The sequence below is a fragment of the Triturus cristatus genome, chromosome 7 (genome assembly GCF_964204655.1).
Source record: "Triturus cristatus chromosome 7, aTriCri1.1, whole genome shotgun sequence".
Lineage (NCBI taxonomy): Eukaryota > Metazoa > Chordata > Amphibia > Caudata > Salamandridae > Triturus > Triturus cristatus.
In genome coordinates this window covers 654,984,420-655,056,508 of record NC_140590.1, presented here as the reverse complement: position 1 = coordinate 655,056,508, position 72,089 = coordinate 654,984,420, and positions in this window count along the sequence as shown.

The window sequence follows — 72,089 nt, the reverse complement described above, 5'->3', positions numbered from 1 at the left end:
TTTCATGCTACATAGAGTCAATTCATACAACATCTTCACAAAAGTCCTCACAGGAAGAAAAACTGTGCTCTCCCTCCCACCATCATCTGTTTTACAACTTTTAATACTTGGTCAGATTCCGTACTCTTGCTCCACTCTTTAGTGGTAAACACTCCACATGCACATTCTTGGACATCGGACAGCCACGCAACAGCTCCTTCTTGCTCCTTGGCCAAGACAGCCTGTCTAATAACCTTAGTCCAATCTAGAGTCATATTTGACAGTCTGCTTGAGTATTTCATCAGCTCGGAATGTGCTCTATATTGTAATTGTATTCCTATAACCTAGACTCTAAACTCGCCAACCTTGCAGATTCTTTCCCTGCCTCTCCTGGACTCAGAACCTTGATCAAAGGCTTGTGATCTGTGTGAACACAGTACTCCAAACCTCACAAAAGAAAGTTTTATTTTTCTAACTTGCTGTTATGTTATGTTATGTTATTAATGCTTATAGAGCGCACGATTACCCTAAGGTGTCCTGGCGCTGAGCACTGATTACCTGAGGAGCATAGATCTAAAAATGGGAAAAGAACCATGTCTTTAGGCCTTTCCTAAAAGAGATGAGATCAGAAGCATTTCTCAAGGGGAAAGGCAGTTCATTCCAAGCTTTCGCGGCACAATACGCAAAGCTTCTGCCTCCCCAGTTTGTTTTCTTAAAAGAGGGAGTTTTCACTTGTTTGGAACCTGTAGACCTTAGAGTTCTGTTTGGGATATACAATGAAAACTTAGATTTCAGAAACTCAGGACCTGTTCCATTCACAGCTCTAAAAACAATACAAAGCGCCTTGAAGCAAGATCTCAGAGGGATTGGGAGCCAATGCAATTTCTTAAGTTCTTCCTTAACTGAGACGAACCTAGGTGTCCCGGTAAGTAGTCTGGCCGCTGCATTCTGGGCCACTTGCAACCTGTTCAGATGTTGTTTTTGAACATTAAGATATAAACTGTTGCAGTAGTCGAGACGCGACATTATAAGTGCCGTCACCACAGTCCTCAGACTCCCTTCAGACAGGAAGAAACTGATTTTCTTAATTACTCTGAGAACCATGAAGCATGCGGATGTCACCATGCTCACATGGTCCCCCATGGTGAGTTTATCATCTACCACAATACCTAGATTCTTGGCTTTTCTAGATGGTGTGGGACATAGGCCCAGATCCTGAGGCCACCATTCTGGTGTCCACACCCGTGGATTGTTGCCAAATCTCAAAACCTCAGTCTTAGCTGAGTTGAGTTTTAGACAATTGGCAGACATCCACGTTGAGATGGATCCCATACAATCATGGAAGCGTGCACCCGCTTCCTTTTCTGCTCCCTCCATCACCGACAGCACAATTTGTGTGTTGTCAGCTTAGGAGGTGAGCTGGAACCCAAAGGACCTAATAATGCCAGCCAGGGGTGCCACATAGATGTTAAAAAGTGTAGGGCTAAGAGCTGAGCCCTGTGGCACCCCGCATGGCAAAGAAAAGGGTTCAGAGATGTTACCATCAAGGTCTACTCTTTGTGACCTATCTGTCAAAAATGATTTTAACAGTTTCCATGCCGAACCACTTATCCCTATTTCAGATAACCGGTTAAGTAGTACCCTATGGTGAACCGTGTCAAAGGCCGCGGATAGGTCTAATAGGATCAGCATCGCATTCCCTCCCCTATCCACAGCTTCTCTGATTTCCTCAGTCGATTTTAATAACGTCAACTCAGTGCTGTGAAAAGCTCTGAACCCATATTGTGAGGGATCCAAAGAGTTGTTAAGATGAAGAAAGTCACTGAGTTGACTGTTCATTGCTTTTTCTAACAATTTGGCTGGCAAAGGAAGTCTAGAGATTGGTTGATAGTTGTTTGGATCCTAGGGATCCAAAGACTGTTTTTTCAGTAAAGGACGAACAGAGGCTTTTTTCCATAGTTTTGGAAAAATTCCAGCTGTGAATAAATCATTAAGCAGGGGAGTAAGTACCTTACAGATAATATCAGCGATCTGCTTAATAATCCACACTGGACAGGGATCACTCGGAGCGCCGGATTTGATACAGTTCAGCAGTTTCAAAGTATCACACCTCTCCAAAGGGGCAAAATAATCCAATGTCATGTCTGAAGGACAGGGGCTTTCCAATTTCTTTAATTCAAATCGGTCTGATTTTTATTAATCAATCCAGACAAAGATAAATATATCGTCTCAATTTTAGACTTAAAAAATTCAGCAATTTTATTGCAGAAATCAGGAGCAACGTGGTTTTTAGGCGTATTGGGCCTGGACAATTTAATAACAGTTTTAAAAAGTTCTTTAGAGTTGGATTCGGCCTCAGTAATTTGTGAGGAAAAATACTCTGTGGGATGCTTTTTGTGTGTTGTTTTCACTTTATTACTGTTTGAAGTGCTGCATAACATTTTTACACGCTGCCTAGTTAAGTCTAACTTCTCTGTGCCAAGATACTAGAGGGTTCAGCACAGTTTAATTTAGGGTTGGCTTGCACCTCATTCTGACAAGGTTTGTGGTTGCTGCTTGACTAGGGCTCACACCCCAGGCAAACAACAATCCAATTTCTTACTTTGGTGATCAGCTTTGAGGATTAGAACATGTGTTTGTACAGTGCCATACAGTGATTTTCTGTTAACTACCATCCCATATCTGAGACCGATTAAAGTTTACATTCTACTTGATTGGGCTTTTAATTTTTCCAAGTTTTTTCGCTGGCAGTTGTGCCTAAAATTACACCTGCAAGAATGGAGTTTGAGCAAATCAATGTGGATACCTACACTGTGGCCCAGCTCAAGGAGTTCTGCAAGGATATGGGACTTCCAGCAAAGAGCACACCAGGAAGGTGGAGATCCAAAAGGCTCTGAAGGCCTGGGCAGAAGCTCAACAGTCATTGGTTACAGCCACAGAAGGTAATGATGAGATGGAAAGGCAAAGAGGGATCTGCCTGAGGTACAGTCTTCCGCTGATGGGGATAACATGACCCCCGAGTTGGAACTCCCTGCAAGAGCAGAGAGGTTCCAACTGAGTTCAGAGAGGCGTAGAACTGACAAGTGCCCCTGCATAACAAAGCCTTTGTCCTTGTTCTACCACCTAAGCAGGGAAGTACATCACAGTATTGAGTAGTCTACCCTGGCTTAAGGCTAGACGGGGGTCACGTTGAACATGGCCCTTTCTGCAAGGTCATCCCCAAACCTTTTTTTGCCTTTACTCCTCCATTTTTGCTGAATCAATTTTTGTTGGCCTTTGGTCCCTAGGCACTTTACCACTGCTAACCAGTGCATAAGTGCTTGTGCTCTCTCCTCCAAACATGGCGGACTTGGCTTATAACCAATTGGCATAATTCATTTACTTGTCGGCCCCTAGTAAAGTGGAACTACATGTGCCCATGGCCTATAAATTAAATACTACTAGTGAGGCTGCAGCACTGATTGTGCCACCCACTTAAGTTGCCCTTTATACATGCCTCAGGCCTGTCACTACAGCCTGTGTGTGCAGTTTTAAATTGCCATTTCGACCTGACAAAATAAACCTTTTGCTGGTCCAATTATTTCTTTTTATTACACATAAGTCACCCCTAGGGTAGGCCCTGAACAGTCCAGAGGTCAGGGAGCAGTGTATTTAAAAAGTTGGACATGTACTTTTATGTTTTCCTTGTCCTTGTATTGACAAACTCTTAAATTCATTTTTCACTACTTAAGGCCTCCCTCTCCCAGAGGATAAAATTTGAGTTACCTTATTGAATTTAATAAGCTGTAATTTTCAAATGGAAACAGTTACCTTGTTCATGTTTGGTATCTATGGAATAGTAATGACAAATCATAACTTATGCCTGCTGCCCTCTTGCCTGGGTGAGAAGGAGTGGACCCGCATTTCTTAAACCCAAAGTTACTCCATGGGCTAGTTGGTTGGCCTCCTAATCTGAAGCCTCAGGGACACACCAGGCTTCCAACCACCTTGCACCTGAACTGGCATCTGCGAGTCTGCCCTGCCAAGTGGTGCCCCCCCCCCCCCCCGTCCTGGACCCTTGGAAGTGGGTTTAAGGTGTCCTGCCAGCCTCTGTGGATCCTGCAGAACCGACGCATCTCCTGTGCTGCACAGCGCAAAACCCAAGCAGAACTGATGTATCACCACTACTGATTGGACCCGTTGAAAAGACCTGCATCACCTTCGCAGCCCCATTGGAACCACAAATCCGAGACGTATCCTTGGAACAGGCCCACACGTCACAACCTCGCCGCATCTCAGAACCAATGCGTCACTCCAGCTGTGTGACGTATCTTCGAAGCGGATCTTCGCAAACCAGGATTGAAGGTACTCTACTCAGTGGGCTTAACTGGGTCCCTGTAGCCGGCCCACGCTCCATCGCGGTTGGCCTGAACTTGTGACTTTGTCACATTAGGTGTTTTGTGCAATTTTGGTGCTATTTTCTTTAGAATCTTTAAAATTGTGTATCTCCAGTTAGGATTATAAGATGTAATAATCAAACTGTCCATTCTGGCCTATGGCGAACAGGTAGCCTTGCAATAGTGAAAAACGAAAATGGCTGTAATTCACTATTAGGACATGCCACACACACCAGGGCATGTCCTACTTCATACTTACAATGCACCCTGCCCTTGGGCCTACCATAGGGGTGTCCGATATGAAGATAAGGGAAGGTTTAGGGACTGGCAAGTGGGTGCACTTGGCCAGTCAGCATGGCAGTACCAGACTGCACATAGGCTCTGCAATGGCAGGCCTGAGACATACTTTACAAGCTGCTTCTGTGGGTGGCACAACCAGTGCTGCAAGCCCACCAGCAGCATTTGATTTACAAGCCCTGGGCACACATGGTGCACTGTACTAAGGTCTGACAAGTAAATCAAATAACCCAATCATGGAGTCACTAATCAATACATCAATTTGCAATAGGGAGAGCATATGCACTTTAGCACTGATCAGCAGTGGTAAAGTGCCCAGAGTCATAAACCCAACATAAACAGGTCAGAGAAAATACAGGAGGAAGGCAAAAAGTTCAGGGATGACCCTGAAAAAAGGGACAAGTCCAACACATGTTTATCTTTTTGGATTTGTTTTATTTATTTAAAAAAGTTCTATTTTTCTCACTTGGTGTGGGATCCTTTTTATGTGCTGTTTTTACTGTATAACTGTTTCAAGTGTTGCACAAATACTTTACACATTGCTTCTAGGTTAAATCTGACTACTCTCTGCCAATGTATTTAAAGAAGGGTATGCAGTTCCTAAGAGTAAAAAGACATATAAGGTCAGAAAATACTAGGTTCGATAAGTAGGATCAACAAGTAAATCCTATTGTTCAAAGTGAGAGGGGGGAGACCCCTCTTCAGAACTGGAGCCCTCACACACCCAGTAAGCTAGGTGTCATGCTTCATCATATGGGCTTGCTCCTCATCGGGCCGGCGCTGCAATGCCCGACGGGCTCCCATAAATGGGGCTCTTTGTTGGAGATCTTTTGTCCCTGCCGTTTGGTGCAGTGGGGGTGAGGGACCCAGTAGTGTAGATGTAGTATGAGTGAGTTAAAACAGGTCAATTATTCCTTAAGTTATATTTATTCTGGTAGGTAAATTGCCTGATTAAAAATCAATAGAGTGGCGTAAAGCTAGGGGTTATGTGCCTAGTTGCCTACGTCCTACTCTCATTAGGTCGACATGTTTCTTGCCTCTGTTGTCGGTAAGATCGTGGGCAATTCATCAGGACCAGGGTATCAAATGCTATCTACACAAATTGAGAGGGGAAACCTACCTCCCACATCGCAATACAGTGGGCAATGTGCACCATGTGATTAGCTTCTACCTGGTCCTAGCCCGGGTTGTCTTGGCTGCCACTTACACAAAGGTGGTTTACAAGAAGGGAAGTGCCTGGTTCTTCGCCTTCCAAGATTGAGACTGCAATAGCTGAGGGATATTGCCTATGTACCATCTTGGCTATATTTCCCTGCCGGTTCTATGAATTGAGACAGCTGTGTGTAGGTTAATCTGGTCTGGCATGGAAACCATGGTAGTTATGAGGACAAAAAAAAAAAAATACAGTGGGCAATGTCCCACTGTTGTCACGGAACCTAGATCGGAAAAAAGTGACAGATATTATAAGCTGTATGTGTACTCGAAATTCATTTTATGCCTTAGTGACAGTAGCACACAACATTTTAGAGGTGTGCATATACAAGTGATGTCTAACGCAGTTAAAGTGTCTAGGTGCTATATACAGTGAAAGGACCAAGAACTAAGTGTTTAAAACCAAATGCAACATAAAAACATAAGCAAAGCAGTAGTGGAGCATATTGTTGTGAAAATGCTCACCTAAGGGCCTAAATAGTTTGGCCTCATCAATTTCCGGCGGGATAAAATGGACACCAACAGTTAGTGTCCCGTCGAAAGAAAATAAATAAAGAAAGATACAGGGGGACCGGTAAGTAAATGAATAAGTACCCCTCCGTTGGTGCTCACAAGGGAACAGTGTTGTAACATGGAGGAGGAAAGGAGATATCGAGGTGGATCGCCAGTACTCCCTCCGTGCGCCCCGCACCGCCAAGCTCACAAGGGAACACAAACCTAACAAGGCGCTAAGTTAGTAGTCATGTCTCGGGTGCGGCTTAGTGTGCCGACGCACAAACGGGCATGGAGAGCACCTAGAAGTCTCAGCCCCCTGAGGCCAATGTAGAATAGCACCGAACAATGTGGGCTGGCGGACGAGTCTCGCTATCACTTACGGCAATCCAGAGATTGTGTGCAGGCTCACCTACCCTCGCCGCCGGAATCGGGTGGAATGGGCTGTCAAACTAGTCCCAAGTTATACCAAACTGATGCCGTGAGGATGGGATGGGCGTGGGTATGCATCACATGTTGTACATGGCAGTGATTCAAAGAGGGACTAACAAGTCAAAAATGGCAGCCATCTTGGCCTAGTCTTCATTATTGTGGGGAATGGATGAATGGTGGCCATCTGGGACTGTTAGTCGAGTCAAGTGTATCAATCTCATACATTCCCAATTTAAATTCAGGTTAGTAATACAATCCTGGGAGAAATCTGCATTCATACTCGTCACTAAGAATACCTGCCCGGTGTTGTGCAATTGGTATGGGCGGGGCTATGCAGCAGCCCGGTATCGTGTAGTCGGTGTGGGCGGAGGTAAGTATCACATGTAATTCATGATGGTAATTCAAAGAAGGACTACTGAGTCCATCTTAGCCTAGTCTCAGTCATTACGAATACTGTGGATAAGTGGTGGCCTCTTGGACTGATGTCGAGTTAACTAATACAATATCTAAAACTACTCTGGGTAGTAGTAAGGTGGTAATCAACAGTGTCCACTTGAGTACAAATAGATATGCGTGTGAGATAACGGCGGAAATCCCGGACCATTCTCGAGTCATTAAAAGTCACTTACCCTGTAATCAATTACTATTGTTCACTGATCCGGAATTACGATGGTAAGAATCAGTGATATAGCTGAGTGGGCCTGGTATTTATATGCAGAGAATCCTTATTTGCAAAGAAAATCACAAGTTAGCCAAGCTGGCCCAGGGGATGTCATCATTGAGTCCCTTGCTGTCAGTAGACAGTCTGTGGACCCATCTCTGTTCAATCCTGAATAGATCTTTTTGCTTGATCTGTGGGTGTGCTTCCAATATCAGTCACTTGATGGAATCAGGGGAATGGTTGTGGTCCTTGAAATGTGTGTACATTTTGGTTGCAACCCTCTGGCGTCGGATGTCACTCCTGTGCTCTGTGATGCGAATTTTAACCATCCGTAATGTCATGCCTACATATTGAAGGCCACAAGGGCAGATAATCATGTATATACAGTGTGTGGTGTTGCAATTGGTGTGTCTATTTATTTTCCATTTAAAGGTTTCCGATAAGGACACCTCTTTCGTGGTAATGGTAAAACGGCACACTGTACATGAACCACAAGGGTAGTGGTCGATGACTGGAGGCAAATCCCAAAGCTGTCTTTGGTCTGTGTGGTGTGTGTGCTTTGGGCGGGTGTTAATCAAGATATCCTTGAGATTTCTAGTGCGTCTGAATGCAAATCTAGAGGCGGGGATCTGTAGGTCACCCTTGTTAAGTATGCTCCAATGTTTCTTAACAATGCATTTTATTCTGTTTGATTCAGGGGTGAATGGTCAGGGTGTCAGCAGGGAGCTTGGTGTTAACCTCTAAGAGGGCTTCACGTGGGTTATTCCTTGCTCTTTTCATGGAAGTTTTGATCTGACGCTCTGGGTAGCCACGCTCTTTCAGGTTAGTGGCCAAAGTCTGTGCTTCTGATTTGTAATCTGTAATGGAGCTACAGTACTCTCTGCCAAGCCAACAAAGAGTTGAACACAGGTTAATTTAGCGTTGACTTGTGTTCCACCCTGATAAGGATTGTGATTGCTGCTTGACCAGGGCTCACACCCCAGTCAACCAACCCAGTCAATCTAAAACCCAGTTTCTTACAACTACCATACCCAAACAAACTCAGATTACCCGATCCGCTGGGTAATTAGCTTGGTTAAATACCTAGCAGTTTTCTTACCGGGAGAGACTAAGTCCATGATTACATCTTATTATGATCCAGAGATTATTAAGCTGACATGACAGATAGACACTTAGATTAAACTACCTGTGTCTCCTGCTGGTTAAGCGGAACTTAAAAGAATAGTGGCCAAATGTAGGAGAGTAGGATCTGCTTCTTGTAGTTGCCCCCACTGTTTTCTGATGTATCACTGTTTTCAACTTAGTCTGACTGGGATCCTGCTATCCAGGACCCCAGTCTAGCTGCTTTCTCCTCTAAATGGATGATTGCATGTACTTTAGGTACACTCCAGATTGGATTCTGGAGTACCCTTATAAGTCCATAGTATATGGTATACTATGTACCCAGATGCCTCCCAGGGGCTGCGGCATGTATTATGCCACCCCTGAGAGACCATTCAAAATGGCACCACAGGTCTGCTACTGCAGCCTGTGTAAGGGGGTGCATGCACCCCTTATTTAGATATAGGTTCACTATATCTATTTTAAATCACTGCACATATAAACCTATCGGTCACCCCTATGGCAGGCCTTATCAAGCCTGAAGGCAGGGTGCTGGGTATTATGTGAGAGGGTGCACCTGCATGAGCAGAGCCCCTCTGCAGCCTTCGGAACCTATTTTCCGGGGTTGTTTGTGATGCAGCCAACCATATATACTTAAGTGCATTATAACCTCGCAGTAAATGCTAACTTGAAAACGGCTGCTTAGAAACATGTCGTGTTTGGCGTCAAGCACCTTGGAATCATAAATCCCCGCAAGTAACTGGCAGGGGAGGTATGATTACACCCTTCCAAAGGGACATATGTGACACACCCCGCTACCCGGTATCAGCTTTCTCGACCTGGGCATCACAAAATGGATGCTGCCAGCCACAGACACAAGTCTGCCCTCCAGCTGCTGGGCCAAGCTTGAGCAGGGGAAGGCCTGACAATAGGTTTCCTGTCACAGGGAGGTGTGACCACCTCCCAGACAGGCTTTAGTGTATTGGGGCTGGGTCGTTGCACTGAGAGTGGTATGGAGTCTGCACTGGGGGCACATTTGATGTCCCTAAGCATAGTCCAGCTCAAACCAGTTGCAGGAGCCATTTGCTCCTGCTCTGGTGCGAAACTGGACAAAGGACATGGGTGTAGCCACCCCTCTGTCCTGACCCTCCCATAGGTGGGTACCCTTTCTTGGGTATAAAGTAGGAACCCCTGACTACAGGACTTTAGATTTTACTTGGACTAAACTCTGCTACAGAAACCAAGTACTTCAACAATTTATACCACGCTGGATGACTGAATAATCTCCCTTGGAGTAAAGAAGTTACTCCCCTGCAAGGCAGGCACCTTAACGCATCTGACCAGTTTGCATCTTCCGAGCTCCTGAGGACTCCGAAGATTTCTGCAACACAGAAGGTGGGTTCCCGAGGTCTCTGAGGTCAATCTGCTCTCTCAGTAATCTGAGACCAGTATCCCTCGTGAGGACCGTGCAATCCGAACCCCTGTGCACCGCGTACTTTTGCAGCAGCATATGCTTTTCGGTGATACCTGAGACTCTGCTTTGGGCTACTTGTAGTCCTGACACCAAGCAGTGTTTCTACTGAAGATTTCTGGCCTACACTCCACAAGTGTTCCGTGGGCTGGTACTTTGTGATTCAGCTCAAGGTCCCTTTGCGATCCCTGGACCGTTGGCCTGTGGGTCCCTGTGAAGGTAACTTTGACTTTCCGTGGGCTTTCCTGGTTGCTCCAGATGTGCCCTGACTCTCCATAGCTTGGAGAGTCCCCAGGAACTTGCTGGTCCTCACCAAATCTTATTTCCTCTGCCAACGTGGGTTGCAGTTGCCAAGGCTTGTTGGTGTTCAATCCGGACACTGACCCACCAGCACTCGACATCCTTCGTGGGACAGCTCACCTCCAGACTTTGATCATCGTTGACATCTCCTGGTCCCCGTGGCTGCAGAGTCAAGCAGCGCGTCATCTCACCTGAAGCACCCGACATCGGTGGGCATTCGTCTATTGTGCCCCTGGTAACCCTGAAGTGACCCAGACTCTGTCCCCTCTGCTTTCAGGTTCCTTTCACCTCAGATCCAGGCTTGGATTCCACCAGACATTTTTCATCTTCCTGGCAGCAGCACTTTTCCGCATCATGCCATTGAAAACGACGAAGGTTCCCGACATCACTTGACCCATATGCACCCGGCTCCTCTGGGATAGGTAACACGGGTATCGCAGTACTCTAAAGGGTGCTGGCCTTAGAACCTTCTATGTTTGAAAGGGTTTGCTCAAAGTCCAACCTCGACTTTCCCCTAGGATTGTACGGAGCTCGCGCCTGTGTTCATACACTGCACCCGTACTCCATGGGTCCCCTGTGTCACTACTTTGGGTGGTTCTAGGCACTGTGTCTAGTCAAGTCGTGGTTGTTATACCACTTTCTTAGTACATGGTTTGGTCTCCCCCTGGAGCCCACTGTGTATTGTGCTATTTACTGTCGTTCTAGTGATTTAATATTGTGTGCTTTGTGCTCTAATCTCATAAAGAGGTTAGTAGAGAGTGTTTAGGAATAAATACATATATTTTATATTTCTCTTGTGTGGTTCTCCTTTCATTTGGTCATTCAGGAGGTTATGATCTGGTTAAACAAGCTGCTTTACTTAGCCTGAAGGCTGCTCTCCATAGCTACCACTAGGATAGCTTTCAATAAAGGTTGTCTTTAACCTAATCATCAATAAGGGTTGTTTGGACTGGTACAAGGTGCTCACTTTAATTAGCGGTCAGCATATATTAGGCCAACTTCTCATATTGGTGTGCAGCGGTTGGGATTCAAGCTTGCTATTGTTTTACCAGATAAATCTCATTGAGTGAGTAACTGAAAACCACTAAAGGTATTAGGTACATATAAATCAAGACTAGAATAAGTACGTTCTACTGAACTTGGAGTTGGGTAGCCAAGGGTCTAGCACACCCTTTCTCCAACTCAAGAGAGTTTAGTTCCCACTAGGTTAGGTAGGTGCCTACACCACATAACTCTAGTATGTTTTCAAGGCCTGAAGCCAGTGGCTCCTTGCCAACTAAGTATGACCATCTCTCATTTCAGGAATTGAGAAATATGTGTAAATCTAGAAAACTGAAGACAGGGAGACATGCAAGCACCCAACGTCTCATAGAGACTTTGCTTTTAGATGACCTCAGAAAGACCCCAGGGTCTGATGAGGCAGGCAAGTTGGGTGCGACAGCAGATGAGGACAGACCAGGAAGTGAAAACTTCTATGACCTGGACTCAAATGCTGACCAGGAGGATCAAGATGATTCTAACCTGGACAATCCAATTCTTCCTTCAGGTGGGGGAGAAGGCCCCAGTGGCCCTCTCTTTACTCCACCAGGGAGAGTTAACAGTCTACCAAGGAGATCCAGATCTCCTTCTCGGGAATCTAATCATTCTGGTACTTCTGTAGGGACCTCTGTTTCTCATAAAAGGGACTCCTCTTATGAGAAGAAGTGTCAGTTACTTGAGTATGAGAGGACCAAACTCAGAATCAAGAGGGAAGAATTGGCCTGAGACAGGGAATCCGTAAAGCTCAAGAGAGCTTCCAGAAGGTTGGGGCTAGAGCCCCATGGTGGCAGCAACAGTGTCCCTAGAGCTAGAGAATATACTCATGATCATAGGAACCTGAACAAGATTGTCCCTCCCTACCAGAGTGGGGATGACATCCACAAATGGATAACTGCACTAGAGAGGGCCTGTAAAGTACAGAGGGTCCCTCAAGAGCAGTGAGCAGCTATCTTGTGGCTCTCCTTTACAGACAAAGGTAGAGACAATCTCCTCACTGTAAGAGAAGAGGATGCTGATAATTACAAAGTCTTGAAGAGTGCTCAAAATTGATGGGTTTGGCTTAACCACTGAGCAATACAGGGTTAAGTTCAGAGACACCCAAAAGGCACAGACTCAAGACTGGGTTGACTTTGTAGATTGTGCTACTAAGGCTCTGGAATGCTGGTTACTTGGCAGTAAAGTGTGTGATTTTAAAGGATTGTACAATTTAACTATGAGGGAGCAGATCCTTAATAATTGTCAAAATCAGCTGTTGCATCAGTACCTGGTGGACTCTGATCTGACCTCACTCCCAAAATTGGGTCAGAAGGCAGACAAATGGGTCAGACCCAGGGTGAGGCACAACGTTCAGAACCAAGGTGGTGACTCCAAGAAGCAGGGTTCTAAAACCTCAGATAAGGGTGGGGAGAAGGGTAAAGACCAGAAGTCTTCCCAAGGGCCCCACAAATCTTCATCTGGAGGGGAGTCCCAATCAAGCAAGGGTAAAGGCAAGAAGAAGCCATGGTGTCAAATCTGTAAACAGAAGACCCATTGGACAAGGGATTGTTCAAAGTCCAAGGACTCAACTCCAGCCACCACTGCCCCTAAGGCAACTGTTCACCCTAGTTCAGCTCAAAGTGGTGATACACAGAATAAGGGTGTGGTAGGGTTAACCTTGGGATCTGAGATGGATTCTGGCCTAGTCAGAGTTACAACTCAGGCCGTGTTGGTCTGTGATGGAGGCATGGATATGGCCTCCTAATTTGTCAGTCCCAGTAATCTGGGCAAATACAGACAGCAGCCTTTGATCAATGGGAAAGAGGCCTTGGCATTCAGGGACACAGGTGCGAGTGTCACAGTGGTGACAAAAGATATTGTGGCCCCTGAGCAAATCATACTTGGTGAGATGTACCAAGTGACCAATGCAAGCAATGTCAAGACAGACCATTCCTTGGCAGTTATTAATTTCACCTGGGGAGGGGTAACTGGCCCTAAGAATGTTGGGGTAAGTGCAGACCTCCCTGTTGAATGCTTATTGGGCAATGATTTGGAAACTTCAGCTTGGGCTGAGGTAGAACTCAGGACACATGCAGAAATGTTGGGCATTCCTGCAGATGTGTTTGCTATGACTAGGGCACAGCCAAAAATGTCTTCCATTGAAAAGGCCCTGGATCCTGGAATAATGGACCAGGTGCCTTCCAAGAGAAGGAGCAGTAGAGGTAAGGCAGTGTCTTCCCCCTGACTCAGAGTACAGATCAGTCTCTTGAAGGAGATGATCTTAGTCCTGAAGAAGGAACAGTCTCAGAGGAATTTGAACCTTATCAGGTTGAGTTCTTGGGGACAGGGGGCCCTTCCAGGGCAGATCTGAGCCAGGAGCAGCTGAGCTGCCCCTCTCTTGAACCCCTCGGACAGCAAGCTGCTGCTGAGGCTGCTGAGAGTGCCAGTGGGTCCCATAGGATCTACTGGGATGATGGGCTCTTATACTCGGAGAGTAGTGACCCCAAGCCTGGTGCTACCAGGAGGTTGGTTATACCTCTGAAGTTTAGGGGTTTCCTATTGACACTGGCACATGATATCCCATTAGCAGGTCACCTAGGCCAAGACTTGGGACAGGCTTGTCCCTCACTTTCATTGGCCACACATGTCAGAAGACACACAGGAGTTTTGTCGCTCCAGTATCACCTGTCAAGCCAGTGGTACTACAAAGGCCCCCTGATACTACTACCTGTGGTGGGGGTTCCCTTTGAGAGTGTTGGGATTGACATTGTTGGTCCCATGGATCCGTAAACTGCATCTGGGCACAGATGTATACTAGTGGTGGTGGACCATGCCACTAGGTATCCAGAGGCAATTCCCCTTAGAACTACCACAGCTCCTGTTGTGGCTAGAGCCCTCCTGGGAATCTTTTCCAGGGTGGGTTTTCCTAAGGAGGTAGTATCAGACAGAGATGCAAACTTCTAGTTACTTGACTGCTATGTGGAAGGATTGTGGAGTAAATTACAAATTTACCACCCCTTATCACCCACAATGCAATGGGTTAGTTGAAAGGTTCAACAAAACCCTCAAGGGCATGATTAAAGGTCTCCCTGAAAATCTCAGGCATAGATGGGACATACATTTGCCCTGCCTTCTCTTTGCCTACAGAGAGGTTCCTCAGAAGGGGACTGATTACAGCCCTTTTGAACTTCTGTTTGGTCATCCAGTTAAGGGTCCTTTATGTCTAGTGAAGGAGGGATGGGAGTTACCTCTCAACCCCCCTATACAGGATATTGTGGACTATGTACTTGGTCTCCGCTCCAGGATGGCTGAGTACATGAAGAAGGCGTCCAAAAACCTTGAGGCTAGCCAGGAATTGCAAAAGGCCTGGCATGACCAAAAGGCTGTGTTGACTGAATCAGCCAGGACAGAAAGTATGTGTGTAGGAGCCTGTGTCCCCAGCAGCCCTCCAGGACAAGTGGAGTAGCCCTCATACAATCATTGAGCAGAAGGGAGAGGTTACCTACCTGGTGGGCCTTGGAACTCCCAGGAGCCCCCATAGGGTGCTCCATGTGAACAGGCGCAAACCATATGTTGACAGGGCAGACATGGGCTTGCTCATGGCTACTGATGAGGGACAGGAGGAAGAGAGTGACCACTCCCTGACCTGCTCTCACAGAACCCTGATGATGGGTCAGTTGATGGTGTAGCCTTGGCAGGCACCTCACTGACCAGCAGCAAGCTGATTGCAGAACATTTCTGAATCAGTTTAGACATATGTTCTCACTGACTCCAAGTCAGACTACCTGGTGCACTCATAAAGTAGACACAGGTGACAGTATGCCTGTTAAAAATAAGATTTACAGGCAACCTGACCATGTCAGGGACTGTATCAGGACTGAAGTCCAGAAAATGTTGGACCTGGGAGTAATTGAACCCTCAGATAGCCCTTGGGCTAGTCCAGTAGTCTTGGTACCAAAACCTCACACCCAAATGGGAAGAGAGAGATGATGTTCTGTGTTGACTACAGGGGTCTCAATGCAGTCACTAGGACTGATGCCCATCCAATACCCAGGGCAGATGAGCTTATAGATACTTTGGCCTCAGCCAAGTTTCTGAGCACATTTGACCTGACAGCTGTCTACTTGCAAATCAGATTCGCTGAGGATGCAAAGCCAAAAACAGCATTCTCAACCCCCAGTGGGCACTACCAATTTGTGGTGATGCCCTTTGGTTTGAAGAATGCACCTGCCACTTTTCAAAGGTTGGTGAATAAAGTCCTTATAGGCCTGGAAGCCTATATTGCAGCTTATCTAGATGATATTGCTGTCTTTAGCTCCATCTGGGAGGATCACCTGGTCCACCTGAGAAATGTTTTGGAGGCCCTGCAGAAAGCAGGCCTCACTATCAAGGCCACAAAGTGCAAGATAGGGCAGAGTCAGGTTGTATACCTAGGCCACCTTGTGGGTGGAGGTCAGGTTCAACCATTGCAGAGCAAAATCCAGACCATCATGGACTGGGTTGCTCCAACCACCCAGACTCAGGTCAGAGCTTTCTTGGGCCTGACTGGGTACTATAGGAGGCTTTTCAAAGGATATGGATCGATAGTGACCCCTTTGAATGACTTAACTTCCAAGAAAATGCCTAAGAAAGTTCAGTGGACAGTTAGCTGCCAAAAGGCATTTGATGACCTGAAGCAGGCCATGTGCACTGCTCCCATTCTGCAAAGTCCTGACTATTCCAAACAATTCATTGTTCAAACTGATGCATCTGAGTTGGGGGTAGGGGCTGTGTTATCACAACTGAATGATGAGGGTCAGGATCAGCCAGTAGCTTTTATTAGCAGAAGGCTAACCCCCAGAGAGAAACGTTGGTCAGCCATTGAGAGGGAGGCCTCTGCTGTGGTCTGGGTTCTGAAGAAGTTGAGGCCATACTTGTTTGGTACTCACTTCATTGTTCAGACAGACCATAAGCCCCTCTTATGGCTAAAACAAATGAAGGGCCAAAAGCCCACACTTTTGAGGTGGTCCATTTCCCTACAGGGGATGGACTATACAGTGGAACATAGACCTGGGAGTAACCATGCCAATGAAGATGGACTCGCCAGATATTTCCAGTTAGAACATGAAGACTCAACTGGTCAAGGTTAGTTTAATGTCCTTACGTTTGGGGAGGGGTTGTGTAGGAGAGTAGGATCTGCTTCTTATAGTTACCCCCACTTTTTGCTGATGTATCACTGTTTTCGACTTGGTCTGACTGGGATCCTGCTATCCAGGACCCCAGTCTAGCTGCTTTCTCCTATAAATTGATTGCATGTACTTTAGGTACACTCCAGATTGGATTCTGGGGTACCCTCATAAGTCTGTAGTATATGGTATACTATGTACCCAGGGCCTAGGTACCCCAAAGGCCTCCCAGGGGCTGCAGCATGTATTATGCCACCCCCTGAGAGACCATTCAAAATGGCACCACAGGATTGCTACTGCAGCCTGTGTAAGGTGGTGCATGCATGCACCCCTTACTTAGATATAGGTTCACTATATCTATTCTAAATCACTGCACATATAAACCTATCAATCACCCCTATGGCAGGCCTTATCAATCCTGAAGGCAGGGTGCTGGGTTTTATGTGAGAGGGTGCACCTGCATGAGCAGAGCCCCTCTCCAGCCTTGTTGTTTGTGATGCAGCCAACCATATATACTTAAGTGCATTATAACCTCGCGGTAAATGCTAACTTTAAAATGACTGCTTAGAAACATGTCGTGTTTGGTGTCAAACTCCTTGGAATCATACCTACCCGCCAGAAACTGTCGGTGGAGGTATGAATCCACCCTTCCAAAGGGACATATGTGACATACCGGGCTACCCGGTACCAGCTTTCTCGACCTGGGCATCACAAAATGGATGCTGCCAGCCACAGACACAAGTCTGCCCTCCTGCTGCTGAGCCAAGCTCAAGCAGGGGAAGGTCTGACAATAGGTTTCCTGTCACAGGGAGGTGTGACCACCTCCCAGACAGGCTCTAGTGTATTGGGGCTGGGTGGGTGCCCTCTGAGAGTGCTTTGAAGTCTGCACTGGGGGCACATTTGGTGTCCCTGTGCATAGTACAGCTCAAACCGGTTGCATGAGCCATTTGCTCCTGCTCTGGCATGAAACTGGACAAAGGACATGGGTGTAGCCACCCTTCTGTCCTGACCCTCCCATAGGTGGGTTCCCAGAGTTTGTCCCACCCCATCCTTGGATATAAGGTAGGAACCCCTGACTACAGGACTTTAAATTTTACTTGGACTAAACTCTGCTACAGAAACCAAGTACTTTGACTATCTACACTACGCAGGATGACTGAAGAATCTCCCTTGGAGTAAAGGAGTTACTCTCCTGCAAGGCAGACACCTTTAATGCATCTGACCAGTTTGCATCTCCCGAGCTCCTGAGGACTCCGAAGATTTCTGCAACACAGGACGTGGGTTCCTGAGGTCTTTGAGATCGATCTGCTCTCAAAGCAATTCTGAGACCAGTATCCCTCGTGGGGACCGTACAACCCAAACCCTGTGCACCGCGTACTTTTGCAGCAGCATATGCTTTTCGGTGATCCCTGAGGTTGTGCTTTGGGCTACTTGTAGTCCTGACCCCGAGCAGTGTTTCCACCGAAGATTTCCAGCCTACACTCCATGAGTGTTCTGTGGGCTGGTATTTTGTGATTCAGCTCGAGGTCCCTTCGCGATCCCTGGTCCGTTGGCCTGTGGGTCCCTGTGAAGGTAACTTTGACTTTCCGTGGGCTTTCTTGGTTGCTCTAGATGTGCCCTAACTCTCCATAGCTTGGAGAGTCCCCAGGACCTTGCTGGTCCTCACCAAAGCTTATTTCCTCTGCCCGCGTAGGTTGCAGTTGCCAAGGCTGACCCCCCCCAGCACTCGACATCTTTTAGGGACAGCTGACCTCTGGACTTTGGTCATTGTCAGCGACTCCTGGTCCTCGTGGCTGCAGAGTCAAGCATCGCGTCATTTCACCTGAAGCACTCAATATCGGTGGGCCTTCGTCTATCGTGCCCCTGGCCACCCTGAAGTGACCCAGACTGTCCCATCTGCTTTCAGGTTCTTCTCACCTCGGATCCAGGCTTGGATTGCACCGGACACTTTTCATCTTCCCAGCATTAGCACTTTTCCGCATCACGCCATTGAAAATGACGAAGGTTCCCAACATCACTTGACCCCTATGCACCCGGCTCCTCTGGGATAGGTAACACAGGTTTCTCAGTACTCTCAAGGGTGCTGGCCTTAGAAACTTCTATGTTTGAAAGGGTTTGCTCAAAGTCCTCTCCGAAGTGGCCTTAATTTTTAAAATTCCAACCGCAACTTTCCCATAGGATTGTACGGAGCTTGCGCCTGTGTTCATACACTGCGCCCGTCCTCCGTGGGTGCCCTGTGTTAATACTTTGGGTGGTTCCGTGGGGTCCTAGCGATTCTACGTGCTCTAGGCACTGTCTCTAGTCAAGTCGCTGTTGTTATACCACTTTCTTAGTATATGGTTTGGTGCTATTTACTGTCGTTCTAGTGATTTAATATTGTGTGCTTTGTGCTCTGATCTCATAAAGAGGTTAGTAGAGAGTGCGTATGAATAAATACATATATTTTATATATCTCTTGTGTGGTTCTCCTTTCATTTGGTCATTCAGGAGATTATGATCTGGTAAAACAAGTTGCTTTAATTCCTTCGAGACTTAGCCTGAAGGCTGCTCTCAATAGCTACCACTAGGATAGCTTTCAATAAAGGTTGTCTTTAACCTAATCATCAATAAGGGTTGTTTGGACTGGTACAAGGTGCCCACTTTAATTAGTGGTCAGCATATACCAGGCCAAATTCTCACACCAAACATTCTGTATTTGTTCACTAACATACCACATCCTTTAAGTAAATATGTTTTTCCAGACCTAGAAAATGCTATTGATAAGGCTGGTATGGGCAGATAGTTGACACAGATCCGCTAGAAGATCATGATTCTTCTGCACAAAAGGAGCGGGAGGGTTTCAGGTATCTGATTTAGAAGTTTACTATTTAGAGGTACAATGCCACTATCCAAGGCTTTGGTACAATCCAGACCCCAGGTTACCCTTTCTCATTCCGAGTAGTAACAAATGGACGGATTACACTGGGCTCCCGCCTACCATGTGTTCTACCGAGGCCCAGAAAGGAGATAGTAACGGTGGCCTTTCGTTGCTGGGCATGGAGGACTCTATGTCACAAGGCTGGAGCATCCTTTTTATACTCCACCGTAATCTCATTAGCAAATCCACTTCCTCCACTTACTAAAGAATGCAAGGTATTACATACACTATCTAAAGCTGACATGACCCCATTGGGTCACTTAGGCATGGAGGTTAAATTCCTAACACTAGAGCAATTTAAAAATAAATGCAATCCCACACCCTGGAAATATTCTTATATATTCAATTCAGAGATATGGTTCATACGGGGATTCTGAAATTTCCTGAGGAACCACCGGAATTCAGCCCTTTAACTCAGATGGTTACAACTCCAGGCTCTACAAGATGGGTATTTGACTATACTCTGCATTATCTACATTGAGAGCAGTTGGTTCCAATTACAGTAAATTGGCGTTAGAAGCAGACATCAAATCAAACTTTACAGGCACCAAGTGGGCCTTATCTTGTGGTCAGACAAAGATGGTATCTAGAAACAACAGACATTAGCTTATTCACTTCAAGTGATTACATGAGGCTTATGTTACCCCAGAAAAACAGCACAAGATACACTCGACCAGACCTCATCACTGTTGAGGGTGCAATGTTAACAGCGCATGGTTCATACACTTGGCTTGGTTTTGTCCACCGTTATTAAACTTCAGGCACACGATAACCTCAATTATCCCTAATATGATAGGAAGCAGAGTTCATCTGCTTCTGGATGTGGCTGTATTGTGGTACAATAAGGGTATCACACAGGACATTCGCCTCTTTACAGCGCTTGCGTCGTTGCTGGCCAAAGTCAGAGTGGCCATGCACTGGTACAAACAAGCCACTCCAAGGCAAGATGATCTAATGACCATTCTGATATTTACATCACATTGAAGCCTCCCATGTCTAGGCCATCTGTAGTTCTTTTAGGTAATTTCTAAGAGAGATACAGCACAGAGCAGAAAGAAGACCCATAGGCGCTGGAACCCATGGACATATCAATCAATCAATCAAGCATTTGTAAAGTGCACTACTTACCCGTGAGGGTCTCAAGGCGCTAAGGGGTGGGGGAATGCTGCTACTGTTCGAAAAGCCAGGTCTTGATGAGTCTTCTGAAGGTCAGTAGGTCTTGGGTCTGCCGAAGGCAGATGGGGAGGGTGTTCCATGTCCTGGCGGCGAGGTGGGAGAATGAACTGCCGGCGGCGGTCACTCTTCGGATGCGGGGGACAGTGGCGAGGGCGTGGTCGGCAGAGTGGAGCTGGCGGGTGGGGGTGTAGAAGCTGAGTCGGCTGTTGAGATACGCTGGTCTGGTGTTGTGGAGTGCTTTGTGTGTGTGGGTGAGGAGCTTGAAGGTTATCCTCTTGTTGACGTGGAGCCAGTGCAGGTCTCTCAGGTGGGGTGTGATGTGGCTGCGGCGGGGGATGTTGAGGATCAGGCGTGCGGAGGCGTTCTGGAAGCGTTGGAGCCGTTTCAGGAGTTTGGTCGATGCTTTTCCGTAGTCCAGTCTGCCGCTGACGAGGGCCTGGGTGACTGTCCTTCTAGTTTTGGCAGGGATCCACTTGTAGATCCTGCGGAGCATGCGGAGGGTGTTAAAGCAGGAGGAAGAGACGGCGTTGAGCTGCTTCGTCATGGAGAGGGTAGAGTCGAGGATGACCCCTAGGTTGCATGCGTGGGTGGTGGGCGTTGGAGCTGTTCCTAGTGCGGTTGGCCACCAGGAGTCGTCCCAGGCCAAAAGGTTAGATCCGAGGATGAGAACCTCCGTCTTGTCCGAGTTCAGCTTCAGTTGTCTGTTTCTCGTCCAGTCGGCAACGGCTTTCATTCCCTCGTGGAGGTTGGTTTTGGCGGTGTGGGGGTCTTTGGTGAGGGAGAGGATCAGCTGGGTGTCATCGGCGTAGGAAATGATGTTGAGGTCGTGCAGTCGGGCGACGTGGGTGAGCGGTGCCATGTAGATGTTGAACAGCATTGGACTGAGGGATGAGCCCTGGGGTACACCGCAGATGATCTCAGTGGCTTCAGAGCGGAAGGGGGGAGGCGGACGCTCTGTGTTCTGCCGGAGAGGAAGGAGGTGGTCCAGTCCAGGGCCTTCTCTTGGATCCTGGCGTCGTGGAGGCGTGTTCGTAGTGTGCGGTGGCAGACCGCGTCGAAGGCGGCTGATAAGTCCAGGAGGATGAGGGCCGCGGTTTCTCCGTTGTCTAGCAGGGTCCTGATGTCGTCGGTGGCAGCGATGAGGGCAGTTTCGGTGCTGTGGTTGCTGCGGAACCCGGACCGGGACGGGTCCAGGATGCTGTTCTCCTCGAGGAATCTGGTCAGTTGTTTGTTGACGGCCTTCTCGATGACCTTCGCCAGGAACGGGAGCAGGGAGATGGGTCGGAAGTTCTTGAGGTCCTTGGGGTCCGCCTTGGGTTTCTTGAGTAAGGCGTTGATCTCGGCGTGCTTCCAGCTCTCTGGGAAGGTTGCTGTCTCGAAGGAGATGTTGATGGCTTTCCGGAGATGGGGGGCGATGGTGGTGCTGGCTTTTTTGAAGATGTGGTGTGGGCATGGGTCTGACGGGGATCCGGAGTGGACGGAGTTCATGATCTTGATGGTGTCGTCGTTGTTGATGTTGGTCCAGGAGATCAGGCAGTTGGTGTGGGTGGTGGTCGTGGAGGCGGAGGTCTCGGTGGTTGCTGGGGCGGTCGCGGCGTTGAAGCTGTCGTGGAAGTCTGCGATCTTGCGGTGGACGAAGGTGGCCAGCGAGTCGCACAGATCTTGCGAAGGTGGGATGTCGTTGGTGTTGGAGCTGGGGTTGGAGAGTTCCTTCACGATGTTGAATAGCTCTTTGCTGTTGTGTGCGTTGTTGTCTAGGTGGTCTTTAAAGGAGGCCCTTTTGGCGGATCTGATGAGGTGGTGGTGTCTGCGGGTGGCGTTCTTGTGGGCTGCGTAGCTTTCCGGTGTTCGTTCACGGATCCAGTTCTTCTCTAGCTTTCGGCAGGTTTGCTTGGAGGCCTGGAGGTCTTCAGAGAACCAGCTCGCTTTCTTTCTGGTGTGGCTGCTGGAGGGATTCTTGGGCGGGGCAAGGGTGTTGGCACAGTCGTCGATCCACTGTCTGAGGTTGTGGGCTGCAGCGTCGGGGTCGGTTGGGGTCCAGGCGAGAGTGGTGGTTAGCTGGTCTTCGGTTGTCTTTGCTCCAGCAGCGGCGAGGTATCTGCTGGGTGCGGTGGTGCGTGGTGGGTTTCCGGATGGTGAAGTAGATGCAACGGTGGTCGGTGCAGTGGAGTTCGGTGGTGTGGTTGAAGAAGACGTGGGAGCTTGCTGAGAAGATGGGGTCAAGCGTGTGGCCGGCGGAGTGGGTGGGTGTTGTGACGAGTTGTCTGAGTCCGAGGTTGGCGAGGTTGTCAATCAGGGTGGAAGAGTTGGAGTCGTCGTTGTTCTCGAGGTGGAAGTTCAGGTCCCCGAGGAGGATGTAGTCCATGGAGGCGAGGGCGTGTGTGCTGACGAAGTTGGTGATGGAGTCGCTGAACTGTGGTCGGGGTCCGGTGGGTTTGTAGACGAGGGTTCCTCTGAGGGTGGTGTTGGGGTCGGTGTGGATCTGGAAGTGCAGGTGTTCGGCGGTGCTGAGGGTGTCGTCAGTGTTTGTCGAGATTTTGAGAGTGTTCCTGTGGACGATGGCAATTCCTCCTCCTACTCCATTGGTGCAGTCCTTGTGAATGATATGGTAGCCTTCCGGGATGGCTATGGCGATGTTGGGTGCCGAGGAGGGGTTCAGCCAGGTCTCCGTCAGGAAGGCGACGTCTGGGGTGTTGGTGTGGAGTAGGTTCCAGAGTTCAATGGCGTGTTTGCGGGCAGAGTGGGTGTTGAGAAGGATGCATCTGAGGTAGTTGGGTTTTTTGGTAGGTGGGTTGGCGGGCCGGGTGCTATTGAAGCTGCAGTTCCGGCATGAGAAGGGTCCTTGGGTGCGCTTCGGGGCAGCCAGGCAGCAGGTGCATGATCGTCCGGCATTGAGTGGAGGGCGCCGGAGTTGTTGTGGAGATGGGCATCATGATGTTCGTGAGGGCCAGGGGTTCTGGTGCTGGGTGCAGTCCAGACGCGGATGGGCGCAGACGGGCTTGCCTTAGGCGCGGCCTCCATATGAGGGGAGGTGGGAGGGAGGAGCAGCTTGGAGGCGGGAGCGGGGCGGCGGATGGGTGTTTAGGGGGGTGGGGCTGCAGGGACGCAGCGGCGGGAAAGAGCGGGCGAAGTACAGCAGGGGGAAACAAAAAACAGGGCACAGCAAGAGTGGTGGAGGGAAAACAACGAGATAAGGCAGGAGGGAGAAAAAAAGGATTAATGGGCAGTGAGAGAACACAAGAGATTACAGCAAAAGAAATACAGCGTGGGAAAAACGATTTCAGGCAGTGAGAGAAACACTGAATCAAAAACCAAGTGAAACCCTGGGGTCTATCAAGAGTTTAGAAAATGTGAGAAGCTGCTACATCACTAATGGATCAAATGATCCCAAATGTAAAAATGAAACACCACCTAGAAACAACAATGGGCATATCCCTTAAAAGGACGAAATCCCTCACTCACCAGAGGTGACATGCTTCATCATTGGGATTCTCCATCCCAGAGGAAACCCCTAGTTCCTCTGGGGGCTACAACTCCCTCTCTATGAGGGAGGAGCTCAAGGATGTTTTGTTGGTCAAATAAGTGAGATGTGCTAAATCCACAAAGAGCGGGCGAAGTACGGCAGGGGGAAACAAAAAACAGGGCACAGCAATAGTGGCAGGGGTGAAAACAACGAGATAAGGCAGGAGGGAGAAAAAAGGATTAATGGCAGTGAGAGAACACAACAGAGATTACAGCAAAAGAAATACAGTGAGGGGAAAAACGATTTCAGGCAGTGAGAGAAACACGACAGAAATCAAAACAGAAGCGATCCAGTAACAGTGCAAAAGACAGTGCCAACCTGGCAGTGCAGCAGTGTGGGGAGCGACCTGCCTGAGAGCATGGTCAAAGGTCGCTCCTTTCACCGCTGCGTGGCCTCCATATGAGGGGAGGTGGGAGGGAGGGAGGAGCAGCTGGGAGGCGGGAGCGGGGCGGCGAATGGGCGAGCAGGGGTTCAAAAGACAGTGCCAACCTGGCAGTGCAGTAGTGTGGGGAGCGACCTGCCCGAGAGCATGGCTGGTCCTGCTCTGCTTTCAGGAAATTCACAGTAACATATCCTTGTGTCATGTTTACATATGCAGACACTGACTACTGGGCTGAATTTGCAATATGATTTTGTCATAAGAATTCTAATGTATTGTACCCCACATTACTGGATTGTGATGTATGCATCCGGAGACAGTTAGTTTCTAAGCATTAACCATTGGGGTTTACATGTACTGTATCAGACCCCCCCTGCTGCCAAATGCAAGCAACACTTATGTAATGATATTTTTATGCTGAAAGAGCGAATAAAATAATATCAAAAACAACCTCTTTGGTCTTATATGTTTAAAAACAGCCTCACAATCCCTAAAGTTCTAGCAAGAAAGGACTTTGCATTTACGCATGTGGGGGCAAAGTATCTAATTCAATCCGCTTCTGCACAAATCTGTCCATTCTGCCAATTCCAATTCCTTTTAGGCAAACATCCTTTCTTCTTGGAGGTAAAATCAATAAGAGGGCAATTATTCTCGAACTGCGGATTGAACATTGGTTTTGTTTCAGTCCTGTACTAAGATGGTTGTACTGATTTTAATATTAAGAAGTGGGCTAAAGTCAGTACAGCCTTACTCAGTGAGTTACAATAACTAACAGATTAAAATGACTCGTTATTGGTTACAGTTAAACAAGCCCAGTAATTCTTTCCCTATGGACGTCAATTGCATGCAGACTGGGGTGCAACCCTAACGTTTAATTAACCCAATTTTTAATAGCATGAAAGTAAGTAGCCATTGGCCTCTTCTGCATGTTGCGGCTGGTTGTTTGTGCCTGTCGCCAGTCGCTGTTTACAAGCATCCTTCACCCACAATGTACAGCAAACCATCACTCTGTTCAAAGGTTGTCTGATGTCACTTCCTGTGCATCCTAATGAGGAAGTGGTCAAAGGAAGTGTGTTGTGCCTTCCTGTAACCCTATGATGGAATACTGTTTTTCAAAGGATGACTATGAATGTAGAATGATAAATTACTGGCTTTAAAAGACCCATATTGATGCTTAAGGGGCTGACCTGATTTTTGTTGAAAAAATCTTGTCAGACTGACTTCTCCTTTCATTCATTTGAAGTCAACAAAATTAGTAAATTGGGTTACACTAGAGTTTGCTATTAAATAGACAATATATAATGTAAAGTGTGTGTTGCCCACCAAATAAAATTGTCAATCTTACGTTAAAAGCAAAGTATAGCACATTTTTCCAGTTAAGGTGTGGTTGTTCCATATTTTGCTACACTGTACCAAGCATAGCACTCATAATGAAACACTTGCAGAATTTGTGTTTATATTTTTGTAACTAGCTTTGTTTGACACTCTGTTCTTTAGATCTGCCTGAAGCAGGGGGAAAAACAAGGCCAATGTAAAGAAATAAAGGATGTAGCGGAGTTATTTGTTTATTCATGGAGCGGTTGCAAAAGGGAAAAAATATCATTTCATTAGACACACTGAGCACTTAAGTTTATAATCATTCCTGTTTCTGCGGGAATATGCACTGGAGCAGAAAGGTCGTTGTGTAGACATATCTGACCTGGAGAGATGGAAGAAAAGGTTCTGGATTCTGTTCACAGTATCTGCCGTTCTACAGTAAGGGGCCATCCAGTGAAGAGAAAGGAAATCCCTTCTCCAAGTCCTGCATCTCTAACAAACACCAACAAAAGACATTCTAGAACATGACTTTGTTAGGTTATGTCAGTTGGGGTTTTGAGATACATAGTGACATCATCCAGTGGATCCTTTAAGAGACAGCTAATCACAAACAGAGGGGATCCCAAGGCAGAGTGGCATATATTGTATTGAAATACATTGGAGCAGGCAATTGCATTATGAGCGCCTGACTCTAATGTCCTAATACAATCAAGTTGTCACCTCTAATAACGAAATGACAGAACTGATCATCCGTAATAAGTTACTTAAGTTGAGTTGTGACAATGTCAAGACACCTTCAAAAAGTGGAGTTTGGTTGATTTCTGCTTAGAGTGAATTTAGTTTGGACAAGAAAATAAACAAAGGCCCTTGCTTGGAAAAGAGCACATAGAATATCAACCACAACTGGAATTCAAATTGTTATCATGAATAAAAACCAACATCAACTTATATATAAGTATATTACCACCTCTCACCATAAAGAAAATTGCTGGGATAGGTCCCATGACATAGGCAATGTGACCCATGGTCTACCTACCAAAGGTTTCTCTTTTGATCCTTACAGATTTTGAGGTCAAAATATTTGCACAACCCTCTGGACAACTAGAGACTCTGCAAGGACTAATGCCACTAAATTGGAAGCTAGATCCGCTTCATACCTGGGGATTCAATTGGCCCACATCATACGTCACACAGTAAAGGCAAATGTTGCCCTCCTGCTCATTGAGGTACAGAGAGACTTACAGTCCTGGCACAATATGTATTTCTCGTGGCTTGGCAAAATGACTGCTGTAAAAATTAATATCCTTCCTCGGATTTTGTATTTGTTTCAAACCATTACCTTGGTGGTACTACTTAAGATCCTAAAGCAATTGCAAGCAGCTTTTAATCTGTTCATCAAACAGGGGAAAATCCCTAGGATAGAAAGTAAAATTCTATACCACTCACGACAACAGGTGGGCTTTGCGATTCCCCACATGATCCCATACTACAGAGCATTCCACTTAAGATATCTGGTCGAATAGGGGAACATGGAGAGCGGCCACACCACTCTGGCAGGGACTATGGTTAAAAGGTACGCAAAGGAGCTTGAGTTCTTCTTCATCCCAGTCACAAGGTTTGCCCTTTCAATCTGGGATGCGGTGGTTGAGAGCTGCGGCTTATCGTCTGTCCATCTCATTTTATGCACATCTGCTTTAATCTGACTTGACTCTAGCTACGTCCCTACATACATCTTTAAACCTGTTGATGTAAGAAGTGCAGCATGATGGGCTCATTGTTAACGAGGGGACAGATTACAACATTTGAGGACATAAAGCGACAGTACAACCTGAACCTATCAGAAACAGATGGATTAGCTTACCTGGTGGTCTGTCACCGGGTCCTTCAACCTTACATCAAGTAGGGCGCTACAAGAACTTTCACCCCATTGCAAAAATGGCTCAAAGTCGGGCCCCATAAAAAACAGCTGATATCCAAAATATACAAAGGCCTGATGGGCCCAAGACAACTCTGAAGACGTCTGGCCAAAAACGTTGGGAGGCACATTTGAGGGTATCGCTATCACTTAGAAGTTGGGAACGCGTGTATGACTCAGCCCATAGCTCGGCTATCAACTAAACCATTAATGAAACCCAATACAAAATCGTCACACCTTGGTACCTGTCAGTAGAAAAAAAGCAAAGTCGTACGAAAAGATCGTCCCTATGATGGAGGGGTTGTAGGGTGACAGGCTCATTGGTACACTTGCTCTGACCATTCACTAAATTCGATTTTAAGAACTTATTCTACAAGAGATTGGTTACGTTTTTCTTGTTAATGTCGTAAGAGACTTCCTGATGTGTTTCCAGTATCCAGGCAGAAGTCCCAAAAAGCATTAAGGGAAAAACAAGTAACGCTGGCCTTGATTTCTGCAATAAGGATGCTAGTGGATTTGTGGAGCAATCAGTCCGTGCCCAATCTGGGGACCACAAATGATGAGAAATCCTGGCCATGGGGAGAGTTGTTCTTTTCATAGACTACAAACACAGAGAGTATGAGTCCAACTAGAATCCCAAAATTCTGATTATTTTCAAAGATTCTTTCCACAGAATTCAGAGAACTGACATGCCTGAAATGTTTGAAAGTTCTACGTCCCATGCCAATAGTTCTATCTGTAGAGGGCCATGGTGAGCATCAGGGAAAGAAGCTCGCCCCACCCTGTGCCCACGAATCATTACCCAGGAATCAGAAAGTCCCAAGATGAAAATCAGCAATAATGAAAGAGACAAAATAAGTGACAAAAAATGTAAATATGTCACTGAATTCTGGGAATTGGTATTCCATTGCAGAGAAGAGACAGGAAGGCTCACAGTTAAACAGCAACAAACATGATATTATGTAATGGGAGACTGTGCCAATAATCGATCCATAAGTGAAACGTAGAGTTTGAGGTCCTACACAAGAAGAGGTAGGGGAAGGCAGTGGCGTAGCTAGGCCTTATGCCACCCGTGGCGGCACCTGCTTTTGCCGCCACGCGATAGCTGCAGGTATGTGCGGGAGCTGGTGGGACGGCCGCCACCTCAAAATTAGTGCCGCATGACAAAGGTCGTACCCCACAAACCAAATCCCCCTTTCTTTTGAATGAGTCACAAGACAAATAACAAGAGACAGAAGGACATTGTGGAATACTGTTTTATGTTTGATCTAAACCTTAGCAACCCGAGACAGGTTCTAGGACTTTTTGGGCCCTGGGCAGAAAGGGAATGTGTGAGGGCCTTCTAGTTAGCATACAATGTCACAGGAAATGACAAAACAGGAAATGACAAAACAGGAAATGACATCACAGGAAATGGCATCACAGGAAGGGTCATCAATTGACTATTGTTGAAGAGACGTTTCAAGAAGCAACTTTCCCACTAATAAAATAAGTACATATATTTTTTAATTCTATTGAGTTGAAATACATTATATTAGTCACATTAGGTGGAAAGGTTTGGCCTACATATAGGGGAGGGATTCCCCCTCCCTTGGACCTCGTATCACTGGACCATGGCTACAGAGCCAAGGGTAGGTCCTTCCACTACATTGGGCCATGCAACGATGGTCTAGAGCTGGGAAGGTGATCCCTCTTTCCTGGTCCTCACAGCAATGGTCTGGCCCAGTTGAAGGGGGTTCCTTCACCTGCACCTTCCCACAACGATCTAGAGCTTGAGGGTCAGGGGACTGGGTAGGCACATTACCCTGGGCCTCACATTTATGGTCTAGTGCTGTGGGGTCAAGGAGATATGGGCCCACTCTCTAGTGCTGCAAAGCCCAGGGGTGGGTTGCCCCATCTCCTGGGCCTCACAGCTGTGGTCTACTCCTGCAAGGCCATGGGAGGGGACCCCACTGCCCTGGGCCTCACATCCATGGTCTAGCCCTGCTAGGCCAAGGGGAGGAGAGTCCCCGATACGGGGGTACACATATATGACTCATCACTGTGGAGCCCAGGAGAGAGGGCCCCCTCCCCTGGACCTAAAAGCCAGGGTTTTGCACTGTGAAGCCCAAACAGGGTGGGCAACTTTCCATTATCACTTAACAGGACACTTTGGAGACAAGTAACATGTGTGGCGACACAATGCATACCCAGAAGACATCAGATGATATTTGTTGGAGAGCAGAGGAATTATGAGTCACATAACAGATTTTTGGGAATTCATTCTAAATTTCCAGCCTCTGAAGCAAGCCATCTTAAAAGATAACTTGACTGGATATGTAGTTTATCAATTGTGATTACTATTCATACTATATTGGGGTTCAAATCCTTTTATCATCTCCTGGAGTAAGCCTTGATTGTTTGCTAATTAAAATTTTGAGCAACAAATTTAGAAAATGAGCTCTGGTATGCAAATGGAATGAAATTCTTAAGCTTTGATACACCAGTGGTACATATCAGTATCTACCAGTCCTATTGTCTAGTAAGTGCTAACTACCACAGGACGTGATCCAGTAGGTAAGTTTTAGCCATGGAACTAGGATATTTAATGTATAATCTCAGCTTTACCATTTCAACACTGTGCTCTATAGCCAAGGCGACTAGAATTATGCGATTGTGCGCTTGCGGTGTTTTTCGCATAGTTATAGATTTGCCGCGTTTGCCATACAGCTCATCATCTGCTGCATAATCTGCAGATTTTAACAAAAAAGTTCTGTTTCTAGCTTAAATGGTTTAAAAGGTATAAAATAAATACAGCAACCAGTGTTGCCGCACAGTAGAAGGTCCTTTGCAAAGCTTGATTGGTCACCTTTCTGTTGCCTATTGCTAAATGTGGGCGTTCAAGTGATATTAATTAGATGCAACCAATACCAGACAGTGTTAACAAGTGTAAAAATTACAAAATAATGAATTAATACTATCACAAAATGGGCTTCATTGCACCACATAATTTGCTTTTTCTTGTCACAAAATTTACTCAACCCTGCCATATAATTTGGCCCTCCCTGCCACATTATTCCAGGGGCCCTGTCTATAGCAGGGCAGGTCCCATAACAGAGTGACATTTCCCTGTGAAGGGCAGCCCCTTGCCATCAGAATCACTGGCACCCCAGTTGTGGTCTAGCTGAAAATGTGGAACCAGGAGACATGTTTTTAATGCCTTCCTCCCATTTGGCTAAATTGTGTTCTCTTGGCCAAACGCTTTTCTGCACTTATTTCTCTCCTTGCTTTTTCTCAAAATTGAAAGTATTTTGATTCCATGTAAAAACTGCTAGTAAACAAGCCTGTGATTACAAAAATGCACTGAATATTACATGGGAGTGGACAAGTGCCCAGTTACATGGTATATTCATCTGAATGCAAAACAGTGATAAATGTATAGCATTTGAATGAAGTAGCAGCTGCGGCTCCTCCGCTATGGCGGAGAAGCTACCTCCCACTGCTTTCTCGCAGTACGAGAAGCAAAACATAAAATGGTAATAACTTTTAGTTATTACCATTTTATGTTTGCTTTGCGGACGGGTGGGTCTGCTCTACTCTCCGAGCAGGGCCGGGGAGGAATGGTGTGCCTACTCCTGAATGCGCAAAGACTGTTTGGTCTGCTCTCTCGGGCCGCCCAAACCAGTCATGCACACTGTGCCATTCTCCATGCAGGCTGCGGTGCAGCCTGCATGGAGAACATACCCACCCCGCTGGCCCCTGGCTGAGCGCTGTGGTCCTGTCGGAGGCAGTAGAGCAGGAGCTGAGAAGACGTGGGACCTGATCTCAAGGTAAGTTTAATTTAATTTTTTTACCACTCCCGCATGACACCTCTCCCCCCCACGCCCTCACAACTGAGTAGCAGTGCACTGCTGTCTTATGTCTACAAATTTAACCAACTGGGTAAATAACACTCGCCCTGTGCCTCGTCCACTTATCTGACAATGGCAATGCGGCAGCACTTTGTAACAGGCTTTATGGAAGAAATAGACACCAAGGGCATACTCCAAGGACAGGTCCTGTGCATGGGTTTCATTCACTCATTCAAAGCTCTTTGCATTTCAACAGCTGGAGATCCCCCTCAAGCAGTTTTTGGAGGGATCCTTCTGTGCCTTAGCACCTTCCTCCCAACACCAACAAGCATCTTTTTCACAGCTCATCAAAAGCTAAAAGGGTGAAAGTTGCTGTCCTTTGAAAGGGTTAAAAGGGTGGGGCATCAAAATGCCAGGCAGTGGGTGTCCTGCAGTGCCTTTGTGTGGGCCGGAATAGATCCTTCATTGCAGGCAAAATTTGCTGAATGAGAATGGTTGGCCACCCCATCCAGGGCCTCTTACTTCAGGCCTCCCAGCTCCACACCATGAGTACAAGCCTGGGAGAGGCCGCTTCCTACCCTGAGCATCACAACTATGGTGTAGTGCAGAGATGCCCAAGGGAGGACCGCCTCATCCCCTGGGTCTCGCAGCACCACACCATAGCTGCGAGGACCAGGGCAGGAGGTTTCACTTGTGTAGGGCCCCATGTTGGTTGGCTGGGTGCGGGGTCCAGGGCAGCTACCCATGCTGCCCATGCCTCACCCCAGCCCTGACTCAAGTACCTGAGTCACAAAAGGAAAGGGCAAAATGACAGGAAACAAGATGACAACCATTTGACTATTGAGGACCTTTGTGACTTCTTAGCAAAGAATGGGAAGACACATTTAAATCTGGAATTGAAAGAGGTTCGCTGGGGAATATTGAAGGCCATAAGTACTTTAAGACAAGAGGCGATTATCCAAATGAGCCCATATGAATATCACACATACTCATATGTCATATGTTGGATCTATATCGTGTGGTCTTATCGTATATCTTTTTATATAAAATGTATACTCGTTTTTATAAAACTCGTGTGAAGTCTATTTGTGGTGTCATCATTGGGTTGCTGTGAGCGTGGTTGCAGATACCTTACACATTTGCCTTGAAGACAAGCCTGGCTGCTCGTGCCAAGCTACCAAGGGGGTGAGCGGGGGTTATCTTAGAAGGTGACCTTCCTTTCCCTGATGTGGAAATGCGGGTGCCTATTTGGCCTAAGGTACCTACCTCGGCCAACCAGGAATCCCGGGTCTAACACCCTCCACGTACCCAAACAAAACCTTCGCTCCACCAACCTCCTCCTCGCCAAAACCATGTGCATCCTTAGAGCCAGAACAGGGGGAAGATCCTTCTCCTACATCGCAGCCAAGACCCGACATCAGACGTGACCCCTCCCTGAACACCTTCAGGAAGGCTCTGAAGACCTGGCTCATCGACTGATACGGAACTGCTGACCCCTTCCCCCCCACACCCTCCCTGCACCTTGAGACCCTCACGGGTGAGTAGTGCGCTTATTGATTGATAGACACATGCATTCTATATGAATGCATGTGAAAACATTTTTTAAAGTACATGAAGGAGCAGGCAGCCAGTGGAAAGACACTGACCACAGAGACAATGCTCCACAGCACAAAGCCCCAGGAGGAAGCCGAGATGAGGAGGAGATACTGATCAATAAGAAGCAGGTAAACCAGAGTAATGTAGGAGCCAACCAATGGTAAGGAATGGTAAGGGCCTGGTTCTAAGCTTGTTTTAAGCTGTTTTTGTTCACAAGAGATTTCGCAAGCACAGCACAATTGCTGTGTAGGCAAAACCTAAAAAGAGGAGTGCTTTTTTGCTAGATATTTTCTTATGGAATCCAATTTCAGCTAGAAGGAGAGTATCACCTAGTCACTAACATAGACAAAGCAGTGGTGATTCTAGGTTCAGATGCAATTCCTGATGAGGAACTGCAGTATCCATCAGAACCAGAACCACCCACAAGCACTGACAAATGAATGATGGAAATCCAAGGAGTACAGATTGCGAAGGAGCATCAGGTGAAACAACAATCTAAAGATTAAGGCCCTCATTTATGAAAAGTGACGTATCGCTGTGAGAAATTAGCGATGTGTCACTTTTCATTGAGCCCTCCTTGCTTCACCAATGATGCGTCATATTTACTGTATGCCGCATCATGTTGCAAGGAGTTACAGATACGTCAGTATTTCTGACATATCTGTGGGCGCAAAAATGACGCATTGCTAGAGTGTGTCACAAAGTGACGCAACTCCAGCAATGGGTCATTACACATGGGCAAGTCCCATGTTTAATATGCCTGTGTCAGTCTTACGCCTGGCCATGTGGCAGGCGTAAGAAATTGACGCATTTTCGTCCTAGAACTGGCGTAGTGAAATTTCATAGATTTCACTGCGTCACTTCTATGACCCCTTCTTGCATCGGAACACCCCCCCGCAGACATTATACCTGGGCAGGTATAATGTGTCGCAGAGCTTTACAAAGTGACACATCTACCTAGATGTATCACTTTGTAAACAAGGTGCATTTTTTACACCGCTGGTGCGTCACAAAAAGTGGTGCACCGGCGGCACAAAATTGATGCAAGGGCCCATAAATAAGCCCCCAAAAGGCTGGGACGATAGCCCACACTTCTGAAATCAGGAGTGGAAGATTTATCGAAGGGCATGGAGTAAGACTCCAGCCGTAAAAACTAGTTACATCACACAATTAATGAAGCCTACAAGAAATGATAAATATCTGCCCCTGCCACTGAGGTGACTTTCTTTGAGGAAGATTGGGCTTAGCGGAAAAGAACTAGGAAATCACAGGTACAGTCTGTGGGTGATGGGTCCCAAAGTTGGACCTAGTCTTATTACTTTTGTTTCATTGCTTATCATGTGTTAATTGTTGTTACTGGTGAGGAAGGGAAAGCGACACCATTTAAAAAAGAAATCTCAATTTGGGTGGCAGGCCAAGAGGGCAGGATAATAATAAAATTAGAGAGTTCATCAGACACGATTCAACGCATTATCATTAAATGCCTGAGGATATATCTCCCCACTCAAGAGTGTAGTCCAGAATACAAAGCAGACATATTTCTACAAGAAACACTTTTGACAAAGGGAAACTCGCAGAGGTTTAAATTAAAATACTATATTCACACAGGTCAACCCCCAGGTGACAAAATATTATTGGAGTAGAGGTCCTGTTTTGCATGACAAATGTGATGTGTGGCTATATTAGAATCTTAATAGACTAGCAGTGTAGGTACACAATTATTAAATGCAGTTGGGGACTTAAATTTTCACTGTAGCTTCACTCTCTGCCCCCAAGGACAGGGTAGATTCCTCCCAGATTTTGTGAGGAAATTAAGGTTTCGCCAACGGTGAGGTGATAGATTATTGGAAACTGGGACAGGTCTGGATGTAGTACAACACCTAGTGAAATGTCTCTTGATACAAAACATAACCTACAAGATTTTGGGCTGACTGACCTTTGGCAAACCCTGCATTTGGAATGGGATGGTTTTGGCAGCGGACACTTACCTCAGAGCTAGATTTATGGGTAACATGAACTTCTTGTATAGATTTAACTTGAGAAGGGGCACAATGCAGGGATACCCAATGCCTGCTTTTCTTTTCTCCCGGGTAATAGAACTCTAGCCACTGGTTGTGCGGCAATGTCCAGATTAATAGGGAAAGAAATTCAGAGAGGTGGAGCATAAAATAAACTCTTCATGGATGATGACTTGCTCTACCTGAAGGACCTTACTTTAATTAACCTCCCAGAATGGTTTGGGAATCCCTCGAGATATCAAATAAACATAGAACAATCATAACTATTGTTGTTGCGAATGAAAAGGACTGAATGTGACGTATTAGGGACAGAACCCCACTTCAGATCAAAGAACACTCTGTGAAATAACTTGTGGTGCACATAACAAAGCAGGTCTCAGACCTCTTTGGAACTAATATAATACATTGATTGGCAGGATAAAAACTCTCCCCATTGGCATGGAATGCATAAGATGGCAGCCGATCATCATAGCCTGATTCTGCAGGCACCGCCGTGGACCCGGAGGCCCTGTCCGAGACGAGGCCACCCCTCCACAGCCGCCTACAACTGATGGTGCCTTTGCGGCCCGCTCACACTGCTGCGGGAACCATGCCTGGACCACCGTGTGAGTGTCGGTTTCCACATTGTTCTGCTACAACCCTGAAGGCCTGCACCTCTCCCTGCCGTGAACCCTCACTGCCTGCTGAGCCCACCCCAGCGGCTGCGGCCCCAGGACCAACTTGCCCGGTGAGTGCGCCTACAGCGGAGGCCTCGATCCGTCTCGCCCAGCGCCTATCCTCTAACCGCCGCCGCCACTCACCCGGTCTGCCCCGTTCGCCCTGACGGGCCTCCACAGTGGCGTCCCTGGCCTCCGCGGCCTATGCCTCACTCATCACAACTGCTTGTGGCTGCCTCGCTGCAATACCGCTCTGTGGCCTTCGCCTCTACGCCACACCGGGAGCCTGCTGCAACTGACTCGAACTGCTCCCTGGGGGACTGGCACACTTGCTGACTTTGAAACGCCGCCATCAATTAGGTCCCCCGCCTATCTTGGGACATGGAGAGCTCTCCGCGTGTGAGGCCATGCCGCTCTCCACCACACCGCAGCCTGTCGGCCCTCCGTGGAACCCGGCACGTTGGCCCTCCATGCTCCTTTACCCAACCAGGCCTACCTTACACTGCTTCCTCACCTCTGAGGCCTACTGGCGCTGCTTGCCTTCCACCTTTCTACTCCGGCGTCCCCGGACTTATCCTTCGTTGCTGCACGAGGCCGCTCCTCCGACCTCTGGCTTCTACCGGCGCGCCTTACCAGCTGCCTGCCTGCACCAACTGGCGTGCACTGGAGGGCCTGCCAAAAGTCACTGTGAGCTGCGCAGCCCGCCATTTTCACCTGGAGTCCCTGACTGCGCCGTCTGCCGTCTGTGGCTGCTGCGTTCCGCCTGGGGAGTGTGGTTGATCAACCGGCTGAGAGCTCACTGCTACCCACAGTGCTGGACACCTTGACCTTCCACGCAGGACCCACTCCTGGCCTCCCAAGTCTGCTGAAAACCGCCTCATAAACCTTGCTGCGAGGCCTCACACGAGGGGACCCACACTGTTGACCCTCTTGCTGCGGCAGCCCCAGGTGCTTCACACGGGGGGGCCTCCCTGGCAAATCAGTCTCTCAAACGCCGCCATGGGAAAAACTGACAGAAAGCAGCCCAAACTTATCTTTGAGGTCCGCAAGTCCACAAGAATGCAGACTGACACAGACAGCGAGCAAGCCAGAGTCCCTGCTATGGACCAACCTACATCCACGGAGGACCTGAAATAACTCCTCCTCGTGATACAATTCAGCCTGTCCTCCATAGAGACCAAAATGGACACTATGAACTCTCGTATGGACAATCTCACTCACAAAAGCGAGTGGCATGAGGAACGGATCAAGGAAACGGAGCGCCGCATCTCCGATCTAGAAGATACCTCTGCCAAGACCGCAATAAAACACTGGGCATGGAGAAACTCTTAAAAGTCATAGCTGCTAAGAACGAGGACTTAGAATCTCGCTCGAGACGCAATAACCTACGGATCCTAGGGATGCCGGAGTCAACTGCCACAGGCAAAATGGAAGACTACGGAAGGGAGGCCTTCTCGGCTGTACTCATCATTGAGAGAGTGCACTGATCACTGGCCCTCGCTCTGCGCCCCTCCTCGCCCCATCATTGTGAGGGTACTCAACTGCAGGGATCAGGATGTTGCGCTGTGGCTTGCCAGGGAGCGTGGCCGACTAGTTTTTGAAGGCTTGGAGGTTTCGCTGTACCCCGACTTCACAATGGCCGTCCAGGAGGCGCGCTGGAAGTTCCTGCCAGCAAAGAAAAAACTTCAACAAATGAACATTGCCTACGCTATGCTCTTTCCCGCACGCCTTAAAGTCACTTACCAAGGGAGGCAACATTTCTTTACTAATCCCCAACATGTTCAGGACTTTATAAAATCCTTACCTAAACAACCCATGGATCAGGCGTCTCTTTCCCAACACTCCGCCGACACCTGCGGTACATCAGATGTAGAATGATGATCACACGTTTTCCTTGAGGACCCTGATGCAGTGTTCATTCGGTAATTGTCACCTACCTGAGAGATCCACGGATCGTGCCTCCGCTTCCACTTGTCCCACCGTATCTGGCGGCGCATCAGGAGTAGACTGATGATGATACCTCTCTCAGGGGTCCATGATGCGGCCTCTACTTGGTAAATGTAAACGCCACTGATTCCCTCAGCTTATCGCTTGAAATGCAATGCCTTTTCCTCGTAGACTGCTGCTTAGCCCCCTGCTGGGCCTTTCCCGCGGATGTCATCGCCATCTCCCTACCCGAGATCATCGCCGCAGAACTCTGGGCAAGATGAGACTTTTCACTATTCTCCCGTGAGCACACTCGCCGTTGCGAGGTGTCTCTGGTTTGCCCTCTGGCCGCTATCCGCTTATGGAACCCCTATACTGCTTTGGTTTGGCATGTTCACAGCCCGGCATCCACCCTTCCCCATTGGGAGCGTGGAGCATAAGGCATTGAGGATGGGAGGGAGGGAAACACATCACGGCAGGTTTGGGCTGATGATGTGGGTGGGGGAAGGGGGAAGGGGGAAGTTCTGTTTACTGCCACTTATCGTTGACTTGACATGCATAGGCACAACCTGCACAGCTGACCTGCCCAACGTGTTTCTCACGTCCACTACAACACTCCCGGCATGTGACCATGGGGACCCGACCTAGCCCCCCCCATGACAACCTCTTGACATGGAAAGTGAGGGGTCTGGGAGACCCCCACAAGCGCCGGCACATCCTCTCTTACCTGGACCGACATAATATACACTTCGCTATGCTTCAGGAGACACACCTAGGCCCCACCGTCCCAGCTTCATTCGGATCCCGTTGGACAGCCTACCGGTGTTTTTCCTCATACTCCATCTGTGCACGTGGCACGGTTATTTTAATTAAGCGCACGCTCCTCTATACCCCCATTGGATCCTACGCTGACCCGCAGGGGCGATACAGTATTCTATGGAGAAGACTGGCTGCTCAATCCATAACGCTTGTCTCCTGTTATGGCCCAAACACTGACGATCCCGAATTCTTCCGGGTCCTTTGGGGCAGGATCCTGGACACTGGTTCAACGCACATGGTGGGGGGGGAAGATTTTAATGCCACCCTCGATCCATTGCTAGACCGCTCACACCCACAACCCCACCACTACTCCAACGCTCATCATGACTTCAACCACATCATCAAGGACCATGGCCTGGTCGACGCCTGGTGCAGCTTACACCTACACGTTAGAGAGGGTTCCTGCTTTTCCACTGCCCACTCCTCCTGGTTGCGGATAGACAGCTGGCTTATCTCTAGAGGGTTGACCCCTTGGCTGTCCGGTCTTCCCACCTCCCACGCACCTACTCTGATCACTCACCGGTGCTCCTCACAACCCCTCATGAAGAATCACCATACCTATCCTGGCGTTTACCCACGCATGCCCTGTTGGACCCTGTATTTAAAGCCGAATTTGAGCAGGAAATTGCCGACTTCTTTTCTTGCAATGAACACTCAGTCACACAGTACTCCACTGTATGGGAGGCTTTCAAAGTCACCATACACGGAATTTGCATCGCCAAAAGCAGAGGGATCCTGCGGGACATTCGCTCCACACTCCACAAGCTGGAGAAAGAACTTAAACACACTGAAGCACAGATGCAATCCGCACCCACCCCAGAAACAAACGCGCCTGAGGGAACTACTCACTGAATATCAGGAGACGGCTGATAGGGAATGCAGGTTCAGAGGGAAATATCACCAGGCCCACCGCTATGGAGAGGGCGAGAGACCAGGCAAAGTGCTAGCAGCCCTTATTCGCCCCCCTAGATTCTCCAACACTGTCCTAGAAATCACTGATGAGGATGGTTACCTGAACAGCAACACTTCCGACATAGCTGCCACCTTTAAACGCTTTTACAAAGCCCTGTACACCTCACACAGTACACAACCTGTCGATTTCACCCCTTTCTTCGAGGACACTGCAATTGCCTGGCTTGGGGACACCCAACGAGAATTTCTTCTTGCACATCATGAAGATGACGAGATCGTCACCACGATAATGCAACTGCAGTCTGGCAAGGCCCCTGGCCCTGACGGCCTCCTGGCTGAATTTTATAAAACCTTCCGCAATATACTCATCCCCGTTCTCCGAAAGGTCTTTGAGGAGGCTGGTGAAACGGGCATACTTCCCCAGACAATGCGAGAGGCACTTATAATATCCTTACCGAAGCCTGGGAAACCGGCTGCACAATGCGATTCATATAGGCCCCTCTCCCCCATAAACGTGGATGCTAAAAACTTAGCAAAACTGATCGTGAACCGTATTAGCCCCCTCATGACCGCCCTTTTCCTCCCTGACCAGTCGGGATTTGTGCCCAGCAGGGGTACCTCTCACAAACTACGCACCCTGTTCGCTGTCCTGCAAGACATCGACCCTGAAACAAATGCGGTGGCGGTTTTCCTTGACGCCACCAAAGCATTTGATTCCCTAGAATGGGACTATCTAGCATTTTTGCTCCAGCGCATGGGCTTTCCCGCTCAGTTTTTGGTGTGGATTAATTTGCTATACACAGGCCTAAGTGCTTGCGTATTGGTTAATGGCACCAGATCCTCCACCTTCACAATAGCTAGAGGCACAAGGCAGGGGTGCCCCCTATCCCCCCTCCTCTTTGCCCTAGCAATTAAGCTCCTGACAGCCAAGATCCGCCAACACTACCGAGACTATGCCCTCATATACCCCGAAAGGCAAATAATAATTTTCCTATACGCCGCCGACCTCACTCTATACCTTTGCAATCCAGAAGACAGTCTCAACCCCATCTTAAAGCTGCTCATTCTCTGGGGACACCTCTCTAGGGTCAACATAAACTGGGGGAAATCCCAGATTTCCCCCCTCACCAATGCCACTACACGTTTCACACCAGACTACCCTCTCACGTGGTGCGAGGACAGAATCACATATCTGGGAATAGCAATCACTCGAAATCGGAACGACTTGATGGCGGCCAACTACGGGCACACACTAGACCTCTTTACTGACAAAATAGCCAGGTGGATTGCCATGCCAATCTCACTGGCCGGGAGAGCCTCCCTCATCAAGATGGTAATCCTGCCTAAATTGCTCTATCTTTTCATTAATATCCCTTATGCCCCCAGCAGACATTTCTTTAAAGCTCTAAGAAACTCAACTCATCCGTCTTATGTGGGGAGGGAAACAGGCTAGATTGCGCTGGGACACTCTCACTCGGCCCTTTAGTGCTGGGGGTTTCGAGATTACAGACCTTGAACTGTATTTCAGCTGTGCTCAAGCCCACTACGCAGCTTATTGGATGAACCCCTCCTTATATGCCTCACCTAGCCATTGAAGATGGGTATATGACCCGACCCCCTGCTCCGCTTATCTTAGCGCACCTACCATCCCGAGACGCCTTGCCTCTACCACAGTAGACTGCACCACCAGCGCTTGGAGGGACCTAGCCTGTCGCCTCCATCCAACCACACTATACTCCCCCTTGTTACCACTCCAAGGCAGGCTTGACCTCCCAGTCACGCAAGAAGGAGGCTGCCGTCAGCTCCCCCGAAAGCTTTCCATCCAGACCTGGGGTAAGCTCTATGTTACCGGCAAATTCTGTACCAGTGGAGAGTTCTTTGGTGCTACCCTACCTTCCGCCCTGGAACGCTTTTTCTACATCAGACTGAGACAGAACGTTAAGGCCCTCACACCATGCTTCCACAGGAGCCCTCCACCATGACTCCACTACATGCCCTCCTGCAGCAAACTACCCCCACACATGTCATCGCTGCTGTACCGCACTACCCAAAAAGACTGCACATACGACCCCCCCTTCGGCCAGGTGCCGTGGGAGGAAGAACTCAACTCCCCCTTTACTGACGAGAGGTGGTCCTTCTGCTGCCAACAGACCGGGAAAATATCCGCCAGCAGCAGTCTACGCTTTATTCACTATAAATACATACACCGTCTCTATTATACTCCCATGCGCCTGATGCGCCTTCACCTAAATGACACCGACCGCTGTGACCGGTGTGGGAGTGAAGGAGCGGATCTTAGACACCTAGCTTGGGATTGTCCTCCTATCTGACGTTATTGGTCGGAGGTGTTGGTGGCGCTTGACCAAATGACCGGACTGCACGTTCCAGACGACCCCTTGATTACACTCCTCGGATATACCGAAACATTGACCGCTTCAATGCGGAAATACATCTCCCTGGCACTCTTGCTAGCTAAGAGACCTTAGATGGGGCAGAGGGAGGGCGCCCAAATTCAAAGACTGGCTGAATGACCTTATATATTGCCAAGACCAATTGCACATTCATGCCAAGCTCCTACCGCCCTCCTCCCGCCCACGTGACATATGGGCTCCCCTCCAGTCATACCTTCTGGAGCAAGCTGCCACCGATGACGCAGATATATGGCCTCGACCGGATGGTTGACAGGGATCATGCATGAGATAAGTGAGGACCCATAAGGCACCTAATTATGTCTGGAGGGCAACACTCGGGATGGACGTGGGCGTGGGGATCTGGTCGGGTAACATGAAGGGCTAATGTTGTTTTCATGCTACATGAGAAATTAACCTGCATTGTAATCATTGTTAAGTGGTAATGTTGTCTTTTAAGGATTGTATTCTATGGTACAAACTCAATAAAGAAATTTAAAAAAACTATAATAATAATTTATAGCCTCTTTGTGTGGCAGGATGTCCAGCAAAAATCATGCAGAATGTGCTCTGGCACCCAGGGATAAGGGAGGGTTGAGCTTCCCAGACATCAGAATTTACTATAGAGCAACACAATTAAGAATCCTGTGTTACAATCCCATGAGGGTATCCAGCTGCCATTGGGTGCACAGTGTACAGTGCCGTGGCAGGTATGACACTACGGGACAACTTCTCAAATCAGCAAAACCACAGAGGTTATAGAGAAACCAAATTATTAGCATGACACCAGATATTTGGGACTTCAGAGTTGCTTGCAAAACTGACAACTTTTCCCTTTCTAGGGACACCCATTCTCTGCAATGTAGATGATAGTGAACACGATAGACTGGAAGCAGATAAGGTGATTAAATGCATTGACAGCTCAGAGTTGTTAGCACAAATGTGATTGCCACCAAAGGAAAGGGTGCAGGCATTCAACTTTGTGTAGACCATAAAGACCTCAACTCAAACAGGTGTGTACACAGATATCTCTTGTCAAGGATTAATGTGATACTAGGAATATTAGGAGAGGGGCAAATGTTTCAGTGTTTTTGTTTATAATAAGTGTTGCTTTACATTCTAAGTCTAAAACTTTACATTATTCATCACCCCATTTGGGGCATATAGATTGTATCACATGTCATTTGGGTTAGCATCTGCAGAAGCCTTATTTCAAAGAATTATGCAGCACATATTAGATGGCCCCCAGAATGTTGTGTGCTTTCAAGACAAGATAGTGATTTTTGGTTCGCTAAAAAATAGACAAATGTAAAATCAGCTTGGGTTCTGGGGGTTATTTAGGCCACACGATTTCCAGTGACGGCATAAACCTAAATATAGTTTAATTTATGCAGTAAAAAACACACAACCTCCCATGGACAAGCATGAACTCGGGTTACTTTTGGGTTTGGCAGAGTTTATGTCAAAATATTTTTTTAAACTTTGCATAACTGGTTCATCCTCTTAGGTATTTCTTTAAAAAGGTATACCATTTGAGTACAAGTTAAAGTGTGGGATTGCTTTCAAATGTGTGAAAACAGCTATCATCAGTGCCCTCACTTTAGTAAACAATGATGTAAAGATTAAAGCAATTCCATTAAGAAATGAAAGCAAGTAGAGTGAATGGAAAAAATTATAGCATTTGCTTCTCGATATCTTAAAGGATCTATCTGCATGTAATTATTCAACAATAGGAAAAGAAGCACTGGCTTGTTTTTGGGTTGTTTATCATTTCAAATGTAACCTTTGGGGCATTCCCTTTAGACTAAGAACAGATCACAAACCATTAGTATCCGCGTTTTCCACCAATAGTTTTGAAAGGGCCACTCCCCCATTGTTAGCTGGGTACTGTGTCTGATTGATTGTAACTACAAAATGGAATATGCACCTGGCTCTCTGAACGTCGCATCAGATTGTCTTTACCACTTGCCAGTAAAAAACTATTTGAACGTAGCGGCTAAGATTGAAGAATCTGCGATGAATGTGAGTATTTCAGCCATTTAAAAAAATTATTGGGAAGATTGTATGGGAAAGATATTTCCCTTAAATTTGTAAGAGATAGGTCCTGACTGGTTGACCTCATGACAGAAAGTTACCTGATAACGCCCAACCTTACTGGAATGTGAGAAACAAACTCACGATTGATGAAAATATAATAATAAAATTCCTCTTTGACTGTGGAGAGGCAAATTGGAATTGAATGGAATTAAGTGAAATGTCAGAGGTTAATAGGCTACATGACTCATTAACCTCCAATAGCGTTCTGAGCAGTTTCCTCTTCAATTGTTACTGAAATTGAACCGAACTACAACGTTTAGATCACCTGCCCTTAACAGGAACGACTACTGAGCTCCGTCCTTATTATCTGAACATAATATAGACAGGAATGATCATACAGCCTTTAAATATGAATTTAAAACAGAACTTGCCAGTCAGTGAACACAGACTCAACAAAGGGAAAATAAACCACCCAACAACTCATCCGGATGTAAGCTCACACTACATATACCATCATGCAACACGAGTCCAATGCAGCGCTCCATTTATTTAGTTTGCATTCACAGCATCCCGCAGGGCCCGCAACAGCATCCCACCAGAGGAGCGAACGGATCGCGTCACGGCGGCCACAACAAACATGCAATTGAAGTAAGTAGTTGGTTTTTTAGAACCATCTCGCCCTGGGGAGCGCTTTCATCTATGTCCACGGTTTGAGAAATCAGTTCCCAAGTAGCACGCCATAACGAAACAGCCACCCATCACTGTTTATCGTTTTTCTGAAACAGACCGCACTTGCAACACGCCCTTCTCTAAGTTTGGACCCGAGAGCAACTTGTTTCATTGTATCTAGAGGACACGGCCCGCTCATTATAAATCAATGCCTTTCCAATACGAATTCAATTATTAATATGACAGTCATGGTAATGGTTTGAATATAGATATACGAATTGACGATTTTGCGGTCAGATATCTATTTAAGTTAACAAAGAGGCTGTAAGACTATTCTGTGGTTGTAATATATATTTCAAGCTTATCTTCACAGAGATAAAACTGGCATAATGAACAGCCTGATTGGGGTCTATTCCAACACGACAAGAAGCATCAAGTCACTAAACAGATACATAACAACCTCGAGATAGAAAAGCATAAATATCAAACATTAAACCTTATATATTATTTTTCCAGATAACATAACCAGTCAAAGTCCTGGGGAGAACCTGGTTACTCAAAGGAGGCTCGAAAGGCGTCAACAAAATCCCTTGGGGAACAGCCTGCATAAATAGAACACTTTGGTAGGCATTTCTGCACACATGGATTATCCTACTCAAAACTAAGTCAATGCAGCAGCCCCAGTGCTTAATTTGTAAAAAATTAAGTACAGGGGCTCAAATTTTTATAGGAGGCCACGCACACTACCCCAAGCTCCACCCACATCCTCAACTGGCTCTTCCCCCCTTACTCTAGTGGTGAGATATGAAGGGTGGGTGGGTGGAAGAAGAGGGAGCAGAATGGTAGTGGATACTGTGATTGTTTGCTTGGGGGAGTTCATAAATTAAGGGTGATTAAGGGTGGGAGCATAGGTTGTTGAGAGTATTAGTGAGGAGGGGATTGTTTTTATTGTATTTCTGAAAGCTAGCTGCATTCCTCTCCTAATAAATCGATACCAAAGGGGATGATGGACGGAGCGTTTGAGCAAATCAAACACTCACCCCCAGTCAACTGATCTGGGTTTAATCCATCATCATTCTTTAGCTCACTCCACCACCCCAGTTCAGACATGGCCATATGCAAATCAATCTGACCCTGTGTCTCATGGGAACAGTCCAGCCCGAACTGCCAAGCCATGTCTTCCCTGGACCGGAAACAAGCATCCTGGGACCGATTTCTGGCTAATCAGCCGTCATCAGCCAGGCCTTTGGTATTGCTTTGTTCGCCCTAAGTTGGCAGGGTAAGCCCAGACGTGGGTCCCTTGCTCACTTTGCCACTGGATTCAAGCTAGCCTGGCTGATGACGGCTGAAATGCCAGAAACCGGTCCCAGGATGCTTGTTTTCGGTCCAGGGAAGACATGGCTTGGCAGTTCGGGCTGGACTGTTCCCATGAGGCACAGGGTCAGACTGATTTGCATATGGCCATGTCTGAACAGGGGTGGTGGAGTGAGCTAAACAATGATGATGGATTAAACCCAGATCAGTTGACTGGGGGTGAGTGTTTGATTTGCTCAAGCGCTCCGTCCATCATCCCCTTTGGTATCTCCTAATAAATCAGCAATTTTCTCTCTAATGGGTGTCCTGCTTCTTTCTGCACCATCTTGCTGTCAGAGTCGGTATGTGCATTATGTGTGCAGTATGGCTATGGCGATATTTTTATTTTGAATTCACTATTTTCCACCACATCCTGGGACTAACAGTATTATATTTTAAAGCATAATGCCGAGTGTGATTGCTCAGCCTGCTCTGTGTGGAAAATCTGAGCTCTCTCTGCTGGGGCTAGCACTAAATGATTAATGATTTTCCTCTCAGACGATAGTGGTTTGCCACAAAGGCATCACCACCACAACATGTGACATTTAGGCACAAAGCACAATATGAGAGTCTGCACAGTGCGGGGCCTCTGTGGTCTTGGGACATCCAGCAAATAAATACAGACAAACGTGGCCAGCAGCAGGAAAAGTTAGCTAAATTTCGCCACCTGGATGGCTCTCCCTGATCTCATGGATGTTCAGAGTGTTCATATTTTGGAATAACGTGTTCAAAAAGGAAGAACGTGGAAGGGATTAAAGCAATGTCTGCTCTGCATGTCCAGAAAGCATGCTTCCGATACATTCTCTGATCTTTGATCAGAATTCAGTCTGTCTACAGGAAGCCCAAGAAAGAGCAGCAAAAGTTATGGTGGTACAAGTGTATACTTAAATTAAATGTATCCGGTAATGTTTTTGCAGATAGGGTTCATAAACATTAGTTCAGATAGCTCAGCCTTTCATCCATCTGAACACAACCAACCCTGACATTTTTTATGCACAGTGAAATAATTCTACATAGTCCGTTGATAGTGACATCTATCAAAACAGTTGACAACTTAGCAGACTTGCACTTAAAATAAATTTATAGGACATGGGCCCCAACTTCTACTTAGATGATGAAATGACATCATGCGGCCTCCGTTGGGTGTTCACTTTAAACCAAACCTTGCTAAACATAGGAGGCAGAAGTAGGAGCAGCAATGTTTAAGTGATCTGCATCGTAGAGTTGAAGGGTCGTATTAGATCAACTTGAACAAGGCAGCACCATTGTGTGCTTGAGCTAAGGGAATGCCTCAGTACTGAACCACCTGCATGCACAACCACAAGGCTTGATGTCGTGGAATGGAAATAAACTTAAAACTGGTGCATTCCCACATACTGCACATCGGAAGAAGTTAAACAAGAATTATAAAGACCTAAATATATCCGGATTTCAAAAGAGATTATGAAAGTGAAACGCACGGAAAAACAGCATATTTTTATGGTGTGAATGATCAACGATTATTAGAACAATAGGGGTTAAGTTAAGGGCACGGCCCTGCCCTTCCAGCCACCTCCTCGCCCAGGGTATTAAACTTCCACTTGCACACGGTGCCCGGCGCCGGAGGCATGATTGCTCGGGTCATAGGCAAAACCAATGCATTAATAATGCTTGTTTAAAATGGAGGAAAACTGATCTCTCTCTTTCTCCTGTGCTATGTCTGCATGTTTGCTGACCTTTGCTTATGCTTGATGCTTGCTACCTACAGGCACTGCATCCTAACAAAGCGATAAATGAATATTCATATTTTTCAAGAGTTCCCACATATGCTAACATTCAAAGATATATATATATATATATAATCAAATCAAAATCAGCTTTATTCGGTGCAACAAATCTCACCATAAAAGCATAAAAACATTCCTACATTTATATTATCATTTCTAGTTCATACAAATACAGTGAACATAATTTTAAAATACATTTATAGAATGTTTAAAAACCATGGGACAGTCATTAAGCATGCTTAGAGGGCTAAAGGCAATAGAGCATTATAGGCTAATCAGGGGACGTAACATCCAATCTTGGGATATAAAGTGCTAGTGCATAAAGGTGCGTAGTAATACCTAAAGTGCAACGTGTCACATCATATCAAGATTACATCAAAATTTACTTTATCCGATTTCATGACAGAAGAAATCATAAAAGTGTCTAGCAGCAATCATAAAAGTGTCTAGCAGCAATCATGGATATACACATGGGAAAAAACCTTTAAAATACAATCTGCAAAAATTTATAAAAGGTTTTAAAATGTAATACAATTACAAAAGTTACAATGTAGCCCGGGACCTAATGATCGCCTTCAAATAGGTTGTAACAGCCAAAATAGTTGCCGGTGTTTCCAACATCTGTAATCTTAAAAGTGCTACCCTGCAGTATCTAATATTCCAGCTTTTAAGAATCGGTCTAAGGTACATCTGCCTGGGTATAGACAAATATTTACAAAATAAAGTGCAGTGCATTGTTGATTGTAATGAAACATCATCACAAGGGCATGCAGGCATAGCAGATGACCAGACATTTACCACCGGAAATAAAACCCTTCTAAAAAAGGAGCTAAGTCGAAAACGAGCCAAAAGCATACGGCTAAAACTATCCTGTACTGACAGCAAATATTGTTGAAGACCCAAGCCACTCAGGATGAGATGATGGGCCATTAAAGTGTGTTTTGCTCTCGCTTTAAACCATCTTTGATCTTCGAGCAATTTCAAGCAGTATGCTTTCAAATCTTTCCTAGAAATATCCTCCAAGCTGCTTGGGTCCATAAAATATGCAGGGTGCCCAATGGCGTTGGTTATCGTTTTTATATAATTAAACCACACCATGTCTTTCGCTCTCTCCAGTTTAAGGCAGTCCAAGATTACCTCTCTATTAAAGCCTGTCTCATCTGTGACCCACACCTTATGCCACAGTAATAACGGAGCTATCTTAGTGGTATCCGATATATAAGAGAGTCCCAATTCCTGATGGCAACTATAGGTGGCAGAAGAAATAGGGACTCCCAAAAGATAGCGGATAAAACTATTTTCACAAGTTTGTATGATATCTGGTTCTTCGATGCCCCATACAGCCCGGTAGAAACACATTTGGTCTTATAGACTTCCAAGAGTTCTTGTACAGGTCTTCCTCCTATTTTTTTAGCAAAATTTATAACTGCCCCCACTGCCCTGCTAAAATTCAGTTTTCTGACCTCAATAGCTGATTTCCATGTTCCCTTTTTGTCAAAAGTGATGCCTAAATAACAAAAGGTACCAGTATTTTCTACCTTTCTATTATCAATAAAAATATTGCATGTTGTACCTCTACTTTCACCACAACCCATGGTGAATGTCTTTGTTATATTTACTCTTAGGCCCCTCTATTTCATGTAAATGACAAAACTGTTAACCGCTCTTTGAAGGCCTAGTTGGGTCCTTGACATAATCACCGCATCATCAGCGTAGAGTAAAACAGGGACGGGGGTGCCCCTAATGGTCGGATAGTCATTTTGAATTCTAATGAGGTGATGGCCCAAACTATTAATATAAAGTGTGAAAAGAAAAGGAGCCAATATACACCCCTGTCTGACACCCTTTTCAATTGGGAATTTTGTCGAGCATTCCCCCGTATTCCCATAACGCTCCCTCGCCCCTGCATTTCTATACATTTCCTTTATAAACAGAATTAAAACCCGGTCCACTTTAAGATCTTCTAAGGTGTTCCACAACATACCATGGTCAACTCCATCGAAGGCTGAACTCAAATCTACAAAGGTAAGAAAAAGTTTCCACCTTTTTGCCTTAGTGTATTTATCTATAATCAGGGCTAGGTTCAATCCCTGCTCCATGGTTCCCATGCCTGGACGAAAACCATATTGTAGGTTTGTTAAAAATCCTGCCTCACTCGCCCAGGTTTGGAGTCTATTAAGGATTATTCTCCCTGCAATTTTCAACAAAGCATCCAGGAGGGATATAGGCCGGTAGCAGCTAGGTTCGTTCCTGTTCCCCTTTTTAAAGATCGGTACCACTATTGCATCTGTCCACGTAGGAATGAGTTTAAAAGCGGAACTACTGTTTAATACCCTCGTTAACAATGGTGCCCAGAGGTCAATATTTGATCTGTAGTCATCCACTGGTACCCCGTCGGGGCCAGGTGCCTTTCCTGCCGCGCTCTCCCTAATGGCCCTTATCACCTCCTCCAAGGTAAAATTCAGTTCAAGAGGGAAAACACCCTGATCGTCCACTGCTTGCCTGTCCAAAACAGCTCCCGTAGATTTATAGAGATCCCCAAAGAATTCCACCCACCTTTCACCCGTAATACCCCCACATCTATGACATCTGCTACTCTATCCTGATAGAAAGGAGCGTTTACAGCTTTGCAAAAGCTAGTATTGTCCCTCCTTACACAGGCCTGATGTACATTTTCTGAAGCTTCTTTCTTTATCTGGGTTTTACGCTTTTTTCTGGCTAAGTGGTAGGCAGTCCTTGCATTTTTAATGTCCTCCTTACATTTTGGTATTGCATGCAAGATCCTTTTAAGATGTATATGGGCTCTAGAACAATCACTATCGAACCAACCCTTTGCTCTCGGTCTCCCACAGTTTATTTCCCTCCTCAGGAGTCTATGGGCTTCCTCTGATATCTTTAAGAAGGCAAAGTAGACATCGGGAGCAGCACTCCCCTGTGTGAGGCATATTTCCCATTCAGGCTGAGTTTTAGTAATGAGACTATGCAGGAATGCTTCAGGTTCTACACTATCCCATTTTAGGGAATAACCATTTGTGGTCGCCAATCGCACCCCATAATCATAAGATGCATGGCTCTTGCTTTTTATATAATTTCTCCGAGCAGACAGCTTTAGGCTAATTGGATAATGATCACTCATGGAGATTTCCTCTGTTGTACACCCCTGAATACTGGAAGCATATCGTTTAGAAAATACAGCAAAATCAATAGTAGAAGTACAACCTCTCCCATTAAAAGTTGGATAAAAAGGTGTGGAGTTCATACAAAGCTCATTGGCAAAACCTAGGTCAAATTGATATAATATATCATTAAACATCTCCCCGCTTTTGTTATGCATAAAATGTGAGGAATTATCCTCTTTGTCTTCCCCTAGACCGCAAATGCCCTGTTCACAGTTAACACAAAGGGAGCAATTGAAATCCCCTACCCATAATAAAGGCATATCGCCTATCATGGTTTCCTCTATAGTATTTAAAATGTTACTTAATTCCCTAAAGACAGTCTCTTTTCGATCTGATGGGACATTGTTATAAAAGTTCATTATAACTACCTCCTTATTCCATTTTAACTTCAATTTTAAAATCTGAAAAAACTCAGAACAATGCTTAATCCTAACATTAGATACCCCAGCCTCCACTGAAATATAGATACACAACCCCCCCCTTATTACGGCCATGATTAGTAATAGTTGCTGGAGTATGGAATGTACTAAAGCCCTGAATATGAATATCCCTCTCCAGCCATGTTTCTTGGAAGCATAGTATATCGTACTTTCCACAAATAGTATCCATTCAGGGTCATGTACTTTAGCTGCTAAGCCTGCGATATTCCAGCTCAAGATATTACAAGAGCATACTTCCTCCATCTCTATCTCTTTTTCCTTATCCATTGCTCTTTGAGATGTCCTTAGCTGACCAATGTTAACTATCTTATCGGTAGTACCTAGGTGATGGTCAGTGTAGACATCATCACACTGGCTACTATCGGTGGTATCCCTTTAATGTCTAGACTGTTACCAATATTCAGATCCCTGGTACCCCTATCCGCCTTCAACCCTCTTGGCGTCACATAGTTCACATGTGTTTTCTTCCTCTCAGGGATATCGAACTGTCAATCCTGATCATCCAACTGTGACAAAGGTTCGAAACGATTGGGGTGTAGCCAATTTGAGGTTATAGGTTGTATATCACAAGAGTCTCTAGTTACTCTCCTCCCAGATGGGGCAGAGGCAGGGAACTCATTTCACTTTTTGTTCCTATCTTGTCTAATGGATAGAAGGATCCTAGTGGTAGTATAACAATATCAGAATGATCAGGCCGGTTATTCCCTTCCCTGTACAGAATCTCCCTTATCAATCTAGGATCACAAAGTCAAGACTATACAATCCCCCTTCAGTTCTTTTCTTCTTTTTCCCACCCATGGTACACGTCTGGCCATTTTAAAGTGCTTGAATAGAGGATCGCACAGGCCAATCCGATTACCCAGCCAATGTAACGATTTATTACGGAGCTCCCTCCATGTTTCCTGGACTGGGTGCATCAATTCTGGGACATTCGCTAGGACGACCACGTAAGGGACAGCTGCCGGAGGTAAATCAAGGCAGAACTGCCCTCTCATAAGATGTTCTGGAGTCGTGCGTATGTCTATGTTATTATCAGTGGTTTCCCTCTGTCCCCTAACACTCTTGCCACGTTCTCCCTCTCCTCCCATACTTTCGGCTGGGAATATACTATTAAGATCTCTAGACCCACCTACCATGCTGGTTAGATTAGCGGGAGTGTTTATAATGCAATCCTGCAGGCACCCTGTGTTGTTATGTGGCACCTCTCTACACCTTCCTATCGGGCCTCGTGTACTGGATTCAATAGCAGCTACTCTATTAGATAATGCTCCCATAACACCTGAGAAATGTGTTTGGATGGTGGCCATGATATTCTGCAAGCTTTCCATTATCCTTTTCTGACCCTCCAATATCGCCGTGATAGAGTTGTTGGCAACATTAGGTTGGGTTTTTATTATGTTAGCTTTCAGAGCCGATTTTTTTCTTGGTATTTTTTTCTCTTTTTACCACCCTTGTTGATATGTCCAATATCCAGATCTAAACCTGCTACCTCGGTTTGCTGACAACCCTCCAAGCGTGTAGATATCTTACTACGCTTTGAGGGTGGGCATGAATCCTCACCCATCCCGCTATGATCACTAAGGGTTATTTGGTCATCCACGGTCATAATACAGCCATTATGTAAACTCCTACTAATACCCCCCTTTGGTTTGGCTTTGGGACAAATAATATTCCCTTTCTCAACAGCAACTACATCATCCCCCCCATTAGTTAGTGTTTCTTCCACCATATAAATTTGTTCTTCAATTTCTCCCATGACCCCTGTGAGATAAGTCAGAAGTGATTGTTGGCCAGCCCTCTTTTGCTTCAATAATGCACTACTCCCTTTCCGTTTCGACATTGTGGGAGGGTTAAGAACACAGTACTCACACTACCAGTCCGGTCTTTCAGCGCTACTCCCAATCGTCACTTCTCGGGGGGGGGGGGGGGGCAGCCCAGCCTCTTCCGGCCGATGACGGCCAAGGACGGCCCGCCCTTGGCCCTCGCGCGTCCCGCGCTGCGGGATGTCCCTCGTTAATTTATGCGCCGAATGGCGTGCTGCTGGTACGTGGTTCCTTGCGCGACCACAAGGGCCCCCTGGGAGGTGTAATTTTTCTCCTGGCGGCAGGGTCCACTCGCCCGTGGATGCAGTCGCTCCCCGCTTCCCACTGCAGGTTCGGACAGGTCTGGGCAGGACAGCGCCTCTAAAAAACAACAAGCAGGCAAAAGGAAAGTCCGGGCGTCCCGCGCCGTGGGATGTCCCTCGTTAATTTATGCACCGGATGGCGCGCTGCTGGTACGTGGTTCCTTGCGCTACCACAAGGGCCCCCTGGGAGGTGTAGTTTTTCTCCTGGCAGCAGGGTCCACTCGCCCGTGGACGCAGTCGCTCCCCGCTTCCCGCTGCAGGTTCGGACAAGTCTGGGCAGGACAGCGCCTCTAAAAAACAACACGCAGGCAAAAGGAAAGTCCGGGCGTCCCGCGCCGCGGGATGTCCCTCGTTAATTTATGCGCCGGATGGCGCGCTGCTGGTACGTGGTTCCTTGCGCGACCACAAGGGGCCCCCTGGGAGGTGTCGTTTTTCTCCTGACGGCAGGGTCCACTCGCCCGTGGATGCAGTCGCTTCCCGCTTCCCACTGCAGGTTCGGACAGGTCTGGGCAGGACAGCGCCTCTTTTCTACAAAGCATGCTTTACCAACGAAGAGGGACGGTAGCCCTCCTCCCTCCCGTAATGACGCACTCGTGGCTCCATAGGTCACGTGTCCCGGGGATGCTTAGCCACAAGACCAAAGGGGCTGGCTCTTCCCGGCGCAGGATGGATCTGCCCTTGTCTTGGGCTTAGCCTCGGTGGTGCCGGAGCGTGTATATATATATATATATATATATATATATATATATATATATATTACCTACTGGCGGTCGCCAATAGGTAGTTATAGTTAGGACCACGTTTCCATAGGAAATCCGCAACAATCTATTTTGAATAACTTTTGCGCCGGTCGACGAATCCTTGCGAATTTTTCAAAATAGGTGGGGCGCTACTCTCCGCTCCTACCCTGAAAGTCTCGGGGGGATTCGTCAAGCGGGGGCTGAGATAAAAGGGGGGTCCCAAAACGCGTTTTTCCCATGCATTTTTCCATAGGACCTTTAGACACAGCTACAGCCCGAACGGCTGAACAGAATTACTTGAAATTTGGCAGAGAGGTAGTCCTCAGGTCAAGGAAGTGCCTTTTGTAGGTTTGGTGTAAATCTGTTCAGTAGATTCTGAGAAAATAGCCTTTAAATCAATATATATATCTGAGCCAGCTTACGGTGCGCTTACGGTGCGCTTACCGTACGCGTACGGTGGCGTGCGCGAGCGCGATTCTGATTGGCCCTTAGATCTTAGTAAACATTCGAATCGCTCGAAACCAGGAAGCGGCGGCCGCCATTTTCTCTCTCGCACTCTGAGGGGGGAGCTGATAAACAAATGCCAAAAACATATAAAGGGGCTGTTTAGACAGCGCCCATGCACATAACCATGTTGGTTGAGTCTTCAAAGATCCCCCAAGGCAAAAAACGGTAATTTTTTATTTTTCGAAAATTTCGCCGATTACGCTTACCGTACGCTTACCGTACGCGTACGGTAAATAATTATTAAAAAAAAAAACCCCACTCTCTCCACCCCGTGTGCAAATGGTGGCCGAAGGACACCATTTGCGCATGGCATATAAGAGCACAGCATTTCCCCAAAAAATTTCAACAGATTACCTATCACAAGTAAGCGCATAATATGTCCTCCATGTGCGCACGGTGCGCGAAGCGCATCGTGCGTACATGGCCCATCTAGCGTAACGTGGGCACGCGGTGCGCGTAGCGCACCGCGTGCCCGCCGTGCGTGCACGGCACTAACTGCGTAAAGTGGGCGCGCGGTGTGCGAAGCGCACCGCGTGCTCACTGTGCGCACACGGTGCGCGACGCGCACCGTGCGCGCACGGAACGAACTGCGTTAAGTGGGCGCGCACGCCACGAATGGCGTAAAGTAACTTAGCATTTAAAAAAACGTACAAATTCACTGAAAAAACCATAGGTTTCACACACGTTATAGTTAGGAATTAGCATTTAAAAAACCTTGCAAATTCACTGAAAAACCATAGGTTTCACACATGTTATAGTTAGCGGAAATTTTACTGATAAAAAACCAATGAAATTCCCCCGTTATAGTTAGTGCAGGAAACTATAACTCACGCGACCGCAATCTTCTGCTGATGACATATGTGTCTTTATGAAAAAAAAATATTTGTAATATATGTATAGCTAAAAATTTATGGAAGAAGACATGGGCAAATAAGTGTCTAAATACAGTATTAGCATCAGCAGAGGATTGCGGTCGCGTGAGTTATAGTTTCCTGCACTAACTATAACGGGGGAATTTCATTGGTTTTTTATCAGTAAAATTTCCGCTAACTATAACATGTGTGAAACCTATGGTTTTTTCAGTGAATATATATATATATATATATAGTAATGAAACTTGCAATTCGAAATTAGCTTAGATTTGTTTTCTAATTTATACTTTTACAAAAGCACACAGCTCCCCCTGCACTCAGAAAGGCACACCACTCACCCTTCACTAATAGAGGACACCTATAACACTACACTCAGACAGAGAAACAATTTACTCTGTGATCAACAAAGACACACCACATACAGGGTGATATCTCTCACCCTGTACTCACACAAGGCCAGAGCTCACCTTGCACTCACACAAGTACACCGATCACCTTTCACTCACATCGGTAAACCTCTCACCTCGCACTCACACAAGTACACTGCTCACCTCTCAGCTTGCACTCACACAAGTTCACCTCTCACCTTGCACTCACACGGGTACACCTCTCACCTTGTACTCACACGGGTACACCTCTCACCTTGCACTCACACGGGTACACCTCTCACCTTGCACTCACACGTGTACACCTCTCACCTTGTACTCACACGGGTACACCTCTCATTTTGCTCTCACGTGCCCACTGCACCCTCTGAAGTCATACAGGCACAACTCTCCCCCTTCACTCACAGAGGAACATCCTTCATGCAGCTGTCACAGCAGCACACCACTCATAACATGCACAGGGGCCTAACCCTGCACTCAACTGATCGCAGCTGTCATCTGACACTCAACAAGAGCACATCACTCACAGTGCTATACCTCCCTCATTGCATCTAAACCGGCCCACCCCTCAGCATGCACTCATATAGGTACACAGCTCACTTTGCAATGACACAGTTAACCTTGCACTCACATGGACACACCTCTCAACCGTACACTCACAGGGACACACCCTTCACCTTCACCATATAGCACACCACTCACCACGCACACACACAGCTCATAAAGACATAACCCTAGCACTGCACTCACACGGACACAGTGCTCACCCTACACACACAGGGACACACCCTTCATTCAGCAGTAGCAGGAGCACACCACTCACTACACATACACACCACTCACAAAGGCGCACTCAATACTTAAATAACTTACAGTGGCGGACTGATCATCAGCCAGTCACATGGGCAGACAAGCTGCTCAACTTGCACTGACGAGGATACACGCCCTACTCTGAACCTACACATACACACTCACAATCAGTCACAAAGCCAATCAGGTTCCAGTGTTGGCAAATGTATCCTTTTAATTCACAACAAAAGATTCACCAACTGACACACTGTGAAATTAGCATGGGCTGTCTGCACGCCCAGACTCAGAGCTGCCCCTTCAAGCCCTGATGTGTATTGTGTATGCTCATCAGCCGTTTAATGGGCATGTATTCTCTTTATGAATGCAGCGCTCCCTTCAATGCCATGGTGCGCTATCATGGTGTTTTCTTGTGTTGTAGGTTTCCTGGTTTTCATTGTTGATTTATAAATGAATCATGCTTGCTGTTCCCATGCTTTTGCGAGATTTTCTTATTTTGAGTCAAATAAATTGGTCATATCATTTCCGCACCGCAGCTGGTTTCATGGGATCGGATTAGGTGAGTGTGCTACATACTCTTTAAAAGTAGAACAGCAAAAATAATAAAATTCAAGGTGCACGTGCAAGGGTAAAATCAGGCGAGCTCGGCAACCTGGAAAAAGCCATTCACGCAGGTAATGCGGATCTAGGTGTTGACAAGGAACATATGGGCAAGCAGGTTGTTGGGAATATATTAGACAACTTTATAGGGGTGTTGTAGTTTATTTCTTTATTTAATCACGGGCCTTTGTGAAGTGCTGCGCAGTTCATTTATGCTGCTTCAGCGCACATAGAGTTTACAACCAGTAGTTAACATCGGGCTTTAAGTGCATACCCGAGGTACACTTCATTAACTCGGCACGTGCTGTGCTCATCCTTAAAGTGAATTGTTCTATACATGCAGCGAAGGAAATGGGCTGTGTCGCGGTGGACAAATAAAGCAGGAAATGCAGCGTGAACATCCAACAAAATAAGTCAATTATGAAGCAGTCAGTCCTGGAATATAGCACAGTATTACACGTATATAGAAGGCTTGGACACGTTTTCCAGTGCACTAAGATAGGTCACTGGTGCCTACAGAAGGCCCTCATACAGGCCCATCAATCACTCCAAAGTCAGCTGGGAAGTAGTTGGGATCTATTAGGCAATCTCCACTATTTATTTATTTTGCAGTGTATAGCCGGCGAAAGCTTGACCAGAAGGTATCAGAGCACTTCACACGACCACCAGTTCCATTACAGATGCCCTGGAAAAGCGGAGACTGCGGGCACGGTCTACTTTAAAACCAGTTAATAGAGACACTTACTCAGCCAGCTGCAAGAACTCCCGGGACCGTCCAATCTGAGCAGCGCTGCGGCCGCAGTCCAGGACTCCGACTGCATTCTTGACTGCACCAGAAGTGAGGGGACTGCAGAGCAGGGCGTGAGGGCAGCCGGCCAGGCTGCAAACACCACCACAGCGGCCGCGCATGTCCAAATCAAATACAATTCAAAGTGTGACACACCCGGGCCCTAATTCGGTGCGCATGTCTGCTGAATGTTGATTGAGCGAATTAAATCACGAGACCCAGTCCCGACGTCATGTGACATCAGTGACTGACTGCGCAGTGAGTGACGAAATATTTTAGCTAGCTCTGCCTGAGCCAGCAATGAGCACTCGTGAGGCGAACAATACTATCTGCGCCAGGTGCGCCTGCACTGCAGTGAATGTGGTGATAATATTTAGTTTGCCATAGAAGTGCAGACGCTTGGTGTAGACCCGGCCCTGACAGATAAGTGCCGGTGCTAAGCACCAGAAAGCACCTGCACAAATTAAGCACTGAGCAGCCCCCAAGAGTGTACCATTAACAAGAGGTTCACTAATTCAAGAATAACAGTGATCAATCACCTCTGGTTTCAATTAAGAAAAGTTGATTGGTACTTTGAGTCCTTCCACAAGTTTTGTGTCTCTATTTGTATACGAATGTCATTAATATTATATTGTATTTTTGCCTTACTTTTTTTACCTATTTGAGTCTAACACGCTATATGTCATTTATGTTGAATTTTGTAGTATAGCTTTGTGTCATATGTTTCTGTACAGACAAAAAGCACAAAGTGGCCCTTTGATGCCATGATAAAAGTCGTATTATATATGAAATTAATTTTGAAAAATAATGTGAATAAAACAAGGGCCTGGGTGATTGAGTTACTTCTCCCTCCATTTTGGAGTTATTTACAATTGAAAGACTACAGCTACATTAATTTTTTCATTGCACTATAAAAGAGGCCCAATCTAGCTGGAGAACAAGGGCCTAACCCTCTTATACATTTAAGTTTCTAAAAGTGGCATGTTCAAAATAGTAATTTAAAGTTTGGCTTCACCATAAGTTAGAATTTTAAATAAAGATTTGAGAGACACCAAACATGAAATGGTTATCTGGTCTCCTTTGGAAGTTACACTTATAAAATATAATAAGGTAACTCCAGTGCTATCCTAGGCGAATAGGTAGGCCTTGCAGTAGTGAAAAATGAATGTGAGAGTTTTTCACTACCAGGACCAGTGCTTTAAATGGGCTGGTACTCACCGGTACTAAGTACCGGCACTTCTAAATTTTCTGCCTTTGAGTACCGGAACATTTTCTTGTCTCAAAGAGTGTACCGGTACGCAAGCCAACTCAGTGCTATTTGGCATGTAAAGAAAGAAGCGTGACACAGCTGAGGAGTCAGTCCCTTTTTATGAAGCACTCGAGTGCTAATCTCCCTTTATAATCTGCTAATTGAGCAACGCCCATATGTATTATATCCGTGCAGGCAGGGAGTGCAGACAATTGCACTGTAGGTGTGCGAGAAGGGCCGGCTACGAGGCACCTCTCCTGATTCAAACCTAAGAGGAGGCTTCCTGCTGGCATAGCAGAGTAGGGCAGCACTTGATTGGAGCCAGATCGAGGAGAAAGGTGATGATGATACGCTGTAGCACAGCTGTGGGGGGTGGGGTCAGGGAATCAAGGTGTAGTAATGTGGACATCAGAATATGCGATACTAAAACACATGAACTAAATACCCTGTCTGCATGCACAAGTGCTTCTATGTCCCTGTGCATGTTCTGCTTGTATGCGTGTTGTCTGCAGTGTGCATATCTGCAGGCCAATTACACCTCAAACAAATTAAACGTGTGCCTTTGGCCCCGTCCCTTAACACTGCCCATAGCCCCACCCCCATTTCCCTGCCCCCCCCTAACCCCGCCCCCTAATCCACATCTCAGGTGAGTACCTGCACTTATTTTTTTCCATTCAAAGCACTGACCAGGACATGTAAACCTCAAAACTACATGTACAACTTTTTAAATACACTGCACCCTGCACTTAGAGAGCTGTCCAGCGCCTACCTTAGGGGTGACCTAAATGTATTATAAAGGAAGGTTTAGGCCTGGTTTAAGGTTTTTTTGCCAGGTTGAAATAGAAGATCAAAATTGCACACGCACAGTCTGCAAAACTGCAATGGCAGGCCAGAGACATTTTTAAAGTGCTACTTAAGTGGGTAGCAAAATCGGTGATGCGGGACCACTGGTAGCATTTAATTTAAAGGCCCTGGGCATAGGTAGTGACACCCTACTAAGGACTTACAAGTTAATTAAATATTCCAGTTGGATATAATCCAATCTAACATGTTTTGAGGAGAGACCACAAGCTCTTTAGCACTGGTTAGCAGTGATAAAGTGTGCAGAATCCTAATGCCAGCAAAAATGAAGTCAGCAAAAACAGGAGGCCTGAAGGCAAAAAGTTAGGGGAAAACCACACCAAGGGTGCCAGGTCTAACCTTTACATTCTGGGAGATGTAGTGCTTTTTCCAATATACATGCAGGACAACAAGTAAAAAAGCGATTGAAGACAGAATCTCCACTCATGCACACAACAGCAAAGAACTCTTCAACATCATCAAGGAGTTTGCCCAACCCACCAGCGAGTCCACCGACATCCCTCCCTCACAAGACCTCTGTGACAAACTCAGCACCTTTTTCCACCACAAAATCAAGAGCATCTACGACAACTTCAACGAAGAAAACCAACATACTGAACCCTCACCAACCACCCTGACACCCTGAAGCCAGCGATCGACAACTGGACAACCCTCACCACAGAAGACACACTGAAGACGATGAAGTCAATCCACTCCGGGGCCCCCACGGACCCCTGCCCCCACCACATTTTCAACAGAGCCGCCGACACCATCGCACCCATGCTCTGCCACACCATCAACAGCTCCCTGGCAAGCGCCTCGTTCCCTGACGACTGTAAACACACTGAGATCAACCTCCTCCTGAAGAAACCCTCGGCGGACCCCACCGACCTCAAAAACTACAGACCCATCTCCCTGCTCCTGTTCCCAGCGAAAGTCACCGAGAAAGCCATCAACAGCCAACTCGCCAAATTCATCGAAGAGTACAGGATCCTCGATTCCTCCCAATCTCGCTTCAGAAAAAAAAACACAGTACGGAAACCGCCCACCTCGCCGCAACAGACGACATCCGCACCTTACTGGACAAAGGAGAAACAGCAGCCCTCATCCTCCTCGACCTCTCAGCGGCGTTCGACACAGTCTCCCACCGCCCCCTAATACGCAGACTGCACGACACAGGGATCCAAGACAAGGCCTTCGACTGGACCTCTCCTTCCTCTCCGGCAAAATGCAGTGGCTCAGACTCCCCCATTCCTCTTGGACCCTAGACCTACCACCTGCGGAGTCCCCCAGGGGTCCTCCCTCAGCCCTACGCTCTTCAAAGACTACATGGCTCCACTCGCCCCCATCGTCAGAACCTATGGACTCAACATTGTGTCATACACAGACGACACCCAACTCATCCTCTCCCTATCCAACGAACCCAACACCGCCAGACACAACTTTCAAGAAGGCATGGAAGCAGTCGCCAAATGGATGAAAAACAGCTGCCTACAACTAAACACCAACAAAACGGAAGTACTCATCATGGGCCCAAACCCCGATGCCTGGAACGACACCTGGTGGCCCCCCGCCCTCGGAAGACCGCCCACCCCCCATGGACCACGCACCCAACCTGGGAATCATCCTGGACTCAAAGCTCAAAATGGACCGCCAGATCAACTCCGTCACGTCCTCCTGCTTCCACACCCTCCGTCTCCTACGTAAGACCTTCAAATGGATCCCCCTCAAACACAGAAAGACCATCACTCACGCCCTGGTCACCAGCAGGCTCGACTACGGCAACGCACTCTATGCCGGAATAAACAAAAACCTCACCCGTAAGCTACAGAACATCCAAAATGCCACCGCAAGACTGGTCCTCAACCTGCCAAGACACTGCCACATCTCCCAGCACCTGCGCACACTCCCCGGGCTCCCCATCGAAGGTAGAATCACCTCCAAGATGCTAACCCATGAACAGAAGGCCCTCCACGTCACCGGACCAGCATACCTGAACAGCCGACTCAAATTCCATGCATCCCAAAGGACCCTACGATCAGCCCAGCTCTCCTACGCCGTGGTCCCCCACACCAGAAAGACCAGATTGGGAGGCCGCTCCTTCTTCTTCCGCGCGGCCAGAGCCTGGAACGACCTTCCGCTCCACCTCAGACAGACAACATTGCTCCCCATCTTCGCAAGAAACCTCAAAACCTGGCTCTTCAACAGACCCCCTCCTTGATGGAGTGGAACCAGCGAACACCCCCTCCCCACTCCCCAGCGCCTTGAGACCCTTACAGATGAGTAGTCACTCTTAACAAACACCTGATTGATTGATTGAGTGAAAGCATGCAACAAAAACATATTGGAATGGATGCCTCATATTTTGGAAAACAAAGGACATTTTCACCTGGCTTCCTAATGTATTTTGCCTGATTTATTTGGTGAGGCTGGAAGCTATGTGTGGGAGATTCCATACTTTTATTTATTTATTTATTTAATTTATATGGCGCAACAGCTACCCAACAAGGGTTTCCCGGCGCCTGGACAAAAAGCTGAAGTTGTGATAATTATTGATTAAATAGCCAAGTCTTCAGTGAACGACGAAACTGGGGATACAAAGTTTCCCTACGTACGGCAAGAGGAATTGAGTTCCAAAGAGTAGGACCCAGAAAGGAAAAAGATCTACCACCCATTCTGGAAAGTCTAACCCTAGGAACTTGAAATTTTTCAAGTAAAGCAGAGCGAAGATGACGGGTCGGAACATAGGGACAGACAAGAGTCTGTAAATAGTCTGGTGCTAGACCCCATTTAATTTTAAACATAAAGCTCAATGCTTTAAACTCGACCCGCTTTACAATTCGAAGCCAATGTAGATCCCGAAGATGTTCAGAGATAGAAGAACATCTGGGAACCCCACAAAGGAGTCTGGCAGCAGAGTTCTGTACAAGTTGCAGCGTACGGGACACAGCCTTATTCGCACCCAAGAACAGAACGTTTCCGTAGTCCAGCCGTGATGTAATAAGAGCATGGACTACGGTTTTTTGTGTATCTCTAGGCAACATCCAGAGAATTTTACGCAACCATTTCAAGATGGTGAAACAAGTAGCAGCAACTTTGACTGCTTGATGATGCATTGTCAAAGAGTCATCAATATAAAAGCCCAGGTTGCGAACATGATCAACAGGCCGAGGAAGAGTACCTAACTCATTTGGCCAATGAAAGGAGCCCCAGAGATCTTTCTGCTTGCCTAAAATAAGGACCTCAGTTTTATTGGCATTGAGTTTCAGGTAATTTTTACTCATCCAAGTAGCAATTTGGCGTAAGCCCGACTGGAGGGCAGAAATGGAGCAGGAGTCAGATTTCGAAAGCGAGAAGATGATTTGAGAATCATCAGCGTATGTAAAGAGAGACAGTCCAGCATTGTCAGCAATAGCAGCAAGAGGCCTGACATACAGATTAAAGAGCAAGGGGCTCAAAATGGAGCCCTGAGGAACTCCAAAAGACGATGGAAAGACATTAGAACTGTCCGACGCAGAAAAGACTTGAAAAGTGCGGTCAGCTAGGAAGGAAGTTAACCAATCCAAAGCAGAACCGCAGATACCAAAGGATTTCAGAGTGTTAATTAGTATAGGATGGGAGATGGTGTCAAAAGCCGCGCTCAGATCTAATAATATGAGCGCAACTGTATCTCCAGAGTCCAAAAGAAGTCGTAGTCTTTCTGTAACCCCTAAGAGCGTGGTCTCAGTCGAGAAGCCAGCACGAAAACCAAATTGAGAGGAATGAAGTATTTTGTTAGTTTCAACAAACTTGGAAAGGTGTAAATGATTATGTCTTTCCAATAACTTAGAAAAGATGGACAAAAGGGAAATAGGTCGGAAATTCGCAAGGACTTTGGGGTCAGCAGCAGGCTTTTTTAACAAAGGGACAACCATTGAGTGCTTCCAGACAGGCGGAACAGTAGACGCTTGCAAAGAAGAGTTAAGGACTTCCATAATAACCTGAAAATGAATGGGATCAAGTTGTTTTATAATGGAAATGGGTAACGGGTCATTGGGGGAACCAGATTTTATTGTATCAAGAATAGAAACAAAAGAGTCCGGTTCCAAAGGAGGCCAAAAGGCCAATTGAGAAGAGACATTAGGATGTTCCAAAAAAGTGCTAACCGAAATTGAAGGTGACATCATGCAGGTCCGGGAGGAATTAGCTATTTCAGAATGAATATTCTCTATTTTATCTGTAAAAAAACGAGCAAGATCCTCACATAAGTTCTTGTCTAATGGCAGAGGCTTAGCTATGGTTTGGGCACCGGCGAGATTTTTTACTAAACTAAAAAGTGTCTTGGGACGGTTTGTAGCAGTAGTGATAGTTTTACAAGTGTACGCAGCTCGCGTAGATTTACATAAATCGTGATGTGTTTTAAGAGATTTTTTATATACTATTTTCAAATCAGGGGCATAGTTCCTTCGCCATTCCCTTTCTAGTGCTTTACATTTAGATTTTTCGACTTTGAGAGTATCAGTATACCATGGAGCTGGAGGGCGATAAGTCAATTTTTTCTTTGTTAGAGGAAGGCATTCATCAACAGCATGGGACAGCCAGTTATGAATATTTTTAGCAGAAACATGTACCTGCGAAGTGACAATAGGAGTATTTTCACTAAGCAAATTGTTCAAAGTAGTGATATCAATTTTTTTCCAGTCCCTATTAAAAATCATGGAATTCATGAGTAAGGAAGATACCAAACCAGGCAGAGTAGCAGACCACGAAGAGGAGGGACCTGGAGGGCGATAAACCAAGAGCCCCGAGAAGGAGAATTTAGGAGTAAGTGTAAGTTTGAACAAAGCAGCTTCACAATTTGGAAGGTTTACAGAGTCCAATTTGCACTGAAAATGTTGTTTTTAAATAATAGCAATCCCCCCGCCTATCCCAATGGCTCTATCCATTCGGGCGATGGCATAATTAGAAGGAAGGGCAGTAGCAATATCGGGCCCTGAACTGTCATGAAGCCAGGTCTCAGTGAGAGAAAAGGCATCCGGTGACTCCTCCAGGAGAAGGTCAAAGATGAATCTTTTGTGCTGGGGAAGTGAGCGACAATTTAAACTTAAAAATCGAAACTTAGGAGAAGAGTTCTCTAACATAGTAATTGGTCTACATTCATAGTCCAAAGGCTGGGACAAGGAGAAAGAACAATTAACACCCGAACAGGTGCGAAAATAGCGTTGTCAACAGCTAGTTGAATGCAGTCCGCACGGCTGGTCGGCCGTAAAGCAAGTAGTTGTGGGGTAGAATAAACTAACCTTAAAGGAGACAACGGGGCAGGGGTCCTAGCCCCAGGCCCCGATCGGCGGCGGACGGGCGCAGACGGGCTTGCCTTTAGTGCGCCTTCAGCGCCGCGCGCCCGATGCGCGCATCCGCTGCGCAGGGCGAGAGGCATGAAAGTTAAAGCCTTCAGTAGATCATGTGACCGAATGCCCACAATTCCCCGCCTCCCCGAACTCTACCCAATCAGATTTTACCGCAATCTCCCTCCACAACAAACGGGAAAGCCTGTGGTGGAACGGGGAGTAGGCGGAGCAGTGAAACAACGGCCAGGACCTACAGTGAGTAAAAACAGCAATAACAATAATGGCAGCAAGCTAAAAATTCTAAAAGCAGATATATTTTTCAATTTAAAATGACATAAAAGGACTAACTTTTCAGCGTGCGCCCCTTACTTAAAACAACTCACCATGATTGGGCAACTATGCACAGAGATAATTCACGGATATGGACAAAACACATACATGCACAGCTACATAGCTGCAAGAGGCCACTTTTTAAGTGTGCAAGATTCAGTCAGTTGTGACTTTCTGTCCCAAAAATGTTGCAGACTAATATTTCTATTCATATAATGGTAAACATAACATAATATGTTAGATTGCATGTTTCCCTAGATGCCTTTGTTTTCTGCAGATGGCTTGCTGTATGGAATGCAGTTAGACCTGGCATCTTTTGATGTGGTTTCCCCTGTCTTTTTGCTTCTGATCTTCTGTTTTTGACTGTGTGCGGAACTTTGCTTTTGCTGGTTTTAGGGCTCTAGGCACTTTTTCCCTGCTGACCAGTGCTAACGTGCATGTGCTCTGTGTCTAAAATGTAATGGCATTTGGTTTCTCCATGATTGGAACTATGTGCCCAGGACCTGTAAATCAAATGCCATTAGTGGGCCTGCAGCACTAATTGTGCCACCCACATGGGTAGCCCTACAAACATGTCTCAGGCCTGACACTGCAGATCCTGTGGGTGCAGTTTTAAACTGCCATTTCAACCTGGCAAGTTCAACTACTTGCTGAAAGGTGCACAGGAACTGTGCCCCCAACACGATGCGCACAACTCAAGACCCTACCATTCAAACAACCATTTACAAATTTCATCAAACTAAAAAAAAAATGAATCTAGCATTTATTTATGCTCAATATATGATCAAGAATACTTTTAACTTGCTTTTCAGTCAATGTACAAAGTAATCGGCCTTCATTGAAGGCTTTTTGCTTATAACCAACAGCTACTTGCCAGGCCCAAACCTTTGCTTTTATCACATATCATAAACCTCTAAGGTAGGATCTAGGTAGCTCCATTGGCAGGGTGCAGTGTAGCTAAAAGGTAGGATTGGAACGTTCGAGTTTTACATGTCCTGATAGTGAACAAACTGCTAAATTTGTTTTTCACTACAGCAAAGCCTATCTCTCCCATAGGTTAGCATTGGAACAGCCTTGTAACACTTTACAAGTGCAACTTCCAATTGGGAAAAGGTAGAAAAAGTAAGTTGGGTGTCTCTAAACTCGCAATTTAAAAACACATCTTTGGTTTTTAAATTGACGGTCTGAAAATGCAATTTTTTAAAAGTTGCTATTTTCTTGCTTAACCAATCTGTGCCTCTGCCTGTCCCTAGAATACACGTCTATGGTGTATGACAGCTGGGCTTTGTGCATCCCCTCTACACAGTCACACACAGTGGGTGCTGAGATTTTCCCTGCTTATCCTGATGGCCCATCACCAGGCTGATGGGTCTTCCTGAGCTAGTGTGAGAGGGTGGGTTGCCACTTGCACCTGAATAGGGCTGTGTCTGTCCCCACACAAAGATATGCAACCCCCTGCAGTGTGGCTGATGCCAGAGCAAGGAAGGGAAAGGTCTTGTGCACTACAAAGACCTTTCTTTGAAGTCTCCCTACTTCAAAGGCTAAAATGATTTTAAGTACTGGACCTCTGACACCATATACTCAGAACACTTCTGAACTGAAGACATTCTGCCAGGAAGAACTGTTGTGCTGCCAGGAGAGACTGCCACTTTGCTGCTTGCTTTGCTTTGTTGGCCTACTGCTGGGTGCTTCTTGCCTGGGAGTGAGAAGACTGGACTTTTCTCTCTACATCCTGCAAAGACTTCACCTGCCTCTTGCTACCAGCACCTGGGCTCCTCTGCAGTGAGTCCTGCTCTGCTAAGTGGTGCCAAATCCAATCCTGGGCCCTTGGAAATTAGTGTTTGGTGCTGCAACCCAAGAAACTGATGCATCAACTCCAAAGCGGCATTCAGAACTGGTGCATTCCTGCAAAACCACATTGCCGCTGCCTGCACCAAAGCCGTGGACACCGCTCACTGAGTGCGCGAGGCAACAACTTCGACTTACAACGCAGCCTAGATTTTGCTGATACAGCACCTCCGAAGAACCTCTGCTGGTGAGTCTCGGACACTGCCTCACCAACATCTGTGACGCATAGTCACGACACTGATGAATTCCCAGCCCGGCTTACTTCCAATCAATGCATTGCCTTCAGCCCAGCAGTTGGAGACCAATGCCTCAGATCCGACGCACAGACCTCTTGACATCAACACATCAATGACCTTGCCTGACTGCTGAACTGACGCATCGTCTGCTACAGCGAGACTCTGGGGTATGTGTACCTTTCCCTCCGGGTACACTGAAGCCATGCCGCCACTATCTGTGCTGGACTCGGCCCTCTTGGCTTTCAAATCCAGCTCTTTCAAGCTCAGCTCCTGAGCTAAAAGCATTTTCCTCTCCTTCATTGCCAATTTATCTTCATGGCCAACTTATCTTTCTCCATAGCCATTTTGAGCTTGGCAAGCACTATCATGAGCTTCTTTTCTTCCCACCTGTTCTCCAACTCTGCTGAGGATAGGCTCTTAGAGGAAACACTTCTGGCATCTCTGGAAGGAGCTCTTATACCATTCAGATTGGCCCCCTGCCCTACATGAGATGCTGGCTCCCCCCCAGTCATTCCAGATGCAAACTTGATTTCTCATCCTCCATAACATCATTCCCATCTTCTGGGGGCACAGTCCCTCAGCGTCTTTTGCAGCTCCTCCTTAGTGAAGCATTTAAAAGAACATTTGAGCTCCCTGCAAACACCTTTGAGCTGGGGCACTGTATAGGTTTTCAACTTCTCCTGCTCAAACTCCATTACTGTAGGTACAGCTATTGGCTCTCCAGATTGAGACATGGTTGTTGCAAAAACTCAAAAAGTTTGCCAAAGAAAAATAGAATATTGGTACGGAATGGCCTGAGTTATGGGAGTAGATGTACACCAATCACAGTATGTAATGTACAAACACAAGTCTTATCCTCACCGCTGAACACTGTCCAAGCAGGAACCACAACCCTAGTCAGGGTAAGTGCAGTACATGCTAAAAGTTTACCTGTGCTCACCCTCTGGTAGCTTGGCACAGAGAAGTCAGACTAAACTAAAGAGGCTATGAGTAAATTATTTGTAAACACACACACCACAAAGTACTCCACACCCGTTTAGAACAATAGCCAATATTTATTGGAGTAAAAAAAGACCAAAATGACAAAAATCCAACATAAACAAGTCAAGATATGAATTTTGCAAGATTAAATCAAAATGCAATGCTTAGAAGTCAATAGCTCCAAATGGGACTATCTGGTCACGCTTGACCCGGGCAAATCCAAAAGTTCAGTCTGACCACGATGGAGTGTGGGCTGGATACAGGAGTCGCACAGACCCACTGACAGTACCTCGGAACCAACGCATAGCACTCTTGACAACGACGCATCAACGATCTTGCCCGACTCTCAGGAAACGACGCATTGCCTGCGACTGTAACGAATTACCTCCGCATTTCAATGCATCGTCCCCGAGCATCAACGCATCCAAGATACTGTGGCTGGGTCTAAAAGGAAAAGAAGACCTCTCTGCTTACTCTTTGGAAACTTTGTGTCTGCCTGCTAAAGACCATTGGAAACAGTTGCCTTCTGCTCTGCTTGAACCTCTGAGCACAACATTTTGCCCCAGCTAAGCTGTTCAACAGGGCGAAGAGGAATGAAGGTCTCATCAGTGAGGATAACAACACAACATGATGATGGATGGAGTGCTAAAACCTTTCAAATCACAGATCGATTTCAGGGTATCACCCATCATCAGCCAGGCTAGCTCGAATCCAGTCACATAGTGAGCTATCCTGGCTGATGAGTGGTGATACCCCGAAACCAGTCCCAGGATGCTTGGTTCCGTTCAACGGTGGACCTCGCCTGGCAGTTCGGATCGACTATTCCCATGGGGAGCAGGGTCAAGATTGATTTGCATATGGCTGGGTCCAAACTGGGGTGGCATGGTGAGCAAAAGAACAATGGATTCAACCCAGATCTCTTGACTGGGGGTGAGTGGCTGAAATCTTTCTGCAGTCTGTCCATCATCCTATGCATGCCCTAAGTAGCCAAGGGTATGCCCGGAAGTGGGTCCCTTGCTTGCTCTGCCACTGGAGTTAAGCTACTCTGGCTGATGAGGGTTGATATCCTGAAACCGGTCCCAGGATGCTTGGATTCGATGCAGGGAGGACCTGGCCTGGCAGTTCAGGCTGAACTGTTCCCATGATGAGCAAGGTCAAGAATGATTTTTATATATCTGGGTCCAAACTGGGTGGCAGGATGAGCAAAAGAATAAAGGATTCAACCCAGATCTCTTGACTGGGGGTGAGTGGTTGAAACGTTTCAGCACTCGGTTCATCATCCTGTTGTGTTTTGCTATGTTCTCCCTAAGTGACCAAGGATATGCCCAGATGTGGGTCCCTTGCTCGCTGTGCCTCTGGATTTAGGTTAGCCTGGCTGATGAGGAGTGATATCCTGAAACCGGTCCCAGAATGCTTGTTTCCGCTCCAGTGAGGACCTGGTCTAGCAGTTCGGACTGGACTGTTCCCATGAGAAGCAGGAACAAGACTGATTTGGTTATGACTGGGTCAAAACTGAGGTGGCAGGTTGAGCAAAAGAATGATGGATTCAACCCAGATCTCTTGACTGGGGGTGAGTGTGTGAAAAGTTTCAGCACTCCGTCCATCATCTTGTGCTTTTTGCTTATCAGTGAGGATCCTGTAGAACTTCCCTTCTGAGGTTGGAGGTTGCAGATGGGCAGAGAAATCTGTACCAAGCTGGACAGGACAAGCTGGATCTGTACAATTCTTGTGGATATAATAATAATAATAATAATCTTTATTCGGTTTTTAGCAATGTAAAACCATAAAAGATATCATAGCATACACATGTTCATGATAAAATTGCTTAAAAATGTGATTAAATATACAGTTAAAAAACAAAAGGTGTACGTAGTTTAGGTAATACGGTAATTAATTCGCTATATTACAAATTGTTTCTGTGCCTCATAATACACTTTAAAAAATTCAGTACATGATACACTGTCCATTCGGAGTCCAACGTTTGAAGTGCCAGCATGGCTGGACGACATTGTCTGTGGCCCCATTTTTTTAATAAAGGGATTAGCCAGACTTTTCGATGGGTATGGAAGAACTTACAGAACAATACTGTGTGGATGTTGGACTGTTGTGAACGATCATCACATGGGCACAGTTCCATCTGAGTTTTCCAGTTATTTTTTTCGGGAAATGACACTAGTCTAAAAAAGAGGTTCATTCTGAACCTTGTTAGGTGCATCTTTTCATAGGTTGTAAACTCCAGTGTCAGATATGGCTGGATATTCAGGGACTGCTGTGTCATAATTGCGTGGATGACCGATTTTTTCGCACTCAGTGATGCCAGTCTAAGGGATTCCAGGTGGCTCAAGGCAACTAGTTTCAGTTCCTTTTTAGATATTTCCTTCAATTCTTCTGGCGTGTGGTAATATTTTTCTAGACCCAGGTCAGAGAAGAAATGTCTTACATAAGAGAGCCAAGATATTTTGTGGGCATGGTCCAGATCCATGGTGGATATGGAAACTGAGTTATGGAACTGGACAAAGTGGCTTCAACTCCGATTCTTTACCTGCTGTGAGATTTTTTTGGTGGGCAGCACCAGATTCCGGGGGACCACCTGCTAATCCTATTTGACCTTGGTGGATGCATAGCCAAAGATAGTCTCAGGCCTTATCTGCTGAAGATTTTCACCAAACTCAGTCTGACTGCTTTCGCTTAAGCATTGGCTACAGAGGTGCCTGTATCACAGTCAACTGCAGAGAAGGCAATTTTTATTTTTTTTACATTGCGTTGCTTTTTCAAGATGATAACATTGACCATTTTTTTCCAAGGGTTTCCTATAAGGTGGCAACTGTTTGCTCCAGATTGTGTGATCCTTACACTGGATTTTCTTCATTTTTGCGACATATTTCATATTATATCATTGTGTTTTTGAAAAACAAGATTAGGATCTTTTAGGTTCTTCATTTGTAGCTTTATCTGATCATTTGCTTGCTGTTGCAAACATGCAACTTCATGTTCCCTAAAAAGGTCTTGTTTCTTGAGCCAAACTGTCAATGGTGAGGCAAAGCGTCCTCACAGGAACCAATTCACCTTTAGAGACATAGTGTGTGGGCCTTTTGGGAGCACATCACATTTTATATCA